Source organism: Gymnoscopelus microlampas (assembly GCF_963454915.1).
Source record: "Gymnoscopelus microlampas genome assembly, chromosome: 7".
NCBI lineage: Eukaryota > Metazoa > Chordata > Actinopteri > Myctophiformes > Myctophidae > Gymnoscopelus > Gymnoscopelus microlampas.
Genome location: NC_139944.1, coordinates 3,357,180 through 3,429,268, shown reverse-complemented (window position 1 = coordinate 3,429,268; position 72,089 = coordinate 3,357,180). Strand labels below are relative to the sequence as shown.

At 40.7% G+C, this 72,089-nt stretch overlaps 2 protein-coding genes across 2 annotated transcripts; both read right to left on the bottom strand.

Moving 5' to 3' along the window:
- Window positions 1–26,504: 26,504 nt before the first annotated feature.
- Window positions 26,505–53,590, bottom strand: LOC311048725 (choline/ethanolaminephosphotransferase 1-like). Its single transcript, XM_084061994.1, has 12 exons — window positions 53,401–53,590; window positions 50,555–50,655; window positions 48,774–48,900; window positions 45,849–46,056; window positions 44,943–45,117; window positions 41,712–41,859; window positions 38,692–38,833; window positions 37,454–37,538; window positions 35,498–35,629; window positions 34,394–34,552; window positions 31,287–31,412; window positions 26,505–30,261 (listed from the first exon to the last, which is right to left on the bottom strand). Exons 3-12 carry the CDS (start codon window positions 48,799–48,801, stop codon window positions 30,136–30,138), a joined length of 1,329 nt encoding a protein of 442 aa, XP_083918120.1. The 5' UTR covers window positions 48,802–48,900; window positions 50,555–50,655; window positions 53,401–53,590; the 3' UTR covers window positions 26,505–30,135.
- Window positions 53,591–60,797: 7,207 nt separating this feature from the next.
- On the bottom strand, window positions 60,798–68,858 carry LOC311048346 (BTB/POZ domain-containing protein KCTD20-like). Its single transcript, XM_084061577.1, has 7 exons — window positions 68,833–68,858; window positions 67,117–67,219; window positions 65,461–65,581; window positions 63,584–63,781; window positions 62,711–62,821; window positions 61,894–61,982; window positions 60,798–61,189 (listed from the first exon to the last, which is right to left on the bottom strand). Exons 1-7 carry the CDS (start codon window positions 68,841–68,843, stop codon window positions 60,938–60,940), a joined length of 885 nt encoding a protein of 294 aa, XP_083917703.1. The 5' UTR covers window positions 68,844–68,858; the 3' UTR covers window positions 60,798–60,937.
- Between the last annotated feature and the right edge of the window lie 3,231 nt (window positions 68,859–72,089).

Sequence of the window (72,089 nt, the reverse complement as noted above, 5' to 3'; positions counted from 1 at the left end):
CAATCAATCAATCAATCAATCAATCTGGCTCTCCGACAACAAGCTCTCATTACACCTGGGCAAAACGGAATGCATCCTCTTTGGGTCCACTCCTAACCTCAGAAAGGCAGAGAGCTTCACGATCAAAGCGGGTGATGATATCATCAAAAGAAAAAACGAAATTACCTACCTGGGCTCTATCTTGGAGGCTGACCTCTCTGGTGACAAAAATGCTGAAAAAACGATCAAAACGGTCCACAAAAAAACACGCTATTTGCGGAGTATTGATCGTAAAGTCAGTAAGAAGACTCTGAAGACTCTTGCAGTGGCCCTCATACAAGGTCATTACGATTATGCATGTACTTCATGGTATCACAACACCTCCAAGGCCTTAAAAACAAGGCTCCAAACATCCCAAAACAAACGTGTAAGGCTACTTCTTGGCCTCAACTACAAAACCCATCTAACCCCTGATCATTTTGATAGGATTGGATGGCTTAGGGTTGCGGACAGAGTACAGCAACTTGCTATGGGCCTGGTCTTCAAGATATATCACAACATTGGGATCCCCCTGTATTTGTCAAAATACTTCCAAAATGTTAATGATGTCCATGATCACAATACCAGAGGCAGCTCCACAAACCTTGTCCAACCCTTTTTTGGCTCAACAAAGGGAAGTAACTCGTTCTCATGCTATTCATCAAAAATGTGGAACGCCCTACCAAAAGGAGTAAAGGAGTGTAAAACCCTACTCTCTTTCAAAACAGCCCTAAAGATACACCTTCAGGAGGCTGCAATTGGAAAATGGCCCCTGTCTAAGTCCTAACCTAACCTACCCCCCTACCCCCCCCCCTCTCTCCATCTCCTTTTGTACATAATTTCTCACTCTCCATACCAGTAACCTGTAAACTGATTGTATGACATTCTATAGTAGTTGTGTATATCTGTCTGTCTCTTATATGTCATCATGATTTGTGTGCATGGGGAACTCATTTGAAACAAGCTCAGTGCTTTTATGAGTCTTCCAGTTTAGTAGACCTTGTATTGTGAATTTGTACTTCCATGTACTGTTGTTCTCATGTCTTACTAAATAAAGTACATCAATCAATCAATCAAGCTAATGATGGTGCAGGGCTTGAGGGCTTAGGGCGGAGTTTGGAATTGGGCCAGTTTATAGTCTCAAAGAATAATATGTATAAAGGGCCAAGGCAGCTATTATAGGGCTCTCTTCTTTTTGGGCTTGGTTTTCATAGAACAGGTTGCTTGTTTCTCTCTCGCAAAACCTGGCAACACTGGAGACGAGAAGTAAGTGCTAGTTTGTTGCGTAGCTCAGGACAACAAAGAGTCTGAACAAACATGTCTCATAAAGGAGATAAAACGAGTCAAATGGAGTCTGTACGGCTGTCGATAAACGAACACCTGACGTCGGTGGGAGAGGAGATATTATTGTGTGTTTTGGACGAACAGCAGCGTGGTGCTGATGATGTTTGTCGCGAGCTTCATGTCAGAGTGTTTGTGTCGGAGCGCCTCAGTGCGGCTGCAGAGTTCATGTGCAACCTCTTCCAGAGAGAGATAGAGACACTAGAAACTCTGCTGGAGAAACAAAACAAACTGCTGGACGTGATGCAACAGCCACACATCAAACTACACAGAGCAGGTTGGTTCATGTGCTTCATTTCATTTACCATGTTTTTACATGCGTTTCAACACCAGCTAAGTTGAGTGTTGCTATGCTCATTTGGGATGTGCTTGCACTGCATTTTAATAACGTGACACGCACGTATAGTAGGGTCCAGTGGTGAGCTGTGGATTTTTGAACTAAGGGTGCTGTATTTTATGACGTCACGTGCGCGCTCAGGCATGTGCACTCAGCTCAGTGCTAGTTGAAATACTGTATTCAACATGTGATTATTAATGTAATTATGTGTATTATTATTTTGTTGCATTGTTAATTTGTTGTTTTTATTTTTGTTTCAAATGAATTATTTTATTTTCCTTTTAATTTTATATAAAAGCCCTTTACATAGACTCACCCACACATAGTTAAAATAATCAGACAACTTGTCTTTGTCTTGTCTCAGAGAACTGGGTCCTCTGCTAAGCGATCCCCTTCACACCTTGCAGTGCAGAGACTGTTGTCTGTCATTGTGAGAGGAATGTAACACATTCAATTCAAGTCCGTGTCTTTTCTCGAGTAGCCTAATGTTATGCAAAGCAGCCATGTAGACGCTATTGAGAACGGCTCGCCACTGACGGCGCGAACCTTGAGAGGCTATTGTTTTTAAACTTTAACGCGTTAGACCGCCGCTGACGGTGCGTGCATGTGGAGCACGCGCGAGCCCCCAGCCCCCACAGTGTCAGAACTAAGGGTCCCCCTCCCGCACCCCCTACAGCTCAACCCTGGTAGGGTCATTCCCAGGCATGCAATGCTCATTTGGTATGTTCTTGCACTATTTCAATGACGTGACGCGCACGTCGCTTAACACCTACACTGCAAGTCACACAATGGACAATTGATATGCATCTAGGCTTATTCCTATGTTAATTCGCTAGGTGTGATTCGGGAGCCTTTGAAAACTTTGTTGACTCTTGAGGTGCGAATTTAAAGTAGTTTTAAATCTATGCGTGTGCCTGCGTGTGCCCCTGGTCAAATAAGTTCCTGCACGCCGTGCAAGGCTGTCCCATGAGCATTGCACCCCTTTTTGGGTGAGCCTTCCGGTTACCCTACATGAAATTAAGCAGTCTGCTTAATTTCATGTAGGGTAACCGGAAGGCTCGCCCAAAAACACAGTTGCCCCCATTTTATTCGCGGACTGCTTGCCCCCAGCGGTTCTTGTATTCTTATTCACTGAGGTGTTGGGTTCTCATTTTGCTGAGGTTAGGAATAAGCAGCCCGGTCGCCAGAGAAAACGTTGTCACGGTATGTTTTGCAGAAACGCACAGTGATAACATTTTTTATCCCAAAAACGCACAGATGAGAAACATGTACGGTCAATCCTCGATTTAACGTTGCATACTAACGAACCCTAACCCTAGCCCGGTCCCTAACCCCTAACCGTGACCCTAAACCTAACCTTTAACCCTAAACCCTAACCCGGTCCCTAACCCTAAACCTTCTGGAGAAACGTTCAACAACGTTCCCTCTGGCGATAGGGTTGGAATAAGGTTAGGTTTAGGCATAGTTTTACTTAGGTTAGGGTTAGGAATAAGGCTAGATTTAGCCATGGTTTTACTGAGGTTACGGTCACGAATAAGGCTAGGTTTAGGCATTGTTTTACTGAGGTGAAGGTTAGGAATAAGGCTAGGTTTAGGCATGGTTTTACTGAGGTTACGGTTAGATATATCTGGTGGCGACCGTTCCGATGTCGCCGGATTAGACCGGGGGCGAGCATGTTTTGGGGCGAGCATTCTTGTATTCACATGTAGCTATCAGCTATCTACTAGCTGGACAGTGACTACATTTCCCAATAGCTTTGTGTGTAGCTTCAATACTCTAAGGATCCCTGGTATGGCTAATAAGCATCATATGCCTTAATAGCATACATTATAATTGTCCTCTATAACTAAAATACAACATTTAAAAAACACCTTAAATATTTTCTTTATTTTAGAAATAGTTCATATTTTACTCAAGCGGGAAAATGTAGATGTACGGACCAAAAAGGGAGAAAGTGCAAGCACTATTTTGAAAATCATCCATGATGGTCATGTGAGATGACCGTCTTGTGATCCAAGGCTATAATGTATACAAAGAATACAAAGAATTACATTTTTGAAATCCAAACACAGACGGTATCAAATGTAACTCAATATCATTCTTCTGACAAAGGCAGACCGGGTGCTCCTTTTTTGGATATTTTTTTGCCCTTTTTATGTCAGCCAACTACATTTGCTGACTTAAGCCAAGTGTGCCAGCACGTTATAAGCAAAAATTAACACTTTGTGAACGTAAGACTGGACTAATTAACCCTCAAGCAGACTTATTAACCCTCAAGCATGGCCATCAGTTCAGTTCGAGAATATTATCAAACTCTACTCTGATAGAGTCCTGGTGGTACTTACATTTACTTAATTCATTCAAATCTTGATATATTTCATGGTTTGCTGGTGTGCTGGTGCTGATTACCAACAGCCCTTGCGTTGTTGATATATGTTGCAACTACTTGCACCTGTTTTATTTCTAACTATCCCAAGTTCACCCATATCCTCACATTATTTGATTTACTTATTTTTGTCTTCCAGTGTTCCTCTTTTGGGTATATGATTATAGCAAGAATTGCGGAAAGTTTTGAATATTCGGTGGTTGTTGCAAGAATTACCTGCACTACAATAATTCACCATATTTTGAGCTATGATGAAAGAAACAAACATAACATGTAACAATGTGTACGTTCGGTAATGCAATTCCAATGGTGAAAGCTGTTTTGTTTGACCCGGCTAAGGATGGCGGATTCGGCCAAGCCCTGAAATACCCGTATGTGTGTCTCTAAGAATAAACAACACAGAGTCACATACCTGACAGAATCACCAGGCTGATCTGTTTAGTTTTGGAACACAGTTCTTATCTGACGCAGATTTCTCTATGGGGATTTTCAATAGAAAAAATACTTCCGGGATTCAGGAGTAGCGGGAGTGATGTTAGGACTTCGGTACTCTGTTGTATATTCCGAGCAATTAACCACTTGAACCCCAACAGCCCATAATCTGGGGGGAATGTTTGCAAAAAAAAAGCTTTCTGCAAGCTCACAACGCCACAAAGTGAGATGTGTGAGGTTGTAGATCGCCTATTTTTGGCAAAGAGATTTGGTGTAAACTAGAGTGAAAAAAGATCGGACCAAGTAGCCATTGAAGTAAAGTCGTTCACTTTACTTCAATATAACTCTGTGCAAGCCCTTCCACATCACTGTTGTGGCAATGAAGATACCATATAAATAGCGTTGGTGATCGTGACTTAACAAATCAATAATTAGGAGAATAAATGTCATCCAATAAGAAAATCCCTTTTGGATGTTGTGCTGATGCTACCCTTTCTCTCCTTCTGTCTGTGTTTAAAGAGGTTTCCACTGAACATGAGGAGAGGAGCACCAGTCTGGTCCAGGAACCACAACCTCCACAGATTAAAGAGGAACCTGTCACTCTACCTTGTCAGAATGCCTTCAGTGTTATCCCCAATATCCCGACACGTGAGTGTGAATGTCTTCTCTGTTAGAGCCTCCCATCACTGGAATATTCTTCTTACTGAATTAAGAGAGACGACCAATTATTCGACTTTCAATTCGACCTTAAGAGATGGCTTAAAGCAAACCAAATTTGTAATGGGTAATTATCAGCTCTTATTTTGTCATTGGTGTCATTTTTCATAATTTACCGTAATTGTTCTGTCTCCTGTGTTTACTTGTCTTGTATTGTATTTACAGCATGGTGTTTACTTGTCTTGTATTGATATGTCTGTTTTGTACTGATAGTAATTTCACCACTTTTAACGGCCTGCTCAGGGACTACAGATGAAGGTTAGCTCTTTGCTAACTCTGGTTCATTTACATGAATGTGAAAACTGAAATGTTGATTAATGTGCACTGTAGATAAGGATGAGGCCGCACAGCTCTTAGCCACGATGCAAAAAGTTTAATTAGAATTAAAAGAAACCAACGTTTCGACAATACAGTCTTACTGTATTGTCGAAACTAAACAGTCTTTTCATTATTCTCTGAGCACACTGACTCTGTCTGTCTGTTTATCTATTAGGCAGATGAAGTTAATGGTTTGACAAATAAAGAGAATAAATCTACTGGCCAATATCTTTGTTTACTTCAGTGATACTGAAATTAACTCTTAAATGTCATCCAATGAGAAAAACATTTTGAGTTGTTCTGCTGACTCTCTCCTCCTTCTGTCTGTGTGTAAAGAGGTTTCCTCTGGACATGAGGAGAGGAGCCCCAGTCTGGTCAAGGAGGAACCACCACCTCCACAGATTAAAGAGGAACCCGTCACTCTACCTTGTCAGAATGCCTTCATTGTTATCCCCAATATCCCGACAGGTGAGTGTGAATGTCAAACGTTACTTTACCGGTAGCACCATGAAGGATGTTCCACAAGCTGCCTTTTGTTTCCTCATTTGTTTTTGTCAACATCCTTGACAGAATTCAATCCGGTTTTAGAACTTTGCATAGTACAGAGTCTGCACTGCTTAAAGTGCACAATGATATCCTCTTAACTCTTTAACTGCCAGAGTTTTTCAGAAACATTTCAAGCCACTGCCAGCGAATCCGAGCGATTTTACTAACCTTTGAGAAATCATGGAATATTTTCCGTGATCGCCGTCCTCGCAGCGATTGCCTCATTACACGCACGGGGGTCTCGTAGAATCGGAGGGGAAATTGTCCGGTTGCGGTAATCTGTTGCATAGTTATATGGCCAGTTGAATGTGGCTTGTTTTTTCCCAAAAAAAAAACGGAGATGAAGCCATTTTTCCACAACGAATAAACAGGAAGTATTTTTAGTAAGTAAGTACGTTTTTTTAAATGACACCATTTCGGGGTCAATCCTTTTCTGACAGGCAAGGGACATTCCATTTAACCTGACTCTGTCAAATGGAAGAAGCTTGCGACACACATTTTGTTTCACAGCCTACTTCCATCTGAGACTCCTGAAGCAGAATCGATGACAGACGGCATTCTCATTTTTTCAAGCTACTTGGCAGGTGATTGGATGATCCCGCCCCTAGCAGCCGCTGATTGGTTCTAACACGCAGCAGACCGGGCAGCTTTACTCCCTGAGCGATCCCAGACCTCCTTCCTGAAATCAAATGCAAATGAGATTTCCGGAGGGAATTATTTATTGTTTGTTTTTAAATCCCTGAATGGCTTGGCACCCCAGTACCTCTCTGACCTCATAAAGGTCTATACCCCCCCCAAGGTCACTGCGGTCTGCCGGCCAGCTAAACCTTGAGGTCACAACAAAGACCAAATTAAAGACCAGAGGCGACCGAGCCTTTGCTGCCATAGCCCCCTCACTATGGAATGCGCTCCCCCCCATGTTAAAATGGCCCCCACCATTGAGACTTTTAAATATTGGCTTAAGACACATCTTTATACCTTGGCTTTTTAACCCCGCTTGAGAGTTTCTGTGGTCCATGTCTTATTGTTCTTTGTGTGTCCTTGCTGGTGTTTTGTGTGTTTTAGCATATTTTAACAGTGTACTTTGCATGATTTTCTGTACAGCACTTTGTAAACTTTGGTTGTGAAACGTGCTATATAAATAAAGTGGATTGGATTGGATTGGATTGGGGGTTTACCAGGCTACATTCCATTTGACATGCTGGGAGGTCTGTTCAGGAATTTGAAGTCACTGACTCTTAATCATAACCTGTAGCGTAGGTAGTTTTTTTTTTGACTAAGTTACCTGTACTATAGATGTGTTTTTACTAAGTTACCTGTAGTATATAGATAGTTATTTTGAGTTTTACCCAATAATCTGAACAAACAAAACAAAAGACAATTGAAATCACAAAATGAACTTTTCTAATATGCTCCCCCCCCATGTTTAGCTCACTGACTAGTCATAATAATTTACTGTAACTAATAATAACTTTACTGCTGACAATGTTTTGTTTTGTTTTGATGTTGACAAAAACAGGTTTGCACTGTCAAAACCATGAACAGGGAAAAGGATCACCCTTAAAATACAGGCTAATGATTATGCAAAATTACCAAATAAGTACAAGTTAGATAAGCTTTTAGTAACTGACCCCTGTTAACTTTAACAATACTTCATATTTCAGTACTACACATTTAAAAATAGGAGCTGTTTTGATATCTTAAAAAAAAGAAAAAAAGTCGTAATTAATTGATGTATCAAATAGTCCTTAAAATAGAAAGTAATTGATTAATTATTTCTCTTTCTCTCTCTCTCTCTCTCTCTCTCTCTCCCTCTCAGATGTCTCCAGTGTGACGGTACAGCACATGGTGGTGGAACCTCAGAAGCCCTCCCCTGCGGTACAGTGTGTGGTGATCGAACATAAGAAGCGTAAGCGTGGCTGTCCGAGATTGAGTGAAGGTGACGGTCCTGTGCCCTCCCCGCCTCTGCCAGAAGAAGAGGAGATGGGAGGAGAAGATGAAGAGAGGATAGGAGGAGAGGATGAAGATGGCGACCCAACACGGCATTCAGGTGACAATGGAACACTTTGCTTTTGAATTTGAGCAACCTTGTATTTAACACATTCGGTGACAGAATTTTACAATAACAGATTACATTTGATGGCAGACATCTCACTGCTGCGCTGCGCTGTTTAAAGCTCTAGACTCCACGACGAGCAATCCATGTAAAACAATGCCACGATGGTCCTGGCTAACGCCTGGAACGATAACATCTCTCACGCGAGTCACAATGGCAGAGTGATCGTGCATCCAAAATGAGAAGTTTTCCCCACCATAAAAAGTTTCGGAGCTACGGAGGTTTTTTATCAAGGAGATAGAACGGAACCGTGTTCGGCACCATGTGTTAAAGAAGTAGCACACCCAAAAAATTACTTATTTTCTATTCTATTCTTTCTAAGCCAATAATTTGATGACGGGTAGTAGGAGACTCAATTCGGTCTCCTACCGGAGACTCCTTCGGTCATCAAATTATTGGCTCAGGAATGCAACAAAAAGGAATTCAAGGCCTCATGGGGTGTGTAATTGATAGAAAATAAGTAATTATTTGGGTGAACTCCTTTTAACCACATTAAGCAAATTACACTTTGGGTTTGGGTTGTGTAGTTCCCTTGCCGTAACATAACTCCAAATAGTATAACTATAACAATTTCTCCATTGATTAGAAATGTATATTTCAAAATGTTCTCCCCATTGACTTGCATTGCACTGCAAAACAGGTGTCAAAGTCAATCTTTTGCATATACACAAACCATACTACACTGGACAGAGGGAGAGACAGAGAGGGAGATACAAGTAGTAGCAATAACAATAATAGGAAATCTAATGGTGTAATATAGTATATAATAATATAGTACAACAAAACGCCAACAAAATTGCTTTTTTTTCCATGTTCAAAAGTTAACATTATCTTTCATCTCAATATAAATAAACCATAAAAGAGAAGGTGTTTATTGTGCTGTCCACACAAATGTTGCCTCTCAATAAGGCTAATAATGGAAGAACAGATACTCAGCGCAGATACCATCAGCACGAATAATGCAGGCACACTTTGGTAGGCCTCACCTGCAGTAAGCTAACACAATAAATGCCCTGTATAATATTTTCAAACAATGTCTAACTCTATGTAAACAGTTGAAAAATTCGTATACATTACATCAATACCAATGCATTGTGCTCATAGTAGGCCCATACTCACTAAATTAGGCTCAATTTAACATCGTCTCTCAAACGAACACAAAACATTTTCAAATGATCAAATAGGCCTAATCTATCTGCAGATTGCAATATTTCCCCCAAAACAGGCTTATTCTATAATATTTAACGAAACATTAAACAGCCTTTGTTGGCATTATAGACTAAAATAAATTACAAAAATAACCCTAACCATATTGAAATAAAAAGTACAGCTGTAAGGAAAATAAAAAGCAAATGCCCTCAATAAATAAATAAAACAAACACCTTTTATAAAACAACAAAATTGCGTTCGCAAGCCTCATGCAATAGGCCAATGAAATATTTTGACATGTGTGGGCTTGTGGAACAGAACATATGTATTTTAAACACATAATAGGCTAGCCTTTACGCCACATTGAATCGAAATAAAATAAACGTAGGTGTAGGATTGAGACGTTCACTTTTTCATAAAAGCATGAAACTTGGTACACTTGTACTGTTTGGGCCCCTGAACATTTTAATAATGAAGCCATCGCAAAAACGCCCCCTGGTGGCCACGGCGGCCATTTTACTTTACACCGTAACCACATAATGTATTTTGCATCATATCTCCTGAACCATACATGATAAGACAGTATATATTATGTCTACACCTATGTTTTGATGGTCAAGGATTACAATGATATCATGTACAACATCATAAACTGTTCAGGTGAATAGTTAACCCTTTTAACGCCATCGACGCGTTTTCAAGTCAAATGCTACTTAACCCACCCACCCCATCGACACGCCATAGACGCGCTGATAGCTTTTTCATTGTTTAATCTGTAATCGCGCTGTTCTGTGTATTTTTCACCATCAGTTTCTCTTTTTGTTTATTTCACACTCACCCGGATCCAGCTTCATGACGCAGATTCCGTTTCCGGTTCTCAGAAGCTTGAAAAGTATCATTTTAGGCCAGAATAGGGAAACACATGGTTTTTCACACGGTATAAAAAACGAACGGAGAGCTCCAGTTCTATTTTCTTTAGTCTGGACGACATCGTCATCATGTATACCAACGATCTGAAACCCGATCGGCGAGCGGCGAAAACATATCCGGATATGACGCTTGGACTGTTTGAGCCTGTTTGGGGGGGGGGGGGGGGGTCGAGCGAGTGAGCGCAGAGGTCGATCTGCTGCTCTCTGCTGGTCGATCTGTTGTGTGTTTAAAACCGCAGCCAGACAAACGACTTGAATGTAAATAACAAAATAACAAAAAAAAAAAGAAAAACACGAAAATCACTGGCACTGGGGGAGTACTTTATGAAAATACTCTGGCAGTCAAAGACAATTCGGTGATGTTTTGAGAAGGATATCACAGTATTTTATGTCCGTTGCATATTTTGTGTAGAGTTTTAGAAACATAAGCCTTTGGTTCATCCCCCCTGCTAAAACAGTGACTAAAAGAACAGAACAATATTCAATATGACAATAACAAATTAGCATTAACATAATGTGTCACAGGCAAAGATTTATTTCAAATATTTTATTTCAGAAAAAAAATGTTTTACTGTTGTTGGAACATATTTCATTCATTTCATATAGGTTTCATTGTTTCGTTCAAATTGATTTATTAAGCACATGAATGTTGTCGTTGTTGATGATGACAATGAACTTATTCTTCACTGCCTCCTTCTCTCTTCCACATTGACACAGTGTTGTGCACTTTAAGGAGGCTTTTTTGCATTTGCAATGCCCCTTGCAGCCTTTCTTGCAGCCACAACTTAACAGCTCAAGGAGGGATTGGCTTGCCTGTGGAAAAAAGGGCCGATCGACAAGCTCGGGGCGCCCGAAAAAAGTGGAGGTTTTCGGCCGGGGGTCCTCCAGGGGGTCCCCGGGGACCCCTGGAGCCCATGCCAGCACTCGGCGCGGTTTTTGATTTTTTTTGGAGAACCATGATTTTGGGGGTCTTCGCCGCCCCGTCGCGCCCCAGGAAGGGTCCTCTTCCTGGGCATGGTCCTCACCAATCCTCTGGTACAAGTGGCCGAGGCTCCCGGGAGAGAATTTCAAAGGAGGGAGCCATGGCGGAGCCCAGAGCTTCTTGGGAGCTCTGGACTCTGAAGAAATCCCGGCTTTTTCCGAAAGCTCCAGGATTTTGGGGGTGTGCGAGGCGCGGGGCGCCCCCGAAAATGGTGCACCATGTCCGGCCATGCTCCCTAGCTACCCGATGGCAAAAGTGGCCGAGACTACCGGGAGAGAAATTTCACGCATGGGAGGGGCCGGCAGCCCAGGGCTCCCTGGGAGCTCTGGACTTTGACGAAATCCCGTCTTTTTCCGAAAGCTCCAGGATTTGGGGGGTCTGCGAGGCGCGGGGCGCCCCCGAAAAAAGACCACAATGGTCTCCAATTACTTGGGTCCGTCCAACCCCAGTCTGTTGTAGATCATATCATACACATGCTCTACATATCACATGTAGAGCATATCTGGTGCCACCTCAAGTGCTTGTCCCCAACAGTGTCCTCCTTGGTACACTGCTCTTTTGAGGTGCTGCACCAGTGCGTGCTTAGTTGGGGGTATTTGCTCCATCCCTTTTCCTTTTTTTGTGAATAACTCCAGACGAGTTTGATTGATGTTGAGTTGGCTGCTGGTGCGATCATAGAGGAGAATTGTGAAGCGTTCCACAATGGAACGCTTCACTGGAATTTGTTTTGGAGCCTTTGACAGAGCCATGAAGGCCTCTGTTGCCATGTCATAGGCATTCCAGGTTTCCCAGGATGTCTTGTTGCCCCTGGTTGCAAATGCAGATACCTTGTCACAGCCAGTGAAGGCATGGAACACAGGAAGGGCCTTGGATTTGTCAGGACCCAGAGTCTTGGCAATCTCATGAGCAGGAATATGTCTTAAGTTCTTGCCAGTCCCAAATGCCAACCATAGCTCCTCAATGTTCAGCTCTGACACATGTGCAATGGCTAGGACCACAACATCTGTGTCCACAGTGCGCAGAGTAATCTTCTTGAACCCCTTTCTTGCAGCATCTGCGGCATGTAGTAGCATCCTTGTAGCTGCCTCTTCATGTGTGCAATGAGCAATCAGATCTGTTTCTTGAGGGTGCAAGTGGAAACAACTTGTTTGGTAGTTGTCATTTCCATAAGGTTCTTGACTAGAAAGTGAAAGAGCTCCGTTTTATTTTCATCCACTCTTAGGAAGCTTTTCCAGTTGGTTGGTGTCTTGTTTTTTCCATCCACTCTTGTTCATGTCCCCTTTCCCCTCTTCTGTCTTGTCTGGGACTTTAAGCTGTTAACTTCATAGCAGTCCCATACAACATCCGCTCTGTTGGCCCTTTCAAGTTTCGCATTGCTATAAGGTATGAAGATCTTGCTGGAAAACTCATCGAAGGTCTTAACTTTGTCTGGTTTCAGCATGTTGATGACTGCTGACCCGTCTAGTATTTGGACCATCAGGCACACTTCGTATACTGTTTTCTAGGCAACTTAACAGATCAGCCTTGTTTCCAAAGCGTAGTCCACCATGAAGGGAGAGTGCTGGAGGGTAGGCCTGATTTTCGTATTTGAAGACGTTTTCTACGTTCCCATCACGGGTCTGACAGGCGATGTAGAGTTTAGAAAACAGTGCACAGTAATATTTTAGTGATTTTTCAGTGAGTTTTGACTTGGACTGTCTTCTTATTGGAGCGGTTTTAAAAAGAGGGAGCTTGTTTCTCTTCAAAGGGGCAGTCATGGGTTTCGTGCCCTATATCCTTTCTGCAACAAAGAGTTGGTACTGCTCTTGGCCCATCTTCTCTGCAACCCGAACAGCATCCACCACAGCTTGGTCTGCTAATTCTCTAGAGTCCAGCTTCAGAAGGTCGCTGCTGTCCTCTGTGAAAGGATTTCCCATTTCCTCAATCACCTAAACTAATGCACTCACATGGCTTTTGAATTTCATCTGGACACCTTTGTTCTGTTCATGATGTCTGTTGTCAGAGACACCCATACTGCTGAACTCCATGGCATTCTCAAACTCCTGAATCACCCAAAACACTTCTGGTCCAGCGACAGAGGGAATCCTGGTCTTGCATCAGACCAATTGCTCCTCCATCTCCCTTCACTGTAGCATTGTTTTGCTCATGTGCTTGATCTATAGCCATTGCAGAAAACACGTTTTGAGTCTTTGTGACTGTGAATTTCCCTGCCAGGAATTCCTTTGCCACACCTGGATTGGTTTTGTTAAGACCTGCCATGTCTTTAACATGAACAGGTAACCAGCGTGCATAATTTGTGTGGTCAAAGATGAAGCACCATGGCACAAGCTTTGTCATGTTATCCACATAGAGACTGAAGTCAGCCTCACGCAGGTATCTTACAAAAGACAAGACAAGGAGCTCCAGATTCAGGGCAGTGTGCCAAAATAGAAACTGAGGACTTTCTTGTTCTCTCATGGTACACCAGTTCTCAAAGGTGAGAAGCCGATCAGCAGAAGGTCTTGATGCAGTGTACTGGTTGTAGGCTTTTGTCATCAGGATGTGCAGACTACTGGCGTGTGATATGAGAAGCTTTCAGGAAGGACTCTGCAACTCCCTGGGTGGCTATGTTTGCTTGGACAAGGGCTTCCACCCAACCAACGGCCATAGCTGACCTCCCACCTAGGGAGCCAGAGGCCTTGGTTGCCGCAGGTACGATTCCAGGCCAGGCCAGCAAATGTGTCGATGAGATGAAATTTGTCCCTGAGCAAGACTCTTAACCCCTAATGGCTCACAGGCCCTCATTGGAAACAAGACCGCAAGGACTTTCATGAACGGACCTGTTAAAGGAATTATCCTTATCCGTGACACATTGTGGAGCTACACATAGCATAATTACCCCAATAAATATGCAACTAAAAAACATTCACTAAACGTGCACCACTGGAATGCAATTTTACCCCTTTCAAGCATACTGGTCACTACAGTGGACAGCTATTAAAATGCAATTTTCTATTATATGAATGGGTTTTGATGGCAGAGTTGCACATCAGCCACCACAGTGGATGCTAGAGAATTACCCCATACACTGCCACCCACTGGCCAACCGTTGTAACTGCAACATATTTTTTGGCAACATCCAAGATAGCTGACAGAAATGTTGATATGCCCAACCACAATAGAAACAAGACCCCAGGACTTCTTTGTTATCCTATTAGCCCAAATGGCTGACTGTACTACAATTAATAATTATTATTATTAAAGCTGCAAGCAGCAATGACCAGGCCCTCGCACCTCTGTTCACGTTAGGGACAAATATGAAGTAAATATGAATATGAAGGACAAGGATTTTCAACCGAGTCCAGTGAGGTGACTCATGACTCCGTACGACAAGCAAAGTTATGGCAAAAGATATGAAACTATTCTGCCCTCAGATTAGAGGGTGGGGTTTAGTAACTCCAATGTCCAATGACATCACCTTCAAGTCTGTATGGCAATCAGCTCAAAGTCATAGGAAGTGAAAATAACTGATCTACAGGGTCAAGTTTTCCTTTTTTTTCCTGTTTTGGTAGTGAAAAATGGAAGACACACTTCACCACATTCACACCATTTTACAAAAATTCATGTTTAGTAATAGTCTCACCTGGCCACCTCAAGTCAAACTAATTAGTCTCAGAGTGCCTAACTATGGGTCCAGTTAATCCAATTAGTTTGTCTCAGGCCAGGTCAGACTACTTCAGTCAGCCATCCCTCATCCCTCAAAAACAAAAACAATCCTGTGGAGCTGTATTATTTCGATGTATTTATTGTCTTTACAAAAATAACAGAAGGCATTGTGAGTGACTCTCCAAACACTCTTTCAAATTTATTTCAGCAATACAGTCTCAGTTTTACTGACCTTTCCTTTACTATATCGGTTCACCAAGCCTATCTTGTATGAAAATTCTGAAACACAGTGCAGTTTCCAAGGCACCTCCTGAGATCAGGTTTACCCCTGGGAACCACTGGCCCCATCTTACAGACAAACACATGCAAGTGAAACCGTGATGCTGCATGCACAAGATAAAACAAGTGCATCTGCATGCAATGTGATGAGACTTTGTGTCCGGGGTGCTTTGACAATTTTCACTACCTCAATCACCCATCACACAGTTTGGTTTTCACAGAAGCATTGTATTTTTGTTTACACATGGCAGTAGAATTCTACTGAGAATAGAAGTACTCTATTTTGGTTTTCAGTAGACAATAGAAGCACTATTATGTATGTGTTTGTTGAGCTGATGAGTGAAGAGCGAGTCAATACATAACAATATGTAAAAAGGGTGAACATTTTAGTTTTACAGTATTACAAATATATCATTTTAATTACTAATCTTGTAGCAACCACTAATGTAATAACGGCTCATAATGTAATAAGGGCCCATAATGTAATAAAAAAATGTAATAAAAACTCATAATGTAATAATCAGCTCATAATGTAATAAAAAAACGAGCGCATAACGTAATAACGGATTTTTCAATAATGTAATAATGTAATAATTTGTTACATTAACAACCTCCACATAGGAGGCTCATAATGTAGTAAAAGTTCATAATGTAGTAATATATTTTTATTACATTATGAGCTGATTATTACATTATGAGCTTTTAGGAGGCTCATAATGTAATAAAAGTTCATAATATAATAATATATTTTTATTACATTATGAGCTGATTATTACATTATGAGCTTTTAGGAGGCTCATAATGTAATAAAAGTTCATAATGTAATAATATATTTTTATTACATTATGAGCTTATTATTAAATTATGAGCTTTTAGGAGGCTCATAATATAATAAAAGTTCATAATGTAATAATATATTTCATTACGTTATGAGCTGATTATTACATTATGAGCTTTTATTACATTTTAATTATTACATTATGAGCTTTTATTACGTTTCGTTTATTACATTATGAGCTTTTATTACATTTAGTTTATTACATTATGAGCTTTTATTACATTTAGTTTATTACATTATGAGCCGTTATTACATTATGAGTTGCTGTAGCAACTCATAATGTAATACATTTACAGTAATAAAAGCTCATAATGTAATAAACTAAATGTAATAAAAGCTCATAATGTAATAAACTAAACGTAATAAAAGCTCATAATGTAATAAACTAAACGTAATAAAAGCTCATAATGTAATAAACTAAATGTAATAAAAGCTCATAATGTAATAAACTAAATGTAATAAAAGCTCATAATGTAATAAACTAAATGTAATAAAAGCTCATAATGTAATAAACTAAATGTAATAAAAGCTCATAATGTAATAAACTAAACGTAATAAAAGCTCATAATGTAATAAACTAAATGTAATAAAAGCTCATAATGTAATAAACAGCTCATAATGTAATAAACTAAACGTAATAAAAGCTCATAATGTAATAAACTAAACGTAATAAAAGCTCATAATGTAATAAACTAAATGTAATAAAAGCTCATAATGTAATAAACTAAATGTAATAAAAGCTCATAATGTAATAAACTAAATGTAATAAAAGCTCATAATGTAATAAACTAAACGTAATAAAAGCTCATAATGTAATAATCAGCTCATAATGTAATCAAATCATGAGCCCATAATGTAATAATGTGTTACATTAAGAACCTTGCGTAGCCACTCATAATGTAATAACACTGCATAATGTAACTTAAAAAAAGTGCTCCTCGGAGCACAGGTCTCCGCCAGGTCAGGTAGGTTATTGTGGCCTCCTGGTAGCGCTATAACAGGCCAATGTGAAAAGGGTGTCATTTCTTCCTCGGCCTAGTGGGAAGGTGTGCGCAAAATTTCACGGCAATCACACGCTGCGTTGATGATTTAAGGCATTTTGTTCAAAACAAACCAATCCTGCAAACTTTGGAAGCCAATCTTAGCCAATCAGGATAGAATATAAAAAATCGGGGAGATCCGTGTTGATCGCATGACTATATAGATACTGTGTACCGATTTACGTGAGGTTTGGACAAAATCTGTAGGAGTGATATCCAAAAATGTGTTTTGCACAAATCGGCCTCCTGGTGGCGCTATAACAGGACAATCTGAACATTTTAGGACAGAGGTTCGGCTTTGGCATCCAGGGAGTGTGTGTGCACAGTTTCGCAGCGGCCGGGCTAACGGTGCCAGAGATTAGCTGTTCACAGACAGACACACGGACGGACGGACGGACACGCGGACACACGGACGGACGGACAGGGGTAAAACATACTCTCTCGCCATGCCTTTCGGCCTAGCGGAGACAATAACGGCTCAAATTGTTGTTTCCTGGCAAGTATGATGGTCAGTATCATGGTCGGTATAATGTCAGTATCATGTACGTATCATGGTCTTTAGAATGTCAGTTTCATGGTCAGTATCATGGTCAGTTTAATGTCAGTACCATGGTCAGTATGATGGTCAGTATCATGGTCAGTACCATGGTCAGTATCATGGTCAGTTTCATGGTCACCATGATACAGACCATGATACTGATACTGACCATGGTACTGACCATGGTACTGATACTGACCATGATACTGACCATGATACTGACCATGGTACTGACCATGATACAGACCATGATACTGATACTGACCATGGTACTGACCATGATACTGACCATGATAATGATGTCAGTTTCATGGTCAGTATCATGGTCGGTATCATGGCCAGTATCATGGCCAGTATCATGGTTAATTATGGTCAGTATCATATCAATATCATGGTCAGTATCATGGTGACCATGAAACTGACCATGATACTGACCATGATACTGACCATGGTACTGACCATGATACAGACCATGATACTGATACTGACCATGATACTGATTTACTACCATGATACTTACCCAAAATATGAAACATTATTACATTATGAGGTTTTATTACATTATGAGCCTCCTATGTGGAGGTTGTTAATGTAACAAATTATTACATTATTACATTATTGAAAAATCCGTTATTACGTTATGCGCTCGTTTTTTTTATTACATTATGAGCTGTTATTACATTTTTTTTATTACATTATGAGCCCTTATTACATTATGAGCCGTTATTACATTAGTGGTTGCTACAAATCTTTAGATTAGTTTCATTTTATTATTTTTGTATTCATATTTTCGTGCAACAAAGGTTGAAAGGAAGTGTATGATGAAATGAAGAAAATGTGCACTTGAATCCTATAGTAAAATTGGCTACTGGGAGGGCGGCAGACGTCACTCTGACTCAGACATAACCATAAACAAGCCCGGTATGCCCATATATAAGCATGGTTCAAATGAAGATGTCATCTGTTTACCTCTTGTAGGATGCATTGCTGGGATTCTTGCTGGGGTTTAAAATTATGTCACAGCAGTGAAACACATTTGGAACCTGTACTGACTCTGTACACTTGTAGAAAATAATTGTTCTCAAACAAAACAAAAATAAATACTGTACTAGGTGAGTTAAGTGGTGTAGTGCTCTGCTCATGTAGATTGAGATGTATTTATTTTTCTGTTGACTCACGCTCTTGCAAGAACACAACTTTATGCTAACAAATGTGTTTTTCTCTCTGCAAGTCGATGGCAACAGAGTGGCAGTTGAATAACTTGATTAAGTTCAAACATTCAATGCTTTACCCTCATTGTATCTTCTGCCTAGACTTCCTGCTCCTCCCTGTGTGTAAAGAGGAGGTTTCCCCTGAAAAGCAGGAAAGGAGCCCCAGTCTGGAACAGGAGGAACCAGAGCCTTTACGGATAAAAGAGGAGCTACTTCAAAGACCAGAGGAGGCTGATGGGTCAACATTGACATTACTAGCAGGGAAAAGTGAGGATGATGAAAACAGAGAGACTGATACAGGGGAAAACCCTTTTACTTGCATCGTTTGTGGCAAAGGCTTTAGGCAAAAGTTTAATTTAAAAATACATATGATGACGCATACAGGGGAAAAGCTATTCACTTGTGACATTTGTGGCAAAGCAGTGGCGTCGTTAGGCGGGGGCTTCGGTGTCTATAGTCACCAATGTTTTATCCAAAGCCACCAATAAAAAAAAATAAAAAACTTTTTTTTAAAAATTATACTGTATATCTATCACCCTAACCTAACGGGGGGGAAAAGTACCCAAATCCGCAAAAAAAAATCGCGTGCTTAGCGTACATGCACGCGCGTCTAAGCCCCCAACCTAGTAGAGACCTAGCGACGCGTCTGTGGCAAAGGCCTTAGTCGAACTTCTGGTTTAAAATTACACATGTTGACACACATACAGGGGAAAAAACATATTATTGCACCGTTTGACACATACAGGAGAAAAACCCTTCACTTGTGACATTTGTGGCAAAGGCTTTTGTCTAATGTCACGTTTAAAAACGCACATGATGACACATACAGGGGAAAAAAGGCTATTCTAAACACACACAGCAGGACTCATACAGGAGAAAAAACATTTACTTGCAGCGTTTGTGACAAAAGCTTCAATTGGAGGTGTAAACTACGAAAACACTTGATGATTCATACAGAGGAAAATTCCTTTACTTGTACAGTTTGAGGTAAAGGCTTTTATATAAAGTGTTATCCAAAAAAACACAATGCCCCATACAGGGGGAAAGCCGTTGACTTGCACAGTTTGTGGAAAAGGCTTTAGTCGAAAGGGCAATCTAAAAAGACACATGATGACTCAAAGAGGGGTCGAATGCTTTCGTTAAAATGTCTATCCTAAGATAGAAAGGGGCTAGCAACTGGTCAGTGACAAAATAATGTCCTATCTGTGTTGGCATTTGTTTAGTTGTCACACAGACTGAAGTATGATAATTCTAATCCAGAATGGCAATGACAATTAATGTATACCAAAGCGGATAAATCACTCAACGCGCCAGTGTCAACACAAACAAGTACAATAAGTAATGTAGCCCTTGTGGTAGTACAGGAAGGCATGGAAGTCGAGCTCGCACTACATTTATACTTTATACCCTCTCCAATCACATACTGTAGGCCCATGAGCATAGTGGTTCGCCTACATGTTAAAGTCATACTGTGTAGCACTCAACAATGGATAAAAAATAAATGAAATGGCACCGTTGTGTTATTATCAAGAAGTATAAGATGGCACCCGGAACTAGTGGCAAGCAAAATGACACTATGGGAGCCAGCCCAGGGCAAAGCCAAGAAAGGCAAGTAGCACACCACCTACGTAGATACGCTGTAGTGAGACAGCTTAGCTAACGACACTCTAGCGCTCAAGACCTTGATGCTACATAGTGTCGAGGGCAGCCATTCAAGAGTTGGTGTTGGCTAGACCGCACTCAAGCATCGCAACAGTAATGAGGGCCACCATGGAAATAAGTCCCCATGACCTTTTTTTGTGTTATCCATTTAGCAGTAATGAGGGCCACCATGGAAATAAGTCCCCATGACCTTTTTTGTGTTATCCATTTAGCAGTAATGAGGGCCACCATGGAAATAAGTCCCCATTACCTTTTTTTGTGTTATCCATTTAGCAGTAATGAGGGCCACCATGGAAATAAGTCCCCATGACCTTTTTTTGTGTTATCCATTTAGCCCAAGTGTCTTACTGCACTTTCGTGCTGTTTAATTTGTTTGTCTAATAAAGTATTCAACCAATAAAAAAAAATGTATGTTCATTTACATCACTACACATAGAAGGAACATTTTATTTTTGTAACATTCATTGTAATGTAGTTGTCTTTTTGATGACCCCTCAGGTAGCTCCGTTGTCATTACAGCATTTGTCTATATGGAAGTACCGCTCAAAGGAATTTGTCATCAAAAGATTCAACTTTTTCCTAGATTTCATAGATAACTTCATAGACTTGTTTAAAAGTCATTAAATTGTAACTTTAGAAAGATAGCAGATACCCTGTATACATATATACTGTATGTTGGTTTGTTTACTGTTGAGTGAGAAAACAATGTTGCACATTAAGCTATAATCATCTCGTTGAAGACCCCTGATATACAGGATAGCTCTCATGTCTATGCGTTCCTAAACAAAGTAAAGTGGAAACAAAAGACATTGGACATGAATTCATGTTAGTAACCTGGAACGGAAACACAAACCTAATCTTAACAAAATACTGAACTGCAATACAAATGAACCAGAATTCTTCACGTCTTTGAAAACATTGCATGGCAATGGATGCAATTTGAAAACAATTATCAAGAGGGGGTCCGGGATCCCTTGGGGGTCCTCAGAATTACTACAGGGGTGGCCACCAAACCATTGTGTGATAGGAATTGTTGTGTGTTATTTAACCATTTGAACCCAGCATCCCTATTCTGGGGGGCACAAATAGGCGATCTACAAGCTCACGTGTTTCAAGAGCAGACCAATTACAAAGTATTGAATGTTTAACTGGTTAAATGTCTTTAAGTACACATTAACATGAATCCAGCATATTAAAGGAGAATTCCGGTCATTTTAGCTTGTATGTTTGATGTGTCGCTAATCACTCACCAACATACAAAGGAACGTTGAATAATTCCAGATCTGCCCCTGTTGTTCATTCTGCAGACCCCTTGCAGCGGCATAATGGGAGAGTGTGGTTGCTTGTTTCTCTCACAGAACCTGGCGCCTGTGAGAGAAACAAGCAACCAGCGTCGTGTCTTTCTGCATTAGCGTTAGCTCATGGGGGACATTCAGCGCTTGTTTGAGTATCATGAGACTCCACAATGAGTACTAGGAGGAAAAAAACAGACTTTGCATTTGTTAAAATAGGCGATTTTCACTCTTACACACTCTCCCATTATGCCGCTGCAAGGGATCTGCAGAATGGACAACAGGGGCAGATCTGGAAATATTCAACGTTCCTTTGTATGTTGGTGAGTGATTAGCGACACATCAAACATACAGTACAACCTAAAATGACCGGAATTCTCCTTTAATAGAAAAGACAAACAAACACATTTTATACGATATAGTGAGGGTCCCTGTTCCATCTCTCTCTCAGCTAAGGGTTCCTTGGCCAATATACTAGACCCATCGTCGCTGTCTGTATATTCTAACTTTTTGTGTTTTATGGTAAGTTAATGCCCTACTTGATCATACTACAGCCACCGTCACACAAAAGCATCAAAAGTAGCAGCAGATCCAGATCTGCTGCAGATCTTGCTGAAAAGTAACAGTTTTGGACAATATTGTCTTAAGTCTTCCTATCCCAGAACAGTTCCAGTGTGAAGTATCCACTCTCAGATTCTTTGTCTTACTTGATGTTGTGCTTCCGCTTCACAGCGTCTACTCTGCAATGCCGTGTGCTTCAAATACTGTCTACTGTCTGGCTTCAGTAGTTGGAGCACTGGCAGCAGTGGTGGAAAAAATACTCAAATTCTTTACTTAAATAAAAGTACCAATACTGCAATATAAAAATAGCTACTCTGTTACAAGTAAAAGTCCAAAATTAAAAAAATGACTTGAGTAAAAGTACAAAAGTATTGTCATCAAAATGTACTTAAAGTACCAAAAGTAAAAGTACTAAATATTTGAAAATAGCCGATCTACAAGCTCACAATGCGTCGCGATGCGACACGTTGTGAGCTTGTAGACCTGCTATTTTCAAATAGCTTATGTATAAAATAGGGCTAAAGTGGTTAATGTATGTTTCATTATATCATAGTTTATATCTGAAAAGTAACTAGTAACTAAAGTTTTCAAATAATTGTAGTGGAGTTAAAGTAAAATATTTGCCTCTGAGATGTAATGGAGTAGAAGTAAAAGTATTGGAAATTGGAAATACTCAAGTAAAGTACAAATACCTCAAAATCGTACTTAAGTGCAGTAGGCTACTTTGTTACTTTCCACCACTGACTGGCAGAATATACAGCACAAGACTCACACATTGGTCTTAGCTAAATGCATTCCCCGGCTGGCCTGATGCCCCCAGGGTTGCAAGCAGCTCTCTCCTTCAGTGAGCTCTGCTATGCATGTTGTGAGTGGCATCCTCTAATATTATTATCATCTGTTTGAAAAGTCAAGGTTCAACTGGTATTGTCATCAATACCAATTACAAAGTAATTCATTGTGCGCTAAAAAACAACAATGTAATCCTTACCTGTGGACCCCTGGTAGGGGTCCCCTAAGCCACCAGGGGCCAGTTGCACCACCTCACACTACAGTGTAAGTTCAAACTTAGCCTAGTTTATAGCTTAAATGGCTTTAAAAAAGCCATTTAACCCATTTAACTGGGAAAGTATCTATGTCATTTTTAGATTTCTTTGGCTATTCAAAAATAGCAGATCTACAAGCTCATAGCGCGGCACCGAGTGCCGCACTATGAGCTTGTAGATCTGCTATTTTTTGTTTTTTATGTGAACATTTGTGCAAATCTTTAAATATATATATTTTTTAAATATATATTCAAAGATATGCACTCATTTTCACGATTTTTCAAAAAATAGCAGATCTAAAAGCTCATAGCGCGGCACCGAGTGCCGCGCTATGAGCTTGTAGATCTGCACTAAGTTCAAACATGCTAAGTTTGAACTTAGTGTGAGATGGTGCAACTGGCCCCTGTTCTCAACCTCTGGGTCGGGACCGCCAGCTGGGTCCCCGCATGATTCTGGGGGGGTCCCCAGATGACAGTAAAATGACTTTTTTACAAAATGTCCAATAATATAAGAAAGCGGCTTATAGCCGACTATTTTCACAATATTTATCTGTGGAACCAAGTCAAACCAAATGTAATGCCTCAACTCCTACAATTCCATGTGCTTGTCAGGGTATTCGAGTATAATGATTTGGGGGGGTCGCAGCCTGACAAGGTTGAGAACCACTGCCCTAAGCAAGTGTCAGCGAAGGTGAGAGACAGACAGAGCTACTCCATCACAGACTCCACCACTCAAGCTCCGCGCTATGAGCTTGTAGATCTGCTATTTTTTGAAAAATCTTGAAAATGTGTCCAAATCTTTGAATATATATACTTTAAAGCGAATTTAAAACAAATTGTAACTAAATATTTTGAGATGGGGGTCCGCGGCCAAAAATATTATCTAAAAATGTTTTCTAAATCCTAACATTATGTTGCTATATCAGTGGTGCTCCAACTTTTCCATGTCAAGGACCCACAAAATGATATGTATTTGGCCGCGGACACCATCTCAAAATATGTTGTTCCCCCCAGAAGCACAAATCGGAGTTAAAAATGTTTGCTTTAAAAAAAAAAAAAAAAAAAATATATATATATATATATATATATATATATATATATATATATATATATATATATATATATATATATATATATATATATATATATATATATATAAACGTTTCCACAATTAAAAAAATAAATAAGATTGCAGATCTACAAGCTCATATAGCGTGGCACTGAGTGCCGTGCTATGAGCTTTTAGATCTGCTAAATCTGCTATTTTTGAATAGCCAAAGAAATCTTAAAATGACACAGATGCGTTCCCGGTCTTAATGGATTAATGAGAACTGCAGTGTTTTAATGACTTCCTAATTGGCTTCATCTCCAGAACCGGATGCTTGCCGCCTGCTCACAACAAAAGAAGATGCAATGACAAAAAGCAACTCTTGACGCGAGGCTTGTCACATTTATTTGCATTGGTAGATGCAGATTGTCGACTGATGTTTTTTGCGTTGTATCCTATAGGGGGAAAAAAGAGGGAACAAAAAAAAGCACTTTTCTGCACATTGTTAATGTTTCATGTTATACCTGAGCTTCACAGTCTGGCCTAAAAGAAAACAACAACACTTTGCCATTAATTAGAGATCAAACAGACAGCATGCACAGTTTAAAAGGTTTCATTTACATACATCAATCATACATCATTTAAGGCAACAGTTTACTACTAGTCTGACAAAGACTTTGTTTACACTGCTGGCAAATCCCATTTATCTCTCTAATCCAAAGACTGTAACAAAATAATTGCACAAAGGGAGCCGTGACGTCACCCACTGGTCTCTACAGAAACCTTTTGAAGCTAATTCAAATCCACCATCTTGGAACTTCTGACTGACTGTCCACATCGTTCTTACATCTGATCTTTTATTTAGGACCGACTGTCCACACTGTTATTAAATATGATCTTTAGGACTGACTGTCCACACTGTTATTAAATCTGATTTTTAGGACCTACTATCCACACCGTTATTAAATCTGATCTTTAGGACTGACTGTCCACAATGTATTCATTTATCATTTCATTTCATTTTTTTTGGTGGTCAGATCGGATTTGTGTATTCAGACATAGTCGACATGTCTGCATTGTTTAATGTGGTTATCGGTCATTTCCGGCGAGCAACACTGTCATACGACAGTAAGTAACGTTGGGCTTCAGTATCCGAGCCTCCAAACCACGGTTAATGTTAACTAAAAGTAAGCAAATCGAAATGAACACTCGAGCTGAAGAAAAAAAAAAAGTGAAATTAAGTGAAATAAAAACTACGTTTTACACAAAAACAACTAACTGAAACTGTATTGTGTGTTTACAAAACTAACTAAAACAAACTAAAACCAATGAGAAAATGTCCTTAGGTTTAGTCTTTGTCAATATCCACGATTCCCCTTAAAATAACTAAATAGCGAAAATAGCAGATCTAAAAGCTCACAACGCGTTGCTTAAAAGAAAACTAAAACAACTCAACAGGTAATTGAAAACGTGAAGTCAAAACTAAATCAATAAAAATAAAATAATAATAATAATTCAAAACTATAATAACCTTGTTCCGGACTGAGACACATCTTTAGAGATCAGATTTGAATCGCATTTCAAACCATCCAGGAATGTGGTTCAAATCCGATTCACACAAATCCTTCTCCATGTGGTTCTTTGAAATCAGATTCAGGTTTGATCAAGTCTGAACAGCAATCTGTATTTAGGCCAAAACGGGATTTGGGGGCTGAAAGTGTTGACACACTGTTGCACTTGGAATTATTCAAAACCTCCACTGCAAATCAGGTTTATTGGCGCAAATCACAAACTGCCAACGGCCTGAAAAAAACAATTTAAATGGCTCAAAACAGCTACACAAACGAGGCATTTTGTGTTGAGTTGAGCTATTTAGATTTGTTTATTTCAAGCAGTTGGCTATATGCACAGCAGCTATATTGGACAGCAATTGGGCCTTTTCCTTATTTCCTTTACAGGTCTTACCATTTATAGCCTACTAATTAAGGCTCTGTTCAATTTAGTGGTTCCCAATGTTTTAAAAATGTTATTTCAAGGACCACCATATTTATGAGAATATACAAATGGAACCAAATGGACATTATCAGAGTAACACACCCGTAATTTTTAACACTTTGTTTCCAGTGAGCCAACATGCACGATATCAGCACCCTGCCTCTGACCAGAATGGAACAGAGCCTTCATTAGTATCATTGGCAACACCTGTGAAGGAAGTAAGGAAGGGGCCTGATTTCTTTCCAATATGTCTGCTGTGCATAGAGCCTATACAACTGTTTTGCAGTGAAGTTTGAATAATTTCAAGTGCAACTGTAGCCTTTAAGACTATGGTAATGAGGTGTGAATCATTAACACACATGGTGTGTGTGTGTGTGTGTGTGTGTGTGTGTGTGTGTGTGTGTGTGTGCATAAACTGTATATAGTTGTACAGCTTTACTAAATAACTGTAGCATCAAAATAAACTAAAAACAACGAGAGCGAGAGAGAGAGAGAAAAGAAGAATCAGTATAAATCTTTTTTAAATCTTTTTTTAGAATTAGTAGAATGACGGTCAAAAGAAATGCAGAATTGCGGTGTGTGTGTGTATAATCGCAAATGTAATGCATTGTAATGCACTTACAGTATAAGGCATTATAACAATCATTATAAATGTTTATAATTGTGCATAACTATATAACAAGGTTTATGACGCATTATAAGTGCAGGTCCTAATGCATTATAAGCTCAGTAGAACAGCACATTATAACTACCATAACTTAAGTCACTTATGAAGTGGCTTTGTTATAAACCGTTTGTACATTTATAACGAGTGTTATGAAGCCTTATACAGTAGGTGCATGATAATGCATTATAAATGGGATTATACTGCATGACCCAACCTTAATGATATACAGTCTTACCTAAAAGGATATAGTACTGTACCAGCTATGGAGAATTGATTGATGTGTCAAAGCAGTGTCAGTAACTTGCATAAACACATAAATATCAACGCTCTAGGTAACTTTAGATATATATAATAAAATAACAAGTAAAAGCTTAAATGCAAATATTGCAAAACAAAACAGAGATTAAAGCAAAGGCTAACCATTTCATTCATTCTATACATGTCATTGTACATAAATGATTACAAATATATATATGTTTTAAATGTATGTTGACACAGACATATCAATCAAGTAGCACCTACAGTACTACACAGTGAAGTCCTCAGTGTTAATTTAACTCAGAGAGTATACTGTACAGGTAACACCAAATGGACCCGTAACTCTGAGAGTGTACAGGTAACACCAAATGGACCCGTAACTCTGAGAGTGTACAGGTAACACCAAATGGACCCGTGACTCTAATGCCGAGTTCACACTGTCAGCTACACAAGTACAATGTTGAGGTACTTTTACTTTACTGGAGTATTTCCAATGTTCACTATTTTTACTTCTACTTCACCTCAGAGGCAAATATTGTACTTTTACTCCACTACAATCATTTGAAAACTTTGGTTACTAGTTACTTAGCAGATATAAATTATTATATTATGAAACATACATTAACCACTGTTTTATATATAGGCTATTCTCAAACATGTTAGTACTTTTACTTATGCTACTTTAAGTATATTTTGATGACAATACTTTTGTGCTTTTACTCAAGTAACATTTTGAACACAGGCCTTTTAGTTGTAACAGAGTATTTCTACAATGCAGTATTGATACTTTTACTTACTAAATGTGAGTACTTTTTCCACCACTGGCTACAAGACAAGTTGAGCTGGCTTTCAACTGCAGCTACAAAGCTACCAAACCACCAAGCGACAGGTACAGTATATGCTGCATAGCTTTTTTTAGCCTTGAATCTTTTGTAGCTTCCAGTGTGAATGCGGCATAAGAGTGAACCCGTTCACTTGTACACTCTCAAGAGTTAATTAACACCATGTATTCTCACCCCACCCCCGATACCGTCGGGTCAAAAAACCTTGCGCTCATCACATTGTCGCTTCTAGGGCCCGGCCGATGACAGTTTTATGGGTTCGATGCCGATCCCGGTTTTGGAGAGATTCTCAACCTGTTGGTTGTGGGTCGCCCCCCCCCCCTTGAGGGTATTGTAAGTGGGCCCCCCTCCAAATAACTGGCGAAAACACTTGAGATTTGAATGATGATATAACATTAATATTAAAGTAGACTGTTGACTGATTGATGGTTAAAAATAAACATTGCTCTGAAATTGCCTTGCGGCCCACCCATCTGACCACTTAACGTGTTTTTGAAAAAAATAGAAAAAAACTAAGATATCATTATCAGAAGATGTGCAGCTCCATCCACTCCTTGTTTAACTTATAACTGAAAAAGGCTGTATCTCGCTTCCTAAGCACTTTTTTTTTTACTAAAAAAAAAATCTAAATCGCACTGGCCAGAAATAGACAGAAATACTGTAATTCGGGCACTCAATGACTTAATACGGCAGCCGTGTTAAGTCTTTCAAGTGGGAGGTTTTTCAAGTGGGCCCTGATCCAGTAAAGGTGAAAACCGCTGAAATAATGGCCGATATATATATGGGTGGGGGCTCTAGTCACTAGCGTACATAGAAACATGTGGTGAAGCAGATAAAACCCGAGGGTGACCATTAGCAGACAGTGATGGTGAAGTAGTGGTCGGCCGATTAATCGGCACCGATATTTGGCATTTTTATTAGTCAATTATTTTTAACCCTTAAGGATAGGCAAAAATAATGTTACCGATTTATCTATATCGGTCGAATTTCAGGTGTTTTTTTGGGCCTATCTGTAGTTGAGAACAGTGGTTCTCAAACGTTTTTATGTCAAGGACCCCCAAATTGACACTTATTAGCCTGGGGACCCCCACTTGAAAAGAAATGCCAAGGACCCCCATAAGAGAAGATTTTTACAGTTTTAGCAGCGATTTTCGACCATTTTAATTTCAAGGACCCCCAGTTTGACATGCATTAGGCTACGGACCCCCATTTAATGGCATTTCTATTTCTGGGACCCCAATTCATATTGTAAAATCAATGTTAATTTAACTCTGAGAGTGTACAAATGGAACCAAATGGACCCGTTAGGGGTCCATTTGGTTACATTTGTACACTATCTGAGTTACAGGCCCATAGGGGTCAATTTGGTTCCTAACTATATCATTTAGGTGGGGACCCCCTGGAACTCCCCCAAGGACCCCTGGGGGTCCCCGGACCCCACTTTGAGAACCAACGGTTTAGAAGACCGATCACAGCTTTCTATGTCGATGAGTATCAATGTGTTTTTGATGCTATGTGGGTGCACACATGCATAATGTTTCGTTGATTCTTTGATTTTACTGTGTACAGCAACTTTGGTCAATCTCGATTGTTTCAAATGTGCTCTATGAATAAAGCTTGATTTGATTTGACTTGATGAGGCATGAGCATGTGCACTGGTATCTACACACAGGGTCATAACTTGTAGATGTGTTAGTTTGTGGGAGAAAACGAGCAGCTAGGTTCAGCTCGTTGTTTCCAGCTATGCGTGTTACTGTTTCAAATCATTAATGTTGTATTTTATTAGATAGAAAAAAAGATAATCGGCTTGTATCGGCCATCCCTATTCACTAAATATAGGCATCGGCATTGGCCACTGAAAAACCATAATCGTTCGATCACTATGGTGAAGCATATAGAACAAAGGGTGACCGGTTATAGCAGACGGTGAAGGTGTGGTGGGTTCTTCATTGTAAAGCTGTGGCACTGGCTGGGGACAAAGGCTTGATTCTGAAGACGCAGATGTGGAGGTGAGAGGCGATCTGGTTGCACACGCTCACACAGTACCGTAGCAGGTCGAAAAACGAGATGATCTGCGTGGAAGGAGAAACCGTTGAAGGAAAATCAGCTAGGCAGGAAAAATGCACCGTCTCAATAGGCTCTATGCACAGCAGCCATATTATCACTTCCTTCACAGGTGTTACCAATGATACTAATGAAGGCTCTGTTCCATTTAGTGTAAGACAGTGGTTTCCACGACCCCCATAACTCTGAGAGTGTACAAATGGAACCAAATGGACCCTTGCGGGTCCATTTGGTTCCATTTGTACACTCTCAGAGTTACACACCTGTAAGGGGCCATTTGGAAGCCCATGAGGGTCCCTGGACCCCAACTGTAGACCCACTGGTGTAACAGATTGTTTCCAGTGAGCCAACATGCACAATATCAGCACCCTGACTCTGTTTGACCAGAATGGAACAGAGCCTTCATTAGTATCATTGGTAACACCTGTGAATGTCTTCATAATATGGCTGCTGTGAATAGAGCCAATTTACAATGTGGGCATTTAGCAGACACTCTTTATCCAGAGTGACTTACAGTAAACAATGTAAACACATGCATAGAATGCAGAGACAGCGTAGTGCCTCAGTAAACCAGGATCACAGGTAAACCAAGAACTTAGCATCAGTCTAAACCATAGAGTTAAAAATAATAGAGAGGGCACCGAAATCCCCTCCCATCCAACTTGCATTGAGTTGCTCACCCAGCGCGCATGAGGCAAAATCACCCCTTCTTCCGGGTTGGAAAGTGTGATAGGCGAGGCATATTTGGGGCCACTGGCCAAAAATAAAATCAGGATTCCAATTAAAAAATAGCAAAAATAGCAGATCTACAAGATCAAAACGCGCCGCACCGGCTAATTTTGTAACTTTTGTGTGACATCGAATGGCGAAGTACGGCATCCATTTATGAAAAAAAGTTAAAATACTGAGATAAGAGCTGTCTGCCCGACAGTATATGCAATGTGGCCCTCTGGAGTGAGTGTGGAAATATAGTGGCCCTCTCCATCATCAAAGTTGCATCACCCCTGGTCTAAACAATATATGAACTACTCACCAGGGCAGTCCATAGCACCAGGTACTCATCAATAAAACTGTTGAAATACTGATCCAGGAACAGCAGCCCCGGGCCCAGGAACGCTACATCATGGAGATGCATCTCACTTTTTGTCATATGAGCAACCTATGGAGATAATACATATTGGGTGTCATGTACTAATGTATCATGCAGATTCGCTGTCATGTAACAAATATACGTTGTGCCGTACAGATTCAGTGTCATGATGCATACTGTACATGACATATACAAATGTACACTAACCAGCCACTTTATTAGACACACACACACACACACACACACACACACACACACACACACACACACACACACACACACACACACACACACACACACACACACACACACACACACACACACACACACACACACACACACACACACACACACCTCTTCAACTGCACGTTAAGGCACATTTCTAATCAGCCAATCACATGGCAGCAGCTCAATGCATTTAAGGCTGTAGACATGGTGAAGATGATCTGCTGCGGTTCAAACCAGGCATCCGAATGGAGAAGAAGGGTGATTTAAGTGACTTGGAATGGGGTATGGTTGTTGGTGCCAAACGGGCTGTTTCAGAAACTGCTGATCTAATTGGGATTTTCACGCAATCACAACCATCTCTAGGGTTTACAGAGAATGCATAAGACTAGGCAACGTTTTTTCCAATCTTCTATTGTCCAATAGGCTCTATTCACAGCAGCCATATTATGAAGACATTCGCAGGTGTTACCAATACTAATGAAGGCTCTGTTCCATTCTGGTCAAACAGAGTCAGGGTGCTGATATTGTGCATGTTGGCTCACTGAAAACACTCTGTTACACCAGTGGGTCTACAGTTGGGGTCCAGGGACCCTCATGGGCTTCCAAATGGCCCCTTACATGTGTGTAACTCTGAGAGTGTACACATTTATACACTCTCAGAGTTATGGGGGTCGTGGAAACCACTGTGCTACACTAAGGCCTTGGCTACACGTACATGGATCTTTTTCTAAACGCACATTTTTGTGTGCGTTTGGGCCTTTCAGCCACACGCAAACGGTGTTTTTGGCCGCTAAAACGGATATGTTTGTAAACGGATAAATAAGTGAAGGTTTTCCAAAACATGCGTTTCAGTGGATCTGTGTGGACATGTAATCCAGAGATTTTGAGAAACGATGACGTCATCGCGCATTCGCACATGGTCATTATAATAATAAATAATACAATAATACATAAACACCGGACCGCTCATGGTCATTATAATAATAAATGAAGAGAGAGAGAGCAACACTTACAGTCTATGAAACAAGGCACGCTCATTTATGGCTAAATAATGTCATACTTAATAATAAGACAGTGGTGGGAAAAGTAGCTCATTCACTGTGTGACGAAAACCCTCTTTCTCTGCGCCAAGTAGAACACACGGCGCGCACACAGATTGAATGTGGGGTCTGTCGTCCTAAAACACAATCGCCCCGGTGCCGAGAGTCCCTGCTTTATAGTGGTGTTCGATGTTTTTACATTGCCAACTCTCACATGTACATTAACGTTCAGATTTCAAATATAAAGTGCTTACCCCTGAGCCGCGGACGTTACAAGGCGATCCGGACCGCGATAAGTACCCGTATCTCCCGTATTGTTCAATAAAAAGCATTTTAATCCGATCGTCGGCCATTTTCTCCAAATTTTCTCCGATGCTTTCAACCATGCGACACCAATGGTTGGAAGGTGTATTGCACTCTGATACATTACCAAAATAAAAGAACAGAAAAAGAAAATGGCCGGCGATGGGATTAAAATGCTTTTTATTGAACAATACGGGAGATACGGGTACTTATCACGGTCCGGATTGCCTTGTAACATCCGTGGCTCAGGGGTAAGCACTTTATATTTGAAATCTGAACGTTTATGTACATGTGAGAGTTGGCAATGTAAAAAAAAAAAACGAACACCACTATAAACCAGAGACTCGACAGCGTCATGTGAACCATGGCTACTGTTTGAGCTGCAGCTGCGGCCTAATAATGTTGTTTTCGTTTATGTTCACGTATGCTGTTCACGTATGCTATTAAAATAATGCAGCTATTGCAGTATTGGGCCTTAACATGTGATTACAAATGTATTTGTATTTGGCCCCTCATATAAATAATTATAAAATAAATGTAAATATAAAATCTGATATAAAATTGAAACATGCAGCTGATGGATGCGTTTCTGCGTCTACGTGTGGACGGGGATTTTTGTTTATCTTTGTCATGTGGCCAGGGATTCTTTTTAAAAACGGAGGACTAAAATATCCGTTTAGTAAAAGATCCATGTACGTGTAGCCAAGGCCTAAATGGAACAGAGCCTTCATTAGTATCATTGGTAACACCTGGGAAGGAAGTGATAATATGGCTGCTGTGCATAGAGCCTATTGTGGTGAGTCTGTTCTTAGTTGACAGGAGTGTCACCAGGTGTCTACAGGCCTAAGTGCGTTGAGCTGCTGCCTTGTGATTGGCTGATAAACAAATGTGCGTAAACGTGCAGTTGGAGAGGTGTGTCTAATAAAGTTGGCCGGTGAGTGTGCATGGTATCATACAGATTCAGTATCATGCAGCACACTTTAAGACATATACAGATATATGTTGTACCACATAGATTTACTTTAACCCATTGAGACCTGAAGCCGATTCTACATGTCTCCTAAATCTCAACAGTTTTCTGAAAAACGTATGTTTCTATATCAGTGGTGCTCAATCTTTTTCATGTCAAGGACCCCCAAAATGATATGTATTTGGCCGCGGACCCCCATCAAAATATTTTGTTCCAGGGACCCCCAGAAGCAACGATTTTGAGTTAAAAATGTTCGCTTTAAAAATATATATATTCAAAGATTTGCACACATTTTCACAAATTTTCAAAAATAGCAGATCTACAAGCATGAGCTTGTATATCTGCTATTTTTGAATAGCCCAAAGTGTAAAATAATAATTTTTAGCTCAAATCTAAAAAGGTCTTAATGGGTTAAAATACATATACAGATATATGTTGTACCATATAGATTCAGAGTGATGCGGCATTAAGTGCAGTATATCATGGAGAATGTGTATAATGGTACTTACAACTAATTTGTTGGTGATTTTAGCAGAGACAAAGCCAAAGGCCAGGATATAAATACAGGGGTGCTTCTCAAAGAGCTGGACGGCAGACTTCTTGTATATCATCATAGCCAGCACTATAACAGAGCCGATATGCAGCACAGGGGACAACACACTGGTTCCCTGCAGGGACAATGAGAAAACACTTTGGTTACTAGTGGTGTTAAATTTGACGGCAAATGTTTATTTGGTTTTTAGTCTACTTTTAGTTGACTAAATGTTAGATTTAGTCAACTACATCTACAGTTGATTTAGTTGACCACATTTTATTTTATTACCTTTTATGGCATCCTAATGTGTGATTTATACGTAGCCGTGTGCCGAAAATAGCCAGATGTGAGCTTGTCAATCGGCTATTTTCGGAGCGTGTCACCCACACGCAGCCAAGCATAAAATGACTTGTTTTATTTCTAATGAATCTCTTCTCCGCTAGTTCCTCCCTAACATTTAAGCCTAGTTTTTATTTGTTGATTTGTTAATACATATACATGTCTTTGTATAAAATTAAAGACAAATACCTTGACAGATACAATAAATAAACAGAAACAGAATATTATTTTTATTTGACCACATATGCCCTATAAAAAAAACTTTAACGGAAAATGAACCGTCTGGACATCAACTTGGATAAAGGGTGTCTCCCTAATTAAAATCAGGTGTGAGTGACGGCACGTATTCACCTGTTTCCTAGGCTGTGTGTTTTCCACTTCCTGTCGATTTGATCCAATGAAATCCAATGAAACTGGTCAGATGACCAATGACATCCAATGAAATCGACAGGAAGTGGAAAACACACAGCCTAGGAAACAGGAGAATAAGCTATGGGAATCACACAGGTGAATGAAATCATGATTCATATTTATTCATAAGGGCTTGCGTGTGTCATCACACAGTATGTTTGTGTTTGACAGGAAGTAATAAAAAATATTACTTTTAGGGAGTTTTGACACAAAAACAGATTTTCTTTTCTCCATTGGCTCCATTATGACCGTATAAGCTCCACAAGTGTGAAAAAACTTCCATTGCATTGGGTCTATGGCCGTGAAATCATGCCGTGTCCATACTCACTGCGATGGTGGATCCATTTTTGCCCACACCTCCCGTGAAAATAACGGTGAAGTAGTTGGTGCAGGAGAATATGGCCCCTACAAACGTGCAGACTGCAGGAACTAGTTTCATCTGGATATTTATAATAGGAATCTATGGAAGACGCACAAGAGATCACAATTACCACGACACCATCACATGTTCACGCTCAAAACTATTAACCCATTAAAACTCATTAAGACCTGAGGCCGCTTCTACGAAAAATATAAATCCTAATAATTTTTCGGGAAAAAAATATAAAGAAAAGATTTTCACGATTTTTCAAAAATAGCCAAAGAAATATAAAGTGACATAGATGCGTTCCAGGTCTTAATGGGTTAAGACCTGAGGCCGATTCTAAAAATGCCTTCTAAGTCAGTAGTTCTCACACTTTCAAGATTGTTCATTAATGTTCAAAAATAGCAGATGTACAAGATTGCAGCGCGGCACAAAGTGATGCGCTGTGAGCTTGTATATCTGCTATTTTTGAATGGCCGACACAAAAATCTAAAATGACACAGACGCCTTCCCCATTTTAGGACCAAATCACCCATTTTCAACCCATCGTCATCAATAACAGATTCAATCAATCAATAAGTGTGCGTTAAAGTATTGAAAAACGGAAACGCTCAAGGTATCTGAAAATGTTACTTAAAAGGAGCACTTCAACCATTTTCAATGTGTGTGCAAACCAGCCTCTATAACAGTGCTTCTCAAACTGTGGGTCGGGACCTCAGGGGGGGTCCCCAGATGAGTAGCTTAACCCATTAAGACCTGAGGCGATTCTTTAAAATGTTTTCTAAATCTTAAGTTTTTTGAAAAATAAATAAATATATGTTTTCAAGATTTTTCAAAAATAGCAGATCTACAAGCTCATAGCTGCTATTTTTGAATAGCCAAATAAATCTAAAGTGACACAGGTGCGTTCCAGGTCTCAATGGGTTAATGTTTAACATAGTTTTCTCACTCAACAGCAAGCGTACCAACATACAGTATAAGTGTAGTCTAAAGTGACAATTTAAGGACTTTTAAGAAAGAGACTATTAGTGCATACAATCTAAAATTATCAGATTGGCCAAATTTCAAATAATTGAAAATAGCCGATCTACATGCTCATAACGCCTCACAGTGGTAGTCTGTGAGCACGCAGATCTGCTATTTTCACAATGTGTATCTGTGGAACGGTCAGACAAAATGCTACAATTCCAACTCCTACAATTCCAAGTTGTCAGGGAGGCGGGTCCTCAGTTCAAATATGATTATGTTGGGGGGTCGCGGCCTGAACATTTTGAGAACCCCTTCTCTCCTGCCATCACTCTTATCACCAAAATAGGGATGCCCAGTTCAAAGTGGTTTGGACAGACAGACAGACAGACAGACAGACAGACAGACAGACAGTATATAATTTACCTCTGTATTGTGAAATGAGATATGAGATTTGATTTGTGCAGGGATTTTAGCTTGTTCTTAGTGGTTTTGTATTACGTGAGTTCATGTGACGTGCTGCGTGCTATGTGCTTCATTGGACAATTTATTTCATGTATTTTTCAGGACCACATTGGAATGAAGTGTTTTATTACACTTTTATGCGTACATCCTGGGTTGGCATTGTGTTGAAACGTTGGTTATTTCTTTTACGAAAACATCAAATCAAAGTACAAAATCACACCCATGAACATATTAGTAGTATCGGCATTATTTGTATCACTTAGTTAAGGCTATACATTAACTGGTATTATGGTATTAGGATGAGTGACATCACTGCCACTTTGTGACCCCCCTGGGTCACAAAGTTATTATTTCTATTGGAAATCCCATAGGGGAATCTTAGATCGCGTCTTATAAGAACTGTGTTCCAAACATAAACCAATCAGCCTGGCACACGGCCCCCTTAGGATTTCATCTCAATTGCCGGTGAGTTCTGCATTGTGAAATTACCGGTGACTGCCAGAAAGCGGATCCTCCCACGGCAGCCAGCAAATAGGTGATTATAATGAAGATTTGCACCTCTGTCACATCGATGCTGAGAGAGAGAGAGAGAGAAGAGAGGCACATGGCAGTAACGGACACCGTTAGTACAGATCAGAGATCTCTACGGAAGCATCCAACCCAGCAACCAGCCTCCTTCCACAGCACAACGGGGCTTTACTCTACTATGAAGACAAAGCTCCAAATGCTTGTGTCAAGACCATCGTTACATCTTACTATAGGGTTGGGATCCGGAACTGGAGGAACCGGATCCAACCCGGAGTCGGTTCCATCCATAGAGTTAGAAATAATAGAGAGGGCACCGGATATCCCCTCCCATCCACTTGCCTTGAATTGCTCACCTTCCGGGTTGGGAAATGTGATGGGCGAGGCCTATTTTTTTTTCTGCACGTCACTTCCGTGACGCGTTTTGCGTCACCGAGGTGCGCAGCCACGTGCGCAAGCTCGAGCCCAAGCTTGTGAGTCGAGCCCACACTCGTGAGTCGAGCCCATTGGTCAAAACCATTTCCGCTCGTTCATGTACAGTGGCCCCAGCTGCTGTACCCATGAATGGCCAGCATGTCCAATGCGCTTCAATACAACCACTGGGTTCTGGGGGCTTGATTCCTTCACATTTGGAACCGTTTGCGGAACCGGTCAGAGCTGGTATGTAGACTTCTCGTCTGCTGTGCAATTACAATACCAGTGGTTGTCAAACTGTATCATTTCAAGGGACCACCATAACTCTGAGAGTGTACAAATGGAACGTAAACTCTCAGAGTTACAGACCCGTAAGGGTCCATTTGGAACCCCCTCAAGTGACCCCGAGGGTCCCTGGACCTCACTTTGAGAACAACTACAATAATGCAAAGTATGCAATACTGTATGTATGATTTAATTTGTGTTTATCAAAAAATGATTAAGTTGTATAGACTTTTTTAGTTTTAGTTTTTTTCAATATAGGAATGGTTAAAGCAAACCGTTGACTCTTTAAAGTATAGTGTTATAGAGTAATAGTGTAATTGTGGTACTCCACTGCCAGCAAAAACGGGCCATTTTACCAACCTTTGAAAAATCATGCAATATTTTCCTTGATCGAAGCGAGAAAAAAAGGCAATATTTACTCGCGCGACCCAAACATGGGTCCCCGAGTGGAGCCACTGTTTGGGAAACGGTGGTATATATACGGTATAAGCAGTAGCACTCACACGCCAAAGCGCAGCGTCCCCGACACGTAGGTCTGCCAGTGGGCACAGTAGAACATGAACATGCCCGCGAAGCAGCAGAAGAACATCCAGTCAGGGTTGGTGCCCAGCTGGACCGCTATGCACGTGCCCAGCACCACGAACACTGCGGAGATAAGATAAGATATTTTTGATTTAGTTTTAGTCACAGGGCTTTTGAATAAAATTCCATTTAGTTTTAGTCACATATTTGTCTTCTGAAATGTTTTAGTTTTCAACTAAAACATATTTAGGCCTTGATGGTGTCGTAATGCCCGATTTATATCTTGCTGTGTGTCGAAAAGAGCAGATAATAGGCTCTATTCACAGCAGCCATATTATGAAGACATTCACAGGTGTTACCAATGATACTAATGAAGGCTCTGTTCCATTTAGTGTAGCACAGTGGTTTCCACGAACCCCATAACTCTGAGAGTGTACAAATGGAACCAAATGGGCCCTTACGGGTCCATTTCGTTCCATTTGTACACTCTCAGAGTTACACACCTGTAAGTGACCCCAACTGTAGACCCACTGGTGTAACAGTGGCTGCGTTTACATGGACAGGTTTATTCCACTTCAATTCGGAATGAATGCTCATTCAGAATAGAATTGCTCATGTAAACGCATCGGTATGGCCATACCGGTCTGATCCGAATGAAATTTCATTCGGGTTTGAAGGGCTGGTATATACCGATAGAATCGGGCTACATTGCCCATGTAAACGCACTGGTATCAGACTGGTATACATTTGTTCTTTTGTGCATGTGTCATTGGCTAGCGCGGTGCTTCTGGGTGGGGGGGGGGAGAGGCGCAAGCCATGTGGAGTCTGGCGCTCCAAGCCCAAGTCGCAGACGCGCGTAGTTCTCCGCCGACCGGCTCCTCCTCCGGGTCAGCAGCAAATATAACAGGAGCTGATTTTGCTGCATTAAACTCATCAATAGCAGACCAATGGCCGTAGCCAGGATGCGGTGTGCTTCCATTATCAAACCTTCTCTCTACCTTCTCTCTCTTAACTTGTTTTATTGTCTCTCTTCTCTTCTTCCTCATTTACCTATATAGCTGGCAGCTTTGATTGAGTGTGAGCTGTGGCTTGTTATTATTTCTCTCTGGCAGCCGTGACTTTAGGCCTTGGCTACACGTACATGGATCTTTTACTAAACGGATATTTTAATCCTCCGTTTTTAAAAAGAATCCCTGGCCACATGACAAAGATAAACAAAAATCCCTGTCCACACGTAGACGCAGAAACGCATCGATCAGCTGCATGTTTCAATTTTATATCAGATTTTATATTTACATTGATTTTATAATTATATATATGAGGGGCCAAATACAATAGCTGCATTATTTTAATAGCATACGTGAACATAAACGAAAACAACATTATTAGGGCTCAGCTGCAGCGCAAACAGTAGCCATGGTTCACATGACGCTGTCGAGTCTCTGGTTTATAGTGGTGTTCGTTTTTTTTTTACATTGCCAACTCTCACATGTACATAAACGTTCAGATTTCAAATATAAAGTGCTTACCCCTGAGCCATGGATGTTACAAGGCAATCCGGACCGTGATAAGTACCCGTATCTCCCGTATTGTTCAGTAAAAAGCATTTTAATCCCATCGCCAGCCATTTTCTTTTTCTGTTCTTTTATTTTGGTAATGTATCAGAGTGCAATACACCTTCCAACCATTGGTGTCGCATGGTTGAAAGCATCGGAGAAAATTTGGAGAAAATGGTCGACGATCGGATTAAAATGCTTTTTATTGAACAATACGGGAGATACGGGTACTTATCGCGGTCCGGATCGCCTTATAACGTCCGTGGCTCAGGGGTAAGCACTTTATATTTGAAATCTGAACGTTTATGTACATGTGAGAGTTGGCAATGTAAAAACATCGAACACCACTATAAAGCAGGGACTCTCGGCACCGGGGCGATTGTGTTTTAGGACGACAGATCCCACATTCAATCTGTGTGCGCGCGCCGTGTGTTCTACTTGGCGCAGAGAAAGAGGGTTTTCGTCACACAGTGAATGAGCTACTTTTCCCACCACTGTCTTATTATTAAGTATGACATTATTTAGCCATAAATGAGCGTGCCTTGTTTCATAGACTGTAAGTGTTCCTCTCTCTCTCGCTTCATTTATTATTATAATGACCATGAGCGGTCCGGTTTATGTATTATTGTACTATTTATTATTATAATGACCATGTGCGAATGCGCGATGACGTCATCGTTTCTCAAAATCTCCGGATTACATGTCCACACAGATCCACTGAAACGCATGTTTTGGAAAACCTTCACTTATTTATCCGTTTACAAAAATATCCGTTTTAGCGGCCAAAAACACCGTTTGCGTGTGGCTGAAAGGCCCAAACGCACACAAAAATGTGCGTTTAGAAAAAGATCCATGTACGTGTAGCCAAAATTGTTATTATTCATTACCAAGGCTGCCAGAGGTAAATAATACATATGTTTACCTGTCAAACACCCCCGCCCCCTCCCCCTCCCCCCGTCCCCAACCCGGCCCGAAGCACTCTGCGCATGACCAGAGTTCTATTCCGAATGAATGCTTTGCTCATGTAAACGATTGAGGAACAGGAATACTTTTATTCAGGTGCCATGTAAACAGTTGGGTATACATTTCTATTCGGAATGAGTTCATTCTGAATGAATAAATATTGTGCATGTAAACGCACCCAGTGTGTTTCCAGTGAGCCAACATGCACAATATCAGCACCCTGACTCTGTTTGACCAGAATGGAACAGAGCCTTCATTAGTATCATTGGTAACACCTGTGAATGTCTTCATCATATGGCTGCTGTGAATAGAGCCTATTGCATTGAATATGTAGTGAGGGTCCCTGCTTCATCTCTCTCTCAGCTTAGGGGTCTTTGGCCTGTAAAACTTTGAAGATCCCTAATCTAAAATTGGACTAGATTTAAAAAATAAATAAAAACCTGGGCTAGGATACATTAAAAGGCTATTCTAATAGATCATACCTGTGGACAGCGAGTCACAGCCATGGTCAAACAGCTCCCCCAGTGGAGAGCTGCTGTTGGTGCGTCTGGCCTGTTTGCCATCGATGGCGTCCAGTGACTGGTAGATGAACAGTCCCAACGCACACAGGAGGTACGCCCACAACGGTGCCTGACACACACGCACACGCACGCACACACACACACACACACACACACACACACACACACTAGTTTTACAGTTTAATAACAGGGTTCCCACACAATTTTAACCAATGCATTTAAAAAAAAAAAAAAATGTGGTTTCTAAATTATTAGAATTAATTACTAAATAATGCTGCACACATATATTATATATAATTTGCACAATTCCCAGAATTTCCCAGCATAACATTTGGAGGCCTACACAGCAATCATTCAGCACACTAATGAGGCTCTTCAGTCAGTGTGCCATGACCCAAGGGTAAAAGAATTAAGCATAGAATATGAAATGGTATGTGTTTGTGTATACACATGGAGTATGGAGTTCCATTCCATATTCCGCACCACAGTTTCACCTATTCTAGGGCAAACTTTTCAGTGCCGCTGCTGCGACCCCCCAAAATAATCATATTTTAACTGGGGACCCCCCACCCTGACAAGCACTTGGAATTGCAGGCATTACATTTAATTTGACTCGGTTCCACAGATAAATATTGTGAAAATAGCCGAACTACAAGCTCACGAACACCTCGCACAGCTATTTTCACAATGTTTGCCTCTTTCTTGTGTAATATTTGACAATTAGGATTTGGTATCAAAAAGGTCACTTTATAAATGTGCAGATACCCTGTATGTTGTATACACTTATACTGTAATTGGTTCGTTTACTGTTGAGTGAGAAAACAATGTTGCACATTAACCCATATAGACCTGAGGCCGATTCTAAAAACGGCTTCTAAATCCTGACCTAAGTTTTCTGAAAAACTTCAAATATGTATTAAAAGATTACAAAATGTATGTTGCTATACTGTACATAGCAACAGGAACCCCAAAACGGGTTCCCGTCGTCCTGAAAGGTATAGTTACAAATAGGGGTTCCCGGCTTCCCGCCCAAAATGGGTTAAGCTAATCCTCTGGGGACCCCCCCACAATCATTTGGGGACCCCAGTTTGGGAACCACTGTTCTAGGGCATCGCATACTGGAGTGCAAGGCTCATTAAATGATCTTATTATTGAACACTATTTCACATATTGTTAAGACGTTGTTTTTGGGACATGTTTTATGAATAAACAAAATCAATAGCCAAAAACAATGCATAGCCAAACATTTCCCAAACATTCAATTAATTCCAAATCTTTGGTCTTTGTGGGGGTGTGTTAATAAAGCATCACAACTTCATCCATATTTTATACTTTGGCTATTCAAAAATAGCAGATGTAAAAGCTCACACCTCCTATTTTTGAAATAATGTATACGTTTTTAACACACATAATTTCAGATGGGGGTCCGTGGCAAAATACATATATACATTCATTTGGGGGTCCTTGGTATGACAAAGGTTGAGAACCACTGTTGTACATTATATTACAGAACATGACAACTGGAGGTGCGCATGCTTGAATAGGCTCTATTCACAGCAGCCATATTATGAAGACATTCACAGGTGTTACCAATGATACTAATGAAGGCTCTGTTCCATTCTGGTCAAACAGAGTCAGGGTGCTGATATTGTGCATGTTGGCTCACTGGAAACACTCTGCTACACCAGTGGGTCTACAGTTGGGGTCCAGGGACCCTCATGGGCTTCCAAATGGCCCCTTACAGGTGTGTAACTCTCAGAGTTATGGGGGTCGTGGAAACCACTGTGCTACACTAAATGGAACAGAGCCTTCATTAGTATCATTGGTAACACCTGTGAAGGAAGTGATAATATGGCTGCTGTGCATAGAGCCTATTGTGTGTGGCTGTGTAGCCCATCTTTTGTGTTATGGGACCCTCTAGTGGACAAATTTGCAGACAGAGTGACAAGCACACAATATATATAAACATAATACATAGACATAGCATGTACAGTCGATCAGTGGTTCTCAAACTTTTTCATGCCAAGGACCCCCAAATAGACACTTATTAGCCCGCGGACCCCCATTTCAAAAGATAAGCCAGGGACCCCCATAATAGAAGATTTTTACGGCTCTAGCAGTGATTTTCAACCATTTTAATTTCAAGGACCCCCAGTTTGACATGCATTAGGCTACGGATGGACCCCCATTTAATGGCATGCATGTCTCTGGGACCCCAATTCATATTGTAAAATCAATGTTAATTTAACTCTGAGAGTGTACAAATGGAACCAAATGGTTCCATTTGTACACTCTCAGAGTTACAGACCCATAAGGGTCCATTTGGTCCCCGTCCATCATTTCGCTGGGGACCCCCTGGAACCCCCTCAAGTACCCCTGGGGGTCCCCGGACCCCACTTTGAGAACCAATGCAGTAGATCACTGTATTTCAATTTTTATTTTTCCGTACTCTAATTTCCACACTTTTTCAGTAGGCTTTTCAGATAATATACAACCTTACTTGATAGAGTAGCATATACAAACAAATGAATAAGACTGCTTTAAAACTGCCCATGTGCAAGCTCACGGCTTACACATGAATACGAACTTTGCACATGATGAATACCACTTTATTTGTGCTATTTGTTATCAGTTCTTTTTTTCTCTTTCTGAAAACCGCAAAATGCCCAACATTGGCACATCTGACTGAAAGTGGCACAGTGCAACATGGAAACAGTGCAACTCAACAACACCAGAAGGAGCTCATCTGACCTCGTTCCCCCCCAAATTTGGCTCAAACGTGGGGAAAAATGCATTCTACTATGCTGTCACCACAATGTGGATCGACCTACCAAAAGCACCACAGATCTCAACTCCCTGCCCAAACTCAAAACTAACCTAAAAGCATGGCTGACCTCAAAATACAACTGCTCTTAGTAGAACAACTACCAAGTGCCGCGCTATGAGCTTGTAGATCTGCTATTTTTGAAAAAGCCTTGAAAATGTGTGCACATCTTTGAATATATATATTTTTTAAAGCGAACTTTTTTAACTCAAATCTTTGCTTCTGGGGGTCCCTGGCACAAAACATTTTCAAAGAGGGGTCCGCGGCCAAATGTATATCAATTTAGGGGTCCTTGGCATGAAAAAGGTTGAAAACCACTGCTCTAGAGTAATCAATCAATCAATCAATCAATCAATAGATGGTGCTACCTGTTCAGTGGCGGTAGGGCAGTAGTAGACCAGCACCAGCGTGGTGAACACGTTGGTGGCCAGGCCTACGATGGTGATGAGGTTGGGGGCCACCCACACGGGTACCCTGGCCACCAGCCACTCCCAGAAGCGCTGCATCACAGGCTCCAGCAGGGAGCAGCCCGCACTGCTGTACCTGTACCATGTGACACACACACACACACACACACACACACACATAGGCATATCAGTCGGATTGGCGGGTGCGACATAGGTGTGAGAACCTCTAGTGAATAAAAAGGACATTTCTGTTTGGCTTTTAGGCTTTGAAGTAACACAGGGCAGATATGACAATAACCTAAATTAGGGATGTCAACAATGAATCTATAATCGATTAACTGCCGTTAAGAATTGACCCTATTAAATGTATATATTTTTTGGGGGCTAGTGAAAGTTACAGGTATGGTGTGTGCGTGTGATATCAAATGTGAGCTTACCATAATCACAGTAATCCTTAATCATATTCAAGGGCTTTTGGAGAGAAATAAGACAGACTCCATAGAGCCCTGCAGATGTTTCTGCACTCATTTTCGGTTTCAGACAAGAATTTTAATTTTGGTCAGAAAAGACACCGCTTATCAATTAAACGATAAATCGATCGACAAGGTTATCAACTATCAATTAACGAAGTAATCGAAATGTGCATCCTTTACCTAAATATACAAAGAAATTATGTATTTAATAACTTTATACATAACAAAATAGAAAAATGAATAGGGATGCGTTGTGAGCTTGGTGATCTGCTAATTCCACTACTTTTTCAAAATGTTTGGAAATGACTATGACGATTACGCAAAAAATTCATTGCAATGATCTCAAATAAATGCGATTAGGCGATCGTGTCATCATCGTGACAGGCGTACTTGCCTGTGTTCCTCCAGTCTCTTGAGCTGGTGTCTGGTAAGGGGGGGTGAGGGCAGCTCTATCAGCCGGCGCAGGGCTCCAGGGGCCAGCCAGCAGGTTGCCTCCATGCCCCCCACCACGCTGCTCTGCCCGGCGGCTGGGGGGTCCCTGTCCCCGCCCCTGTCCCTGCTGCTGCTGCCGCCGCCCGGGACCCGGCGCAGCCGCGGACCACCTATAAGGGTTGGTGGTAACATCATAACGAGAGTGTAAGTTGACGATCAAATTGTCATACAATACGCTCTATTCACAGAAGCCATATTATGAAGACATTCACAGGTGTTACCAATGATACTAATGAAGGCTCTGTTCCATTTAGTCTAGCACAGTGGTTTCCACGACCCCCATAACTCTGAGAGTGTACAAATGGAACCTTACGGGTCCATTTGGTTCCATTTGTACACTCTCAAAGTTACACACCTGTAACTTGGAAGCCCATGAGGGTCCCTGGACCCCAACTTTAGACCCACTGGTGTACCAGAGTGTTTCCAGTGAGCCAACATGCACAATATCAGCACCCTGACTCTGCTTGACCAGAATGGAACAGAGCCTTCATTAGTATCATTGGTAACACCTGTGAATGTCTTCACAATATGGCTGCTGTGAATAGAGCCTATTAACTGTGATTGAAGACCCGAGGACCGATTCTACAAATCAGTACTTCTCAAACTTTTTCGTAATTCAAACGTTATTCAGCAGTTCATCAATACTTTCAAACGCAAACATTTTCAAAAGATAGCAGATGTACAAACTCGCAGCGTGGCACGAAGTGACGCGCTGTGAGCTTGTAGATCTGCTATTTTTGAATAGCCAACGCTAAAAATCTAAAATGACACAGATTCTTTCCCGGTTTTAATGGGTTAAAGGTAGAGCAAGAGATTAGGGACAACAGCTGATATTTACATAATAGTCCTTATCTAAACAGCAATATATATCGGTTTGTTATGCTGTAATTGGTGACCTGCTGAAATATGTGACAATTGTGTAGACATCGCTATATATGGAAGTATACAGGATATGGGAAGCCTCGCCCCATAGGGGCAAGGCTCCCCCCTACTGGGCGGGGCTTCTTTCATTCTACAGGAGTTGGGAAGACCCTTCGGTGGGCGTTCACAGTCTAATACAGCCCGAATACCCCATTCCAGCACCGGCCTCAGCGGCTTGCTTCGTCAATCATTAGACTCCCAACCCACAGCTCCTGGGATCGAATCCCGCTGATGCCACTATTTTTCCAACACCAGTGGACATTTGTTTTCGCCGATAAATCTCAAGCGAACTTGAGCCACGAGAGGCACCATCGAAAACGCCAAAACGCGCGAGTTGCCGCGCCGAGCGTTGCGAAGTTCGCTTGAGCCTACTGAGCCCCGTCCGAGTTATGTACCGAAAGGCACAGAATCGTAATTCATGTTGTGGGGAGAGCTTTTGCCCCAACTGCCACTCAAAGTGACTACTGGCCAATCACAGCGCGTCTATTCCGGAACGTTCCCAACTCCCATGCACTCAAATAGGCGTAGACGTCACATAACGTCAGTGTCCGAACGTAAATCATTGCGCTTTGTTTATTAGCAGAGTTCAACCTAGCAGTATTTAAAGACCTCCATGTAAGTTTTGAGTCCACAAGATGGTCACATATTTCGGCAGGTCACCAATTTCACCGTAACACCGCCATGCTGGAGGACAGATGACGGAGGAAGCGAGGAGGCAGAAATTTGAGTATTGGAATTTGGCTTAACCCATTCAATCCGGGGATGCATCAGTGGCATTTTTAGATTTCCTTGGCTATTCAAAAATAGCAGATCTACAAGCTCATAGCCTATTTTTGAAAAATGTTTAAAGTTTGTGCAAATCTTTGAATATAATTTTTTTAAAGGGATTTTTTTTTTACTCAAATTGTTGCTTCTGGGGGTCCCTATTACAACATATTTTGAGATGGGGGTCCGCGGCCAAATGCATATAATTTTGGGGGTCCTTGACATGAAAAAGTTTGAGAACCACCGATATAGAAACATAGGTTTTTCAAAAAAAACTTTAGGATTTAGAAGAAATGTTGTACAATCCCCCAGAAGCAAAGATTTGAGTAAAATCTTTCGCTTAAAAATATATATATATTCAAAAGATTTGCACAAACTTTCACGATTTAAAAGCTCATAGCGCGGCACTCGGTGCCGCGCTATGAGCTTGTATATCTGCTGTTTTTGAATAGCCAAAGAAATCTGAAAATGACACATGATTCTTTCACGGTCTGAATGGCTTAAAGGGATTGTAGGCAAGTTCAGAGATAAAAAAAAGAAAAAAACTGTTGTCAAACACCGCACCTCCACTCCCCTCCTCATCAGCAGTTCGTTTCCCCGACCACCAGGGGGAGACGCAGGGGGGACTTCTAAACGGGCCATGCCCAAAATAGGTTGCTTTATTCGGATACAATGCGTGTCACTGTCCGCCCCTGCTGGTTCTCTGATTATTTTTTTTTAAATAGGCTCTTTCATGATAAATTGACCACATATATGAAGTTAAACAACTAAATTCTATCCAAACGATATCTTAAGTACATTCTGTGCCTCAAAAAATAAGTTTGAGAGCGTTTTAAAACCGAAAGTAAAAAGTTAAAACTGCCTACAGAAAAACAATGGCGGCTCGTTCCATTTTTGTCGGCTGCACTCGGTCCCATTCGGTTTCACCCGAACAGTTCACACGGGCACGGACGCGCACATGCGCCCGGACATAAACATAAACAACATAAACAGTAGGGAAAATACGGATTTCAGAAAGAGGACTGTGTTTCAATGCAGGAAAACACCCCAGCATCATTATATAGTGGCTGATAGAGGGGAAAAAATGCAAAATATATATATATAAATATTCTTGAAATTTTAACTTTAAGATAGTTGTCACCTTGCTGCGGTCCGGGGGGGACACTCATCCTGGAGCGTGCCTGGCCAGCCAGCCGGCTGCGGAGCACCGTCCGTCACCTCGCGTCACGCTTCAGGCTGGCTCTTTTAAGCGCCTCCTTCGGGTGGGCCTGTCGTCAGCATCATGACATTTTACTTGACCATTGATTGGCTCTATGCACAGCAGCCATATTAACACTTCCTTCACAGGTGTTACCAATGATACTAATGAAGGCTCTGTTCCATTTAGTCTAGCACAGTGGTTTCCCCCCATAACTCTGAGAGTGTACAAATGGAACCAAATGGACCCGTAAGGGTCCATTTGGTTCCATTTGTACACTCTTTTGTACACCTGTGAATGTCTTCATAATATGGCTGCTGTAATATGTGCTGCCTATTGTCAGACAAAGTGATTGCGATTAACAAACAATTGAGTTGTGTTTGTTTTTTTTGCCCATAGAACGTTGGAACACGAGAATAAAAATGATTTCTGTTTGGCTTTGTAAACAAAAACTGACAAATAACTTAAAGGTAGGGTATGTGATATTTTGTTAAGGTTAAAAGTACTATATTCTGACAGTTATCATTGCTACAGAGCGTTTGTTCGGTCACAGGGGTCTCTCCAGCTCTTTAGTAAACAGAATATAGTACATTTTCAGGTAGGTGACAACATTTAAGCCAATCAGGAGAGAGGAGAGATTTTATCCAGAGTAAATCCCTTACCCTACCTTTAAATATCTCTGCTGTCGGGCAGAAACCAGCTAACTCTTTTTTCTTTTTCAGGACATTTTTTAGGAAATGAAAAAAAAAAAAAAGTGGAGTTAGGAGATTTTGTTCATCATTGATAAGAACAGCTGAATGGACCTCCAAGCTCGCAATGAGGTTGGAGGTCAAAAGGGGGTGGAGCAGACGACCCCCCTCCCCTTCTTTTTGTATATATTTGTTATTTTTCATGCTTTTTTTTGTACATAGTGGTATTTTTTCTCTGTGTTTTTATGTTGATTTTTGAACTGTTTGGTTGCTACTATATATATATCTATGAAATGAATTCAAGGATCCCAACGGAAACTAGTCCGCAAGGACTTTTTGGTCGGACCTTTTAGCCAAAAGTATTATAAATGTAACTGTGTTGTTTTACATTCTTTTGCCTAATAAAAATGTCAATCAATCAATCCATCAAAGCAGTGGCGTACCCACTGTAGAGGCAGGGCAGGCGGTCGCCTGCCCAACTAAGATCTCGCCTCCCCTAGAAAACCCAAATAACCCGAAAAGCTTAATGTCCTCAAAGTCACGCATCCAACAGGCTTTGAACTGAGCAAATTGGACCTTCCGTTTCAGAGATAATGGCCAAAACATCTTGAAAACGGCCACTTTCGCCGATTTCGTTGAAAATTCTTTTTTGGGGGTAATAGAGGGGAGGGGGTGCAAAAAAAATCTCGCCTGCCCTAAATGTAATTCCTGGGGACGCTACTGGGGTGGAGCGTGGAGTGTAGCAAAACCAGCTCACTCCACCCCCCTTTGGTGGAGTTAGCTGGTTTATCAGACAGTTTGAGGATCCAATGGAGTTAGCTGGTTTTGTCAGAAGCGCTTCTTAGTACTTTTCATAGTTCAACATTTTTTTAACCAACACACAGACGTATAGGGTGTTCTTATGATATCTATCTTATCTTATATGTGTCATTATAAGTGAAACAACTGACATATTGTGACGATTATGCAAAAGTAATAGTGAATATCTCAAATAATTGCGATCAGTTGATTGTGTAATAATTGTGACAAGCCTACCTTCAGACTGCCTCGTGAGCGCCTCCTTCAGTCTGCCTCTAGTAGTGCCTCCTCCAGCGCTAACACAACGGCCAGATGCTGATCCACAAAGGAGCTGCAGGCTGTGGTTGGACAAGAACACAGTGGAATATATTAGTTTTACTACAGTAATAGTATAAATACCACAATGTAGAAATACTCTGTTACTAGGCCTTCCACAATTATTACATCATGTATTGTCTACTCTAAAGCCTACATAATTGTCTAATCACAATTGTTTTTCATAATCGTCATAAATGTTTCCATGTTAAAAAATGTCCATACATTTTCAAATAAAAGAAAGCAGAAATAGCAGATCTACAAGCTATTTCCACTATTTTGTTTAATTTTCGAACGTATAAAATATTATTAAACATTTCTTTGTAAATTTAAGTTATTTGTCATATCAATAACCACTTAAAGCGGCACTATGTAACTTTTTATTTTTTTATAAAATGTAATTGTGTCCAATCTGTATGGTAGAGTATGTTAACACTATGACTTATATTGTATTTTGTCTCCCTGCTCTTCTATTGAGACATTTAGATCATGTCAAAGCTCATGTCTCACCTAGACAAAGGATCTGTCATGGATTTTGACCTGATGGTCAGGATTCCATTTATCCCCTGAGCAAGCACCTTCAAAAAGCAGGTTTTTGAGGGATTATTTTTATGTATTATTTATTTTATTACTAAAGGAAAAATTGTAATAGAATTTGTATTATCAAATAAATTGATTAAACACTTTAATCAACCCTATTTTATACTTTGTTGTACAAAGTTGTTGTGCAAAATAACAACATGTCCCAAAAATATAAAGTTACTCGTCCTAAGGCTATCATATAATGATTTACTTACTGTATCGATAGCTGTTGCACTCATGATACAATGTCTCTTTTTTATAATATTTTAATATAAAAGTTTAGAATATTTAGAGAAATTCTAAGTTTCAAACGCAAAAGTAGTGGCAACTGGATATTTATTATAGTTAGACAGCATGTTACCTTTAAAGTTTAATGCACGTCTCCCATAGAGTTAAAAGGGGACGTCTCCCCACCCCCGCCTCCGCCCCCCGCTACTGAGACCGGTCGCGGCCCAGGGAGGCAAATGTCAGTCGCATCTTTGGTTGTCACGGCAACGTTGTCATCTGTCATCAAGGTAACGTGGGACGTCACAAAGGGCTGTTCCATTGCTTTTGTACCCTTTTGGAGCCCTTAAACCCTCCCACACTCAGACACTTTCCAGCTGACTTACCTTAAGCTAATGATGGTGCAGGGCTTGAGGGCTTAGGGCAGAGTTTGGAATTGGGCCATTGAAGTCAATGAAAGTAGCCACCCCGGGTGGCGGCACTTTCAATGTTAAATTCCAATATGGCCGCCGTGTGAATATGGTCTATAGCACTAGTTTCCCAAACAAGCTTGCATTGTGAGCTTGTAGATCTGCTATTTCCAAAGGATTTGTATACATTTTTACATTTGAAAACTTGTGAAACGGGACATTCTGCATAATGAGTACTTTCTACTTTTGGTACTTTAAGTACATTTTGATACAAATATTTTTGTACTTTTACTCAAGTAAATTTAGAATTCCGGACTTTTACTTGTAACTGAGTATTTCTACATTGCAGTATTGATACTTTTACGTAAGGAAAACATGAGAATATTGTTTCCACAACTGGTTATTTAACACCGTTACTGAACAAACAAAATATCACAAACATAAGCTTAGTAAGAAATCTCAGCTATTCCTTCCAATAATGGTGTTGAGTACAATTGTACCCAAATGGGTTAAATGTATTAACACACTCTGTAATTAGTTTATTAATTAACGTTTAGTAACAACAACAACAACAACAACAACAACAGTGGTGTAAAGTAACTAGTACATTTACTCAAGTACTGTACTTAAGTACAATTTTGGGGTACTTTTTTTTACTTTACTGGAGCGTTTCCAATTTTCAATACTTTTACTCCACTACATCCCAGAGGCAAATATTGTACTTTTACTCCACTACAATTATTGGATGACTTTAGTTACTAGTTACTTTGCTGATATAAATGATTATATTATAAAATATACATTAACCACATTAGCCCTATTTTATACCTAGGATTTGAAAATAGCAGATCTACAAGCTCACAACGCGTCGCGAGCTTGTAGATCTGCTATTTTCAAAAAATGTCAGTACTTTTACTTTTGGTACTTTAAGTATATTTTGATGCCAATACTTTTGTACTTTTACTCAAGTAACATTTTGAACACAGGCCTTTTTTTTTTTACTTGTAACAGAGCAATTTTATACTGTGGTATTGCTAACTTTTAAGTGTAATATCTGAGTACTTCTTCCACCACTGTTAGTTTATTAATAGGCTCTATTCACAGCAGCCATATTATGAAGACATTCACAGGTGTTACCAATGATACTGAAGGCTCTGTTCCATTCTGGTCAAACAGAGTCATGGTGCTGATGTTGTGCATGTTGGCTCACTGGAAACACTCTGCTACACCAGTGGGTCTACAGTTGGGGTCCAGGGACCCTCATGGGCTTCCAAGTGGTCCCTTGCGGGTGTGTAACTCAGAGTGTACAAATGGAATCCATTCGTACACTCTCAGAGTTATGGGGGTCGTGGAAACCACTGTGCTACACTAAATGGAACAGAGCCTTCATTAGTATCATTGGTAACACCTGTGAAGGACGTGATAATATGGCTGCTGTGCATAGAGCCTATTATTAACTATCAACTACAACAACAACAACAAACAGACTTCCTTTAGCTTTAGCTTTAGCTGCTAGCATACTGTGTTGTGTTCCAAAACATGAGGACCAACCTGAGCCTGTTCAGAAGACCCTTATGACCCTTAATATGCTCCTTATTGTGCTTCCTTATGACCCTTATGCTCCTTAGGGGGTCCTTACGGTCCGTGCAGAACACGCACACACACAAACACACACATACACAGTACACACGCACACACACATACACACGCACACACACAGGGACAACAACACACCGTTAGCCTGTTAGCTGCTAACGGGCTATAAGCTAGCTGTCACCACAAACACCGGCTACAGTCAGCTGACAGCAGTGTTGCCATGTCCGCTTATTACAGGCGACTTTGGGTTTCTAGAGTTTTTTATTTTATTTTTAATAGCAGATCTACAAGCTCGTTGTGAGCTTGTAGGTCGGTTATTTTCATTATATACACAGCTAGTGCTGTAGTTACTTCTTTTGGGCTTGTTTTCCTAGACCTGGCTGCTATTTCTCTCACAAAACCTGTAGTCCAGGCAAAGTAGCATTTCCAGACAGACTAATTAAAATAGTTTTTTTTTCAACAGATATCATTTCTATGAGGTGTCTAGAACAACATACTAAAAGTCCTAAGAAATCCTAGATGCGGAAATATGTTTAATTCTCATCAATTCAAGATGTGCACTAATACCTCAAGAAAACTAAACACCCTAATGGGCTTTTTTTTTTCTTTTGTCCTATCACAATGAAACTTTCCACAATGAATCTTAACATGAAAACTAAACTTTTTTGTATTACAAGTTTCTTTGAAACCTAATTTGAATATGCAAATTAGCTTAATATATATTGAATATGCCCAAATTTGCATATCACGAAAATTGCTTTCCCCAAAATGTATTATATTTACATTTTTGTTTGTTAATGATATCAAACACACTGATCAGACTTTCATGAACCATTTCATCGAAATATTGTGACTTCATAGAATAACATCAAAAACACCATTCATATGTACAGTATGACAAATGCATAAATCCGTCAAATCTTCCTCCAACCATCCTACTGCTAACGGTTGATGGCAATGCTGCTTTTGGACTGGCCTCTAACCTGAAACCTGCCCGGCTTGGTTGTACCGGCCGGGGGTTTAACCCCCACCGGTATAGTCCTCAGGGTCACAGAGGCACACAAGCCTCCCCACCACGACAAGGTAGCAACAACAGGGGAGGTTCTTTTTGTGTTTTTTTCTTATGTTTTCTTTATGTGTTTTTTGTTTATTTTATTGTTCAAACGTGATCCTCAACTCCTTTAGTATGATTATTTGTTCTTGCACCCCCTATTTCAATTCTTGGTGTGCTTAGTTCTTCCGCTCTGGATCATAGTCATCAGATAAATCAGGCAACTGGGAATTTGTACAGCTAGTACCACAACATTTTCCGCATACTGTATGGCAGTGCAAGGGAGTCCATGTTTTTTGCATGTGCATCTCTTCGTGCTGCAGTCTTTCTTGCAGCTACAGCAGACCACATCAAGTAATTCTGGTGGTCCTTCAGGCTGATCAGTCATTATTGGCATGAATCTACCCCCTTTAACATGCCATCCCCAGTCTTCTGGACTCATGCTTTCACTTGTTCCTTTCCATTCATGGATCTGGTAGAACACACAGAGACTGTGGAACTTCACAGCTGATGAAGTTGGTGGAAGAGTTTAGGTTCCACTGGAGAGGTGGTCCTCGATACTTTCTCACAGAATCGCCTGTGTCTCAGCATATCCAGCGATTCATCTTTGTCACCCCCATACAGTGAGACTAGAGCCTTTTCACCTGCTGCAACGATGATTCCTTTTCCGACCTTTTCCTCTGACAGGCTGAACACCTTAGCTTGTTTGAGAAAGCTAGAGTCAGTTTTTACTTTTTTCAGTGCCAATCCCTTTCCCAAGCCAAATAGACGAGAAGTTGAATCATAGCCTAAAATAGCATGGATGAAGAGGAGATTATCACACACATTTGGACCATGTAGTTCTTTTGTCTGCTTTATGCACCATATCCTTCTTGCTTTTGTTCCTTTCTTTGATTCTGGTGCCAGAAACAGTTCCTGTGCATTTGGATCAGCCTGATGTAACAAGAGTACTAATACATCTGTATCATATCCTACTAGGACCGTGTCTTTGGTTCTGGCTGTTTAAGGAAATAGGTTCTGTTTAAGGAAATAGGTAGCTGATATATTGCACTTTTACCTTAGCGCTAGGTATGCTCTTGGTTGCTTGTTATTGCAGAAAATGCACTTATAACCTCTGGTGATTAGTAGCTTTCGTTCCCTACCTTTGTTGATTGCACTTATTGTAAGTTGCTTTGGATAAAAGCGTCTGCTAAATGACTGTAATGTAATGTAATGTAATGGCTGAGGCAATGGCGGTTTGGACAATGAGCACATCAGCATCATTCTTTGCATGGTCTGTGATGCACCCAGCCCTTTCTAGTTTATTACTTAGATAGACCAAGAAGCATTGTTTATTTTCCTTATTGTTAAAGGGGAAATCCACCCATTTTCAATATTTTAACATATTTTTAACATTGCAAATTACAACATGATGAGTCATCATGTTGTAATTTGCAATGTTAAACCCACAATCAATCCTCCAGTTCAAGGCAACACAGAAAGGGGGGAACTTTTTTCTTATTTCCACACAACTCCTTTATGCTATATTAATGACATAGTTAAATATTGAAAATGGGTGGATTTCCCCTTTAAGGAAGTGGTCCTTTTTGGATTGGATGATCATGTCACCAGAGAAGTGTACAGTTACGCCGGGACTAACACCAGTTTGTCGCAGTTGGGTGGCATCTTTTATTGTTGGTTTGTCTTTGTAGCCATCAAAGACTATGACAGTAACCATACCATAATTCTGTATTCAGAAATGGTGACTGGGGATGGCATGTTATAGGTGGTAGATTCATGCCAATAATGACTGATCAGCCTGAAGGACCACCAGAATTACTTGATGTGGTCTGCTGTAGCTGCAAGAAAGACTGCAGCACGAAGAGATGCACATGCAAAAAACATGGACTCCCTTGCACTGCCATATGTGGAGAATGTTGTGGTACTAGCTGTACAAATTCCCAGTTGCCTGATTTATCTGATGACTATGATCCAGAGCGGAAGAACTAAGCACGCCAAGAACTGAAATAGGGGGTGCAAGAACAAAGAATCATACAAAAGGAGTTGAGGATCATGTTTGAACAATAAAATAAACAAAAAACACAACAAAAAGAAAAAAAGGAAGAAAAAAACCACAAAAAGAACCTCCCCTGTTGTTGCTACCTTGTCGTGGTGGGGAGGCTTGGGTGCCTCTGTGACCCTGAGGACTATAACGATGGGGGTTATACCCCCGGCAGGAACAACCAAGCCGGGCAGGTTTCAGGTTAGAGGCCAGTCCAAAAGCAGCATTGCCATCAACCGTTAGCAGTAGGATGGTTGGAGGAAGATTTGACGGATTTATGCATTTGTCATACTGTACATATGAATGGTGTTTTGATGTTATTCTATGAAGTCACAATATTTCGATGAAATGGTTCGTGAAAGTCTGATCAGTGTGTTTGATATCATTAACAAACAACAATGTAAATATAATACATTTTGGGGAAAAGTATTTTTCGTGATATGCAAATTTGGGCATATTCAATATATATTAAGCTAATTTGCATATTCAAATTAGGTTTCAAAGAAACTTGTGATACAAAAAAGTTTAGTTTTCATGTTAAGATTCATTGTGGAAAGTTTCATTGTGATAGGACAAAAGAAAAAAAAAAGCCCATTAGGGTGTTTAGTTTTCTCGAGGTATTAGTGCACATCTTGAATTGATGAGAATTGAACATATTTCCGCATCTAGGATTTCTTAGGACTTTTAGTATGTTGTTCTAGGCACCTCATAGAAATGATATCTGTTGAAAAAAAAACTATTTTAATTAGTCTGACTTTTGGGTCTAAAATGGGCTAGATTGCCTGGACTACTGGCAACGCTGGCTGACAGCTAGACCAGTGGTTCTGAACATGTGGGTCTGGACCCCCAGGAGGGGTCCCCACGTGATTTTGTGGGGGTCCCCACTCGCAGGTGACAGTGAAGTGCCAATTTAAGGACTTTTAAGTCTTTAATACCTAAACAAAAAAAGAGAAAGAAAGAAAAAGAGACCATTTACTGCATCTAAATGAATCGACAAGCTAATATAAAAACTGGCCAAACATTGGCCAAATTGTCAAATAATATAAGAAAGAGGCACAAATGTTGAAAATAGCACAATTTATCTGTGGAATCGAGTCAAACGAAATGTAATGCCTAAACTCCTACTCCAAAGAAATGCTTATCAGGGGGGGGGGGGTCCCCATGCAGTGATGCAGTTCAAATATGATTATTTTGGGGGGTCCCTAGACAGTTCAAATATGATTATTTTGGGGGGTCCCCAGTTCAAATATGGTTATTTTGGGGGGTCCCCAGTTCAAATATGATTATTTTGGGGAGTCCCCAGACAGTTCAAATATGATTATTTTGGGGAGTCCCAGACAGTTCAAATATGATTATTTTGGGGGTCATGGCCTGAAAAGGTTGGGAACCCCTGAGCGACATTTTTTAGCGGCGCCAGCCGCTCTATACCTTTAGATATAGAGCGGATCCTGCTCTATACCTGACTTTGTCCGTGTGCGTCAACGTTCTGATTGGTCAGGTGCGTACGTCAACAAAGTGATTGGTCAAGCTTCACGTGACACGTGGCTATAAACACATTATAAACACATATCGATGACAACATGTATCAAAGGCGCCGCTACCTTCACACAGGGTGTGATTTTTTATTAACCACTTGGCGTGCCTCTTGTGGCCATAAAAAAATGTATTGAAAAATCTAAACATTTAAAGAATTCTCAGATCCAATCTACAAGCCCACAATGTGTCCCAATCGGGACACATTGTGGGCTTCGTTGGAAATAGGTCGGAAATAACACCGACATCTGATGCGTATAAAATAGGGCTTATAGCCACCACATGACCATAGACAGACATTTTCCAGTAATCTAGTGGAACATTATGTTTACTATTAATAATTGCCAAGAATCAGCCTGTATAGGCACTGGGGAACCTCTCAGTATGATTCATAGATTCAAGTTGCACAAATTCATTGATTCATAAATTCAGTGATTCTCAAATCCAGGTTACACACTGTGCTGTTTACCCCTTTCTTGTTTGTGTTCAATTATACTTATTCATTTCTGTTTAATTACCTTTTGGTTTTGTCTGTCTGTCTGTCTGTCTGTCTGTCTGTCTGTGCGTGCGTGTTTACTCTTTACATCTAAAGTCGGGCACTGCTGCTCGCCGTGAACCATTGCACGCTCACTCCCAGTAGGCCAAGGAAGAACCTCCGGCCCAAATAGCCTCATGGTGATGGCTTTAGGCCGCTTCACGTTTTGGCCTATAACTATTGAACCGTGGGTCGGTACAATCAATATCTTATCCCCCTGGATTCCTTGGATCATGACACAACTCAGCATATTCTGTAGGTCACAAACACTTTGCCACTTTCTTCAAAACACCTTTTATAGAACATAACATTACAAACAATACATGGAGTGAAATGGATTCCATGGAGTGGAATTAGTGACACCAGAGCAGATTTATTTTAAACTGTGGCCATAACAATTCGGTAAGTTTTGACATCAACATGTTCAAAAAGTTCAAAGGGGGAGAGTGGGGTAATGCGAGACATTTTTTACATTTTCTCCCCTCTAGGTGAGCTAAAATGATATGATAAAGTTTTTTGGTGTCTCACTTTACCCCAGGTCTGGGGTAAACCGAGACAAACCAGAAAAATCAATGGGGTAAACTGATCCACTTACTTTTTTCAGTTTAAAACTACCATAAAAACACATGTTCTAACAGTTAGAATACCGACAGCTAGCTTGACAACCACACATTCCAGAACTAATGTCAGACTAGTAACAGAATCATGGCAATTGGTCATTAAGCACATTTTGCTCTACACAATTGGAAGGTGTCTCACTTTACCCCAACCGAGACAAACCATTTTTAACCAATCAAACCAATATTAGATTATCAAACCAATTGGATTATCAAACCAATATTAGATTAAACTATGTTTAAGCACTAAACTTAACTTTGAGACAGTTTCCCACTGTACCCCAAGCCATTTGTTTCACTTTACCCCACAGCCACATTTTGGTGAAAAGGACCACTATTAGCAATTCTGGCTAATCTTCAATTAGCATTAATCACATGGATGTATAGGTTTGTAGTTCATCAACATGCATGACATACGTTTTTCTACCTGAATCAATTTTCTTTGACACAACAGCTGATTATGTTGACAGCCCAAAAAATTACTTTTACATGCAAAAAACATATTTTAGTGAAAAAAACATGCTTACTACAGCACAATGAGGTCCTCTCCTCCATGGTAAGTGGGAAATGGGAGGGGCTTCAAAATCTAATGGTCATATGACCACACAGGTGTTGTGGTCAGGTGATAAGGGGGGTGTCTCACTTTACCCTGTGTCTCACATTACCTCACTCTCCCCAATAAGTATTTTTTTCTAGAGGGGTACCTCTGCGTACTCCGAGGGTCCGAGAAAAGGAAATGTATGCTGTATTCATACATTTTGAGAATTACAGTTGTATTGGCCACCAGCAGTGGTTATGAGCAATGGTGAACGAAGTACTCCTATATTACTTATGTAATAGTAGCAATACAACAATAGATCTATTACAAGTATAATTGCTGTATCCAAAATGTAACTTTAGTGAAAGTACAAAAGTATTGACATTACATGTACACTGAATGTTCCATTTCACAAGATGTTTCAATCTTCAGGGAAAAAAAGGTCGAAACATTGGTATTCTTTTATTTAATTATGCTGCATTGTGGCTATGTGTGTGCAGCCTTTTCTTCACTTTTAGACTTATTTACCAAGGTCAGCAGCACCTCATCAATGGGCTCTATTCACAGCAGCCATATTATGAAGACATTCACAGGTGTTACCAATGATACTAATGAAGGCTCTGTTCCATTCAAACAGAGTCAGGGTGCTGATATTGTGCATGTTGGCTCACTGAAACACTCTGTTAACACCAGTGGGTCTACAGTTGGGGTCCAGGGACCCTCATGGGCTTCCAAATGGCCCCTTACATGTGTGTAACGGGTCCATTTGGTTCCATTTGTACACTCTCAGAGTTATGGGGGTCGTGGAAACCACTGTGCTACACTAAATGGAACAGAGCCTTCATTAGTATCATTGGTAACACCTGTGAAAGAAGTGATAATATGGCTGCTGTGCATAGAGCCTATACTGGTGTTCGCCCTTCTCCTGTTTGTTTGTAAAAAAAAAAAATAGCCTGAGTATGAATTATGTCATAATGTCTATAATCAAAATCTATAAAGTAACTAGTTACTAAAGTGTTCAAATAATTGTAGTGGACTAAAAAGTACAATACGTTTTTTACAAATATGTATCTGTCGGTACAAACAACCAGAAGGAGGCGGCACCAGGGCGGAACAAGGCCGGAAGGGGCCTGCCCTGTTGGCTGGTCAGGGACCAATCAGAAGGCTGACAGTGGGGTCAGTTTAGAGACAGATTATTGGCTGTCATCACAATCACCGTGGGCGGTGCTTGTGAGCTCTGGTCAGGGCTGGTCAGTCTGTCCAGCTCGTCCACCTGCGGGGCGGGCGTGGCCACGGGGCGGTCCCCGTCCCGCATTGATGATGATGATGATGATGATGATGAGGACGCCATCAGGTTGGGGACGCTCTTGCTGCGGACGCACTGGAAGTCAACGTGACGACTCTTCCCTTCCTCCTTCTCCCAGGACATCTGATGATGATGATGATCATAATAATCAGTGGTGGAAAAAGCACTCAAATGTTTTACTTAAGTAAAAATGTCAATACTGCAATGTTGAAGTACTCTGTTACAAGTAAAAGTCTGGAATTAAAAATGTACTTGAGTAACTAAGTACAAAAGTATTGGTATAAAAATGTACTTAAAGTACAAAAATGTTTGAAAATAGCCAATCTACAAGCTCACAACGCGTCGCGATGCGACGCATTGTGAGCTTGTACATCGGCTATTTTTTTATTTTATAATGTAATACTTTATATCTGCAAAGTAACTAGTAAATAAAGTTTTCAAATAAGTGTAGTAGAGTAAAAGTACAATATTTGCCTCTGAGATGTAGTGGAGTAGAAGTAAAAGTATAGACAATTGGAAATACTCCAGTAAAGTCAAAGTACCTCAAAATTGTACTTAAGTACAGTACTTGTATAAATGTACTTAGTTACTTTCCATCACTGGTAATAATAATAATAATAGTACAACTTTATTTAACACCTTTCAAAGGCATACTATGTCACTTTGCCCTATGTTTATATAACAGAGGGGAATGATGGGTAAAAAATAAATATTTGAAGAGAAGATGTGTTATTCAAAATTTCCCAAAAATAAAGCTGATCTACAAGCTCACAACGTGTCACATGGGAGCTTGTAGATCGGCTCAAGGCAGGTTTAGGTGTTCTGACCTGGATGAAGGGACGCTGCACGTAGTTATAGATGACCTCTGACCTCCCGCCGGGACGCCGTTTCACCTTCTCCTTACAGGTGGGGTATCCTGGGACATGAGGGTAGTGCAGTGAATATTTAACCCATTCAGTGTTACAATCTGTGTAACAGAAGCTTTGACCATTATTTTATACTTTGGCTATTCAAAAATAGCAGATATACAAGCTCATAGCACGGCAGATCTGTATTTTTTTTGAAAAATCTTGAAAAATTGTGAAAATCTTTGAATATATATACTGTAGTTTTTTAAAGAGATTTTTGTTTAACTCAAATCTTTTCTTCTGGGGGGTCCCTGGAACAACATTTTGGGGGGTCCTCGACATGAAAAAAGTTTGAAAACCACTGATATTATAGCAACATAATAAAAATTAAAAAACCTGTTGGGATTTAGAAGACATTTGTAGAATCCCCTAGAAGCAAAGATTTGAGTTAAAAAAAAATGTTTTAAAACATATTCAAAGATTTGCACAATTTTTCATGATTTTAAAAAAAAAGCCAAAGAAATCTAAAAATGACACACAGATGCGTTCCCGGTCTTAATGGGTTAACCCATTAAAACCGGGAAAGCATCTGATCTGTCATTTCAGATTTTCGTGTTGGCTATTCACAAATAGCAGATATACAAGCTCACTGCGCGTGACACAGCGAGTTTGTACATCTGCTATTTAGTTGTTACATTTTTGAAGAATCTTTCTTGAAAAAGTTTGAGAACTACTGATCTAAATCAAATCAACCACTTTTTTTATTTTATGAAAAACCAAAGCAGAATATGTATACCTTCTATTCCAATCCTGATGTTCTTCAGTCCTCTCTCCTTCAGCAGGGTTTTGGCAACATCTCTGTTTTCAATGTATTTGAAGAAGCGGAAGAGTTTGGTGCTGTACACAACTGTAACAGGAACACAAAAATGAACACAACATTACAGAAAAATGAACACAAAAATGAACACAACATTACACAAAATGAACACAAAAATGAACACAAAATGAACACAATGATGACAGAGGCGTAGCTCTGTACACCAAACCTTTTTACCTCGAGGCCCAAAGGAGAAACTTTACAAAAAAATACATTATGCCCTACTCTTTTTAATTTCATTAATATTTATAAGTTCAGAGCGTATCGCCTTGTGACGCACTCTGTGCTTGAGGATCGGATATTTTTTCCGCTTTGTACAACATTGTACAGTACACGTTATACCCGTTGTCAGAGTACACTTTGTACCCATTATTATAGTACTTTGAGGCCTGACACATTGATGACATTCACCTCCATATATAGGCATAAAAGGGACACACAGACAGACAGATACACATATATAGAGAGCTCCATACAGTATATGGGCATAAAAGGGACAGACAGACAGACAGACAGACAGCGATACATACGCCAAGTTTCAATGAAGTTGATCGCTCAGATGGTCCTCGAGTTATTGGGAAAATATTTAGACACAGAGATTCTGTGCATGTATAGATACAGTATATATTTGAAGGCCGCTATGCAGCACTGCTGTAAGTTACCTGTAGTGCTCCATGTGTGTGTATTTGAGTGTTTTGGGTGTTTTGTCATAAAACAATAATGAAAGATACTAAAAAAAACTGCACGTGGCACTGAAATTAAACCGGGTGCTGATTCAAACCCTGCACTCACTCTGTGAATACTCCTCTCCCATAGGTGGGGGGTTGTCGGGGTCCCAGTCCACCGAGTCCTCGTCACTCAGTACAACGATGTGACACTCTCTCTCCCCCTCCCGGGCGCTCGACACCATGACGGGCACGATCAGCTCCCCCAGGAACGCCTCGAACTGACACCTCGCACCGTCATTGGACAACTCGTGGAGCAATGCACCTTGGGAAGTCACACACACACACACACACACACACACACACACACACACACACACACACACACACACACACACACAGGTTTGCTTCGCTCACTTCCATCTGATTGACATTTCAGCGCTGCAATCCGTATAGTTCTTTCATTCACTAAAAATGTGATGGTTTGCCGTAAAGACTGTCGATAGGCTCTATAGACCAATTATTTGTTTACTAACATTGAGCCCGGACGCACAGGTGATTGTTTCACGCAATCAATTCCCAACCTGTTTCGGGGTGCACTGGTTTCAGCACACCCCAACCCCCTCTTGTGTGTGTTGGCTAGTGAGTCGCGTCCTAACGAGACCTGATATAATGGGTTTCGTTGCGCGCATACTGGCTGCACGCAGCCAGTATGACGTCGTCTGTTAAGGGGTCTATTCACAGCAGCCATATTATGAAGACATTCACAGGTGTTACCAATGATACTAATGAAGGGTCTGTTCTATTCTGGTCAAATAGAGTCAGGGTGCTAGACCAAATGGAACAGAGCCTTCATTAGTATCATTGGTAACACCTACAGTATGAATGTCTTCATAATATGGCTGCTGTGAATAGAGCCTATAGCATCGTGGCATAAACTGTGTTCCAAAAATAAACAACTGAGCCTGGTAATTTTACTCATGGATATATGAAGCATCAACTGACAGTGAAAAATTACTAATTTATCCAAATCATTTTTTTTTCTCCAAACACGGATATCAAATGTAACTCAATATCGTAAACGACACAGGACTAACATCAGATACAGTATTGTGTTTTTCACTTCGGTCATTGTGAGTGTTCTTTAGCAGTGTTGTCATGTTCGCTTTTTATAAGCAACTTTGGGCTTCTTTTTCTGTAAAGGTGCATGTAAATACCGGTAGTTGCGGGTTGTGTTTTTTTTAGCTTGTTTCTAAAATGTAGTTGCTTATTCGGGCTTACTTCCAATCTTTATTATTATTTAAACTATGGTTCTCAAATATTTTCATGTCATATGGACCCCCAAATTAATGTTTATGTGTCCCTATAACCCCCATCTGAAAATGTTTTGTGCCAGGAAGCCCCGTACCAGATTTGTGTTGTTAGAATGTTTAAAAAATCTTCCAAATATTCCACATTTTATTCCAACATTTTTTGAAAATAGCAGATATACAAGCTCACAACAAGTCGCCTGGCTACCCGTTGTGAGCTTGTAGATTGGCTTGTAGATTGGCTATTTTCCAAAAAGTAGTATTGTATAATGGGAAGCAACTCAAATCTTAATGGCTGTTAACACCAAGAACAATAACTATAACGATAACTATAAATATGTTGTGTCCACACCTCAACTATAACAAAAAATCTCAAAAAATGTTTAGAAAACCGAAAAAAAGGGTATTTATCAAATATAGTATATAATATAATTAAATATTCAAACAACTTTTGACACAGAATGAAATGGTCATGATTCACCAGGAGCCTGGATGGCTTGGCTTCCAGGCTTAAAATAATTTACATAAATGTTTTCAGAAATCTCTATGGGAAACAAATTAACAGGTTTTCTATCCACATCACAAAATGGCCGCCACTGCTATGCCCCATACTGTAGTATTGGGAGATTGTGGAACAGTTGTCTGGCTATACGCGAGACTAGTGAGGATGTGACGGGTCAGGTAGGCTACTCACTGAGGTCTCTGCACCTCACGGTGCTGTAGTCAAAGGTGATGCACAGGTAGTCACAGGCCTCTCTGAGCTCAGCCAGCGGGACCCCCTCTGGGCAACGAAGGACCCCCTCTCTGTAATAGTCCTGTACAAGCACACACGTGTGCACACGCACACACACACACACACGCACACACATTTGTATTACTATACTTGCGAGGACATCAACATTTTAGGACAACAATTTTATGAAACTTAAATTCTAAATGTCTTAAACCTAATCCCAACCTGAATCTTTCTTCTAGTTGTAACCATATCTCTAAACATCTTGTTTTAACCTTAAAACAACCATTTCGGCCAAATATGTGTGCGTTTGTGTTTGTGTGTGTGTGTGTGTGTGTGTGTGTGTGTGTGTGTGTGTGTGTGTGTGTGTGTGTGTGTGTGTGTGTGTGTACCAGTGGTGTAAAGTAACTAAGTACATTTACTCAAGTACTGTAGGCTACATAAGTACAATTTTGAGGTACCTTTATTTTACTTAAGTGTTTCCTATTTTCTTACTTTTACTTACATCTCTGAGGCAAATATAAAACTTACTAGTTACTAGTTACTTTGCATATATAAATTATCATGTTTTATTACACGGCTTGGTTGAATGCTCGATTCTGATTGGTCAGTCATCGGTCATTATTTCTGGATAATGACGATGAGCTCTATAACGGACCGCTGTGTAATCAGAGACTCAGAACACCTGCTCATGTCAACCTGTGCTGCTTGGTTATATGCTTTATCCAACATGACAGCCATGTAAACAAACAAACAATGTCATTTACAACTAAACGTTGCTCTCAAGAATGTTTTTGAAAACATTTGAAGTGAGAAATAGACGATGCAATAACCGAGAAGTCATTCTATTTGATCCACTGCGCTTCCTTGTTTATCGTGGCACAACAACGGGGGAATACCAAAACGCTCGCCCCAAAACACAGTCGCCCCGGGGCAAATCCGGCGGTATTACAGGCAAATCGGCAGTAAATAGAATGGGGGGCGAGTGTGTTTTGGGGCGAGTTTTTTTCCATTTCGTCATTTGTTTTTGCGAGGCGAACTTGTCCGCCCAGCCCAATACTTATGGAATACTTTCATTGCCGTAAGCAAGGAAATACTTAGTTTTGTTGTTACTTTTGGGTAAATGTATTTATGTATTTATTAAGTAGCCGTGTAATAAGCGGGATAATGCATGGGGAGGTAGTCATTATTGAAATTTAAAGCCCGACAGGGCGATTAACCACCGAGGCGCAGCCGAGGTGGTTAATCGCCCTGAAGGGCTTTAAATTTCAATAATGACTACCTCCCCATGCATTATCCCTTGCATAAAACATATTAACCACTTTAGCCCTATTTTATACCTAGGCTATTTGAAAATAGCAGATCTACAAGCTCACAACGTGTCGCATCGCAACGCGTTGTGAGCTTGTAGATCTGCTATTTTCAAACATTTTAGTACTTTTACTTTTGGTACTTTAAGTATATTTTGATGCCAAAACTTTTGTACTTTTACACAAGTAACAATTTGAACACGGGCCTTTTGCTTGTAACAGATTATTTTTATATTGTGGTATTGCTACTTTTACTTAAGTATAATATCTGAGTACTTCTTCCACCCCTGGTGTGTAGGCTACTCACCAGTACCACTCTGAAGATGTTGGCTCCAACACCGTCAGCGACCTCGTACTCTCCCTTGGAGTTTGGACGGGTGAAGTTGTTTCGTCGACCTGCACCGAACATCCTGAAACACACCGTAGTCTGACATCACTGCCGCTAGAGGCCGCTATCCCCCATACCAGGGGTGATGCAACTTTGATGATGGAGAGGGCCACTATAATTCCACACTCACTCCAGAGGGCCACATTGCATATACTGTCGGGCAGACACGTCTTATCACCGTATTTTAACTTTTTTCGTTTTTTTGTCACACAAAAGTAGCAAAAATAGCCGATCTACAAGCTCAAAACGCGTTGCAGTGCGACGCGTTTTGAGCTTGTAGATCTGCACTTTTTTGCTATTTTGGAATTGGAATCCTGAAAAGTAACATTTTTACTTAATTTCAAATGCATTTAGTTATACTTATGTTAACTTTATGAACTTAAAAACAAATACATTGGACATAAACAAGACAATAGAATTTTAATACTATAGTCATTTAGGCTACTAATACAGACAGTAATTAAAGCGGGTCATGTTTGCATGTTTGTCATTTTAACAGCTGAAATCAATAATATATCAGTATTTCGATATTAACCTGCGGGCCGCACCATATATAAGAGCTGTGTTCCAAAAATAAACACAATGAGCCCGTCGATTTTACTCATTATGGATATGAAGCATTAAATGACCGCGAAAAACTTTTAATTTATTCTAAGAGTAAGAAGGGAAAAAAAGTAACTCAATATCATAAACCAGTAGTTCTCAAACTTTTTCGTGCCGCGGACCCCCAATTTTGGCCACGGACCCCCATCTGAAAATGTTTTGTGCCAGGGACCCGCAGAAGAGAAGATTTGTGTTAAAAAATAGCAGATGTACAAAAGCTCGCAGCGCGGCACGAAGTGGCGCGCTGCGAGCCAGTTGGCTATTTTTAAATAGCCAACTGATTTAGCTGGGGACGCCCTGGAACCCCTGCAAGGCCCCTGGGGGTCCCCGGACCCCACTTTGAGAACCAATGTCATAAACGATACAGAGTCACATACCTGACAGAATGACGCGATCGAATATTTCCCTAAGGGATTTTCAATTGAAAAAAATACTTCTGTGACCCTGGGGTATAGCAGGAGTGACATCAAGACGTCTGTACTTTATTCACAAAGATTTGTATTTGATTTCAGGAGTTGGTCTGGCATGAAAGTCTGTTTGGCTGTTTGACTGCGGGCGGGAGTAGTACCGTTGACTGACAACCCCTTCAGCCAATCAGCAGTCCGTTCCACCACCACCACAGAGCAACGTAGGAGCAAGGGGACATTTGAAAGCAGTGTCACTGCCTGCCCCTGCCATATATGAAGTTAAACTACTAAATGCTATACGAAAAATATCCTAAAAGCAAATTCTGTGCCACAAAAGAAGAAGTTTGAGAGCGTTTTGAAGATTTAAAATACAGCGGAGAAAATGGCCGCCATTCGTTTTCACTCGGCTCTACTCGGCTTCACTCGGCTTCCACCTGATTGGCCAACGTACCCTGTCAATCACAGAACAATGAGCGAGGACGCTGATAGGCTAGTCCATTTTGAGGACTCCGCGGAAATGCCCAAACAAGCTCTCAGGCCAGACTCATTCCTGAAATCAAATGCAAATGAGATTTCCGGAAGGGGGATGGTTTACCACCAGGCTAGGTAAGAAGTGGACCTGTACCTTCCCAGCATGGTGTCGGGGTGGGCGGTGAACAGGGCGGGGTCCACTACAAAGTGGGTGCCGTCCACCAGCAGGGTGACTCTCTCCGGGGCGGGGCGCGCTGAGGTCATGATGGGAGGGACCATGTTGCCCCAACCTGTCTGGACTGTGAGATCTGTCACAAACAAAGTATTATAACATCTCTCTTCAACTACAAGAACTAAGTAAACAGTGCCATGCCATGTCATGCCTTTTACATGTTCTGGATGTGTTTCAATCAGTGGTGGAAAAAGTACTCAATTGTTCTGCTTAAGTAAAAGTATCAATACTGCGATATGGAAATACTCTGTTACAAAAGTTTTACTCAAGTAAAAAATGTACTTGAGTAAAAGTGCAAAAGTATTGGTAGCAGAATATACTTAAAGTACAAAAGTAAAAGTACTCATTATGCTTTCACAAGTTCTCAAATGTATTCAAATCTTTTGAAAATAGCAGATCTACAAGCTCACAAAGTGTCGCATCGCGACGCGTTGTGAGCTTGTAGATCTGCTATTTTCAAATGGCCGAAATATATACAGGGCTGAAGTGATTAATTAGCTTTGTAATAATAATCAAAATCTGCAAGTAACTAGTAACTACAGTTTTCAAATAATAGTCGAGTAAAAGTACAATATTTGCCTCTGAGATGTAATGGAGTAGAAGTGAAAGTACAGACAATTGGAAAATTGGAACGTAGTTACTTTCCACCACTGGTTTCCATATCACTACGACTGGGTTTCACATAAGGTTCTCAGAACCTAATTTGGGTTCTGCTCAGGAGTTCTGAGAACCCAACAACAACTCGTGTTCACTAACATGGGTCTCCCCGTCTCTCCAGCTCTTTAGTAAACAAACGTTGGGATACCAATGTGATCCAATCAGGAGAGAGAACTCATGACAGGATACAGGATAAACAAGTGGAATTGGAAGCGATGAAACAAATAAATGAGCTGACGGAATCGGAACTGGAACACCAGCGGACAAATCATCTTTGTGGGGTTCTCTCTCCTGATTGGATAAAATTGGTGACCCGCACCTGAAGATGTATTTTCTGTTTATTAAAGACAAAAGACAAACACCAGTCTATAGCAATAATTACTATACAATTGTAGCTTGTAGATCTGCTATTTTTTGGCGAATGTTCCCCCCGCAGAATAGGCATGCTGGGGTTAAAGTGGTTAAATGAATAGTCATGAATACAGAATGTAAACTAAATGAGAAACGTAGAGTCACAGTGTACTCACCACGTCACCAGCAGACCAACAGCACTGTGTGTGTCAGTGTGTTGCTAATGCTGCTAATGACAGAAGGAGGATTTACTAATCGCCTATAATCCAATTACCTGTGTGTGTGTGTGTGTGTGTGTGTGTGTGTGTGTGTGTGTGTGTGTGTGTGTGTGTGTGTGTGTGTGTGTGTGTGTGTGTGTGTGTGTGTGTGTGTGTGTGTGTGTGTGTGTGTGTGTGTGTCTGTGTGTGGGGTGTGGGGGGGGGAGACAACAGCCTTCTGTCCTTAAAACAAACAAACAGACAGACAGACAGACAGACAGACAAATGATAATAATAACAAAACCAGGAGACCTGGGTCTATTTCACGAAAGCGGAATTAAATTATCCTGGTTTAAAAGGCAAATCCAGGTTTGACAAGCCTGCGCTGTTAAGCCTGGTTTATTCAGTTCCACGAACGCCAAGCCTGGCTGAGAAGGAGCGACTTTGTCAAGCCAGGATCGTTAAACCAGGCTGAATGTGAGTTCACCTATTCCTATAAAAGACCATGAAAGTCAATAGCAGAATCCTTGAACTTGACCAATCATGGAGCCCAAAACCAGAGTGGCGTTCTTCTCTGTGGCTGAACAGCAGCACTGCAGCAGCTCATGGAATCATACAAGGAAGTAAAATGTATCATAAGCAAGAAAGGAAACACGGCCGCAATAAATATAGATCCAGGGAGAAAGCGAATTAGCAAACTAAATGCAAAAGTTGTCCAAAAAGATGCAACTAATTTATATACAAGTCCATAAATATATAATTCAGTTAGGCTTAAACATGAGGAGTTTATGTGAATATTGGAATTATAATTATAAACACTTTCAATTTCTAAAATCGAAGATCTACAAGTGAAAAGCATCCCTTTTGGCGGCCGGGGGTCCACGGGGGTCCCCGTGGTGACCGGGGGTCCACGTCCCCGGCCACCACGGGGACCCCCGTGGACCCCCGGCCGCCATAAGAATTTTTTTTTCTGAGCTTGTAGATCTTCTATTTTCGCATAGGAATTGAATAAGTGTGGAAAAACTCATTGGTTTACGATTGGAGTCACTGGACTAACTGCTATTTCACAAAAACCTGAAGAACAAGGCACTGGATTAATAAAGCTTGGCTGTTAGCCTGGTCCGGACCAGGCTAACTTCACAGCAAAATTGCCATGGTAACTAAGGCAGGATTGCTTCAATTTTCTTTCGTGAAACTGGATCATGGATAAACAGATCCAGGTTTACTGGCTAAGTTAATCTGCCGAGCTAACTCAGCTTTCGTGAAACCGATTCCTGTATAATTTAAGCCAGGATAGCCGATTAAACCCGGTTTAAACCCGGTTTATCCCTAATCCAGGTTTCGTGAAATAGACCCCAGGTTCTGCCAGACCCAGGCTAAGCCGGACTTCACATGACGTGTCAGCCTGTGTCTATGCCCATGTATGGACGAAAGGGGGACAGACTTTTCTGGCTGGGACCTAAGGACAAACGGACGGGGCCATGTTTTTTGCCCATGTATGGAGAAAACAGGTACAAAACATGCCCATGTATGGACGAAAGAGGCACAGACTTTTCTGGCTGGGACCTAAGGACAAACGGACGGGGCCATGTTTTTTGCCCATGTATGGAGAAAACAGGTACAAAACATGCCCATGTATGGACGAAAGGGGGACTTTTCTGACTGGGACTTTTCTGGCTGGGACCTAAGGACAAATGGACAAGCCCATGTATGGCCTTCGGCCTGGCGGAGACAATAATAATATAATAATAATAACAATAATAAATATAGCTGCAAGCAGCAATGAGCGGTTTCGAGAATAAGAGAGAGAGAGAGAGAGAGAGAGAGAGAGAGAGAGAGAGAGAGAGAGAGAGAGAGAGAGAGAGAGAGAGAGAGAGAGAGAGAGAGAGACACAGAGTGGCAGACAGACACTGACAGACTGGCAGACTGGCAGACTGGCAGACTGTGACAGAGTGGCAGACTGGCAGACTGTGG

Excerpts from the sequence above, each read along its gene's own strand:
- LOC311048725 (XM_084061994.1), bottom strand. The coding sequence starts at position 48,801 with ATGAGTGTCCCCCCCGGACCGCAGCAAG. Across the intron at positions 41,860-44,942 it reads GCCCTACCGCCACTGAACAG|GCACCGTTGTGGGCGTACCT; the intron begins GTAGCACCATCT and ends CGTGTGTGTCAG. Across the intron at positions 37,539-38,691 it reads GGGACGCTGCGCTTTGGCGT|CATCGATGTGACAGAGGTGC; the intron begins GTGAGTGCTACT and ends TCTCTCTCTCAG.
- LOC311048346 (XM_084061577.1), bottom strand. Across the intron at positions 65,582-67,116 it reads ACATCTTCAGAGTGGTACTG|GACTATTACAGAGAGGGGGT; the intron begins GTGAGTAGCCTA and ends GTGCTTGTACAG. Across the intron at positions 61,190-61,893 it reads TGCAGCGTCCCTTCATCCAG|ATGTCCTGGGAGAAGGAGGA; the intron begins GTCAGAACACCT and ends CATCATCATCAG.